The 72089-nt window shown below is 45.5% G+C and overlaps 1 protein-coding gene across 1 annotated transcript; it reads left to right on the forward strand.

The window, feature by feature from the left end:
• The first annotated feature begins 13065 nt into the window (after positions 1-13065).
• On the forward strand, positions 13066-47402 carry LOC147737941 (uncharacterized). The gene is made up of 2 exons (XM_086935623.1): positions 13066-13135; positions 43389-47402. The coding sequence occupies exon 2, from the start codon at positions 44792-44794 to the stop codon at positions 47261-47263; it is 2472 nt and encodes an 823-aa protein (XP_086791749.1). The 5' UTR covers positions 13066-13135; positions 43389-44791; the 3' UTR covers positions 47264-47402.
• Positions 47403-72089: the final 24687 nt, after the last annotated feature.

Genomic DNA, 72089 nt, shown 5'->3' on the forward strand with positions numbered 1-72089 from the left:
GGGCAGAAGAGCGATAGTGTAGAGGTAGAGGGGCAGAAGAGAGGTAGATGCATAGAAGAGAGGTAGAGGGGTAGAAGAGAGGTAGAGTAGAGGTAGAGGGGTAGAAGAGAGGTAGTGTGGTAGAAGAGAGGTAGTGGGGTAGAAGAGAAGTAGAGGGGTAAAAGAGAAGTAGAGGGGTAAAAGAGGAGGAGGGGTAGAGGAGTGGTAGAGGGGTAGAAGAGGGATGGTAGAGAGGTAGAAGGGTAGTAGAGATGTTGAGGGATAGAAGAGAGCTAGAGGGATAGAAGAAAGGTAGAGGGGTAGAAGAGAGGTACAGGGATAGAAGAGAGGTAGAGTGGTAGAAGAGAGGTAGAATAGAGGTAGAGTAGTAGAAGAGGTAGAGGGGTAGAAGAGAGGTAGAGGGGCACTAGAGGGATAGTAGGTTACAGGGGTAGTAGGTTTGAGGGGTAGTAGAGGGGTAGAGGTATAGAGGTGTAGGGGGTAGAAGAGGGGTAGAGAGGTAGAAGAGAGGTAAGAGGGGTAGAAGAGAGGTAAGAGGGGTAGAAGAGAGGTAGTGTGGTAGAAGAGAGGTCGTGGGGTAGAAGAGGGGTAGAAGAGAAGTAGAGGGGTAGAAGAGAAGTAGAGGGGTAAAAGAGAAGTAGAGGGGTAAAAGAGGGGTAGTAGAGGGATAGAAGAGGGGTACAGGGGTAGAAGGTGGTACAGGGGTAGAAAAGGGGTAGAGCGGTAGAAGAGAGGTAGTAGAGCGGTAGGCGAGCAGTGGTAGTGGGGTAATAGAGGGGTTGAGGTATAGTAGAGGGGTATAAAAGGGGTAGAGGGATAGAAGAGGGGTAGTAGAGGGTAGAGGGGTTGTAGAGAGGTAGAAGGGTATCAGAGGGGTAGTAGAGGGTTGTAGAGCAGTAGTAGAGGGGTTGCAGAGTAGTAGAGGGGTAGAGGGGTAGAAGAAAGGTAGAGTAGAGGTTGAGGGGTAGAAGAGAGGTAGGGTAGAGGTAGAAGAGAGGTAGTAGAGGGGTAGAGGAGGGGTAGAAGAGTAGAAAAGGGGTAGAGGGTTATTTGAGGGATAGAGGGGTAGAAGAGGGGTAGAGCTGTAGAAGGGGGTCGAAGGGGGTAGAAGAGGGGTAGAAGGGTAGTAGAGGGGTAGAAAAGGGTAGCGGTGTAGAGGGGTATAAGAGGGATAGAGGTATAGAGGGGTAGAAGGGTAGAAGAGAGGTCGAGGGATAGAAGAGAGGTAGAGTAGAGGTTGAGGGGTAGAAGAGAGGTAGTGAGGTTCCGTGACGGTTCCGTGACGACTTGAACCCGTGTTTTTAAGTTTGTCGGAAATACATAATATTGGTATCAGTGAACCGCAAATGATCCATTTAGTATATCCTAGTGTTTTCGCTACGCTACGAGCAAGAGCACTCCTTCCATTGACACATTTCTGATATACACACGGCATCCATCTTAGATCGTGGCCGCCATTTTTGTGGTTCCTTGCCCTCACATATGCAATAGCCTCTGATCATTTCATTCACTTCACTTTGATTAAGGACACGTAGCCGTAGCCGGAGATTCACCTCTTACATGACACGTGCACCTTAAACCAGATCACGCTGAAGCTGCATGACTCGACAAAGGCTGTCTCCTCTGCCCGAGGCCAGCCCACCTGAACTGGTTTTCCTGTCCATTGTACCTGATCATGATTAGGCGGCCGAAGCCGGTAGCCTTGCCCATTTACAACCCACAAACATCTCTTATCCCGCTTTTCTATCTCCTGCACCTGGCTCTACTCCTTTCCTTCTGGGCCTTTATTAGGGGGAGGTAACGAACTTTACGATGAGGCGGTCCGGCTCTTGAATACAATATTGACAAGGGATTGTGATGGACTGGTGGGAACCCCTCTTCGTGATGTTTGGTATCAGATATTATCGACAGTTCCTGTGTAACGCCAAATATTTATTGTTTAGAGACACAAAAGGTTTGGGAATGTACCGACATGTGAAATATTTGCCTAGAGCACAATTTTTAGTATATAAGGAGCAACCCACTTTGTACAAATCGAACAGTCTCCTAGATTCTGCCCGTGTGTAGATTCTGTGACTTCTGTGTCCCTGCAGTAATAAACCTTTGGTCTTTGACGCCACCATCGAGAAGCCCGTGTTTCTGTTCATTTGTGCACCAAGGCAGGTGGGACTCCGGGGTCTTTGGGTGTTGTACCCTGACACCTCTGGACGGAACCAAAAAGTCCAGAACTCCAATTGGCGCCCAACGTGGGGCGACGTCATTCGGTACCGGTCCAAAAGCCTGAAGAGTTCGAGAAGCTTCGTGTGAAGATTCCTGAGGGAGGCGCCCCACTTCATCGATCCCGGCATATCGCAAAAGTGGCCCTGAAGTTCTCTTCCACGAGGGTTCCCGTTCAGGACGGCTGCAGTGGGCCGTTGCCTTGACCGTCGCCCTGTCTTGGACCCGAAGTGGTGCAGTCCTTAGTACGGCGAAACGTGACGGGTTTCTCCTTGGTGACGTCTTCAGTGACTCAGTTAAGTATTTAGTGATAACTAGTTGGTTATTTTTGTGAGGATTGTTAAAAATCCTTGATCGGTTCTTGGTTTGGTTTGGTTTTTGTAAGATTATCTTTGGTTGTTCTAGTTACGATAATCTATTTGGTTTAGTTTTGGGTATCGATACATCAGTTCGTTTTTGGTAGGCCTAAGTTCTTGGTTCGAGTGCACATATTTGTTCCGTGTTTTGTTTGTTTTGTGTTCCGGACTGAAAATGGTAAGTCGGAAAATGTTGTCTTGTTTTAGTTGCAACAGTGACTCACAATTAGAGGATTCCTGTCTGGTTCCTCCGATTGGGACTCCCCTATATGACCTATATTGTAAGTATGGTGTGGGTCCTATAACTTATAATGAGATATGGGTCCGCTATTGTAAGAAGGATGGTGTCCTTAGTTGGCCACTGCATGGTAGTTTTGAACAAGAGATTCTCGACAATTTAGAAGCGAAATTGTTTAGGAAGAAAGCCCGGCCGGCAATGTTTGACTCTTTTCGTTATTGGCGGAAAGAATCCAAACAGAGAGAAATGAAAAGGTTGAAAAAAGAGCAAAAAGAACTAGAAGAGTTAACTCTAGAGCAAGCGACTAAGCAGTTGCAGGCTGACGAGTGTGAGAAAGCCATAGATGTAGCCATTAGAGAGCGTAACTTAGCGATTGACAAGTGCTATCCTGCCTTGCCATCGAAAATGGCTAAGACACTGGAGGATTCCGAAAACGATCCTCTGCTATCTTATCTGTTACGGTCGCCTCCACCGTACGCACAAGGTGCTGCGGCCCAACCTATACCGAATGTTCAATTGCCGGTTGCTGGACAACCTGGTGTTCTTGTTCCTCAGAATCAAGTTCCTATACCTCCTGTGGTGAATGTAAATGTTCCTACAGCTCCTCCTCTTCCTGCACTGCCCGCTCCTATACCTACCACTGTACCTATTGGTCCTCAAACTATTTTCCTCGATACTCCTACTGTTTCGTCATCTATTCCTACCTCTACTGCGTTCTCTATGTCTGCGAGTGTACTAACTCCACTTTCTGTTCGTCGAAGAATTACTGATTCTGTTACTAATATGCTGTCGCCTATATATAAAACCTTGATTAAGACTCCTACTCCTGACTCTGTTCAGAGACGGAGTCAGCTTCCAAGTACTGAGGAACGGGGAGTTTTAGACTCCACAGCTCTCAGATGGATTACAAAAGTTAGAAGATATAGTACGAAAGATGTGTTAGAGACATTTATGCAGTGGGGAGAACCAACGCAGCGATACGTCTTTGATGAGATGTGCTCGTTGTTACGTGAGGAAATAGAAGAAGACGATGTCGAATCAGATTTGGAAGATTTAATTAAAGTGCAGAAAGAGTTTGCTGCTGGAATGATAGTGAGCGATAATATAAAGGAAGCGATGGAACTTATTTTAAGTTTTAGGAATGATCCATCTCTTCGTTCACCGAGAGATTTAGAGAAAGGTAGAATGAAGCCAAGTCGCCAATATCCTATGAGGGAAGTTCCTCCAATTTGGCGCGAGGCAGTACAACGTGATGATAATGCGGGTGTTGTAGCTGCTCCAGCACAGTTCCAAAGAGTATGGATACATATTCCATGGAAGCGAGCAGAAGTGTTAGCAGTGAAACAGGCCTTGCCAGATCCGCGTAAGAATCCAGCCGGATATTACAAGGAATTAACACAGACAGTTGAGGCTTGTATAATGAACTTAGCCGACATTGATATGTTGTTTGGTAATGTAGTTCCACAACCAGTGTGGGCTAAAATTCGTAGAGAGGATCATCAGGCTGCTTTAGGTGGTGATTGGGCAGCTATCACTGCAGCAGATGCTCAACAAACAGGTGGTGCGAAACCCGAACCCCTAATTGCTAATCTTCCTGGTAGAATAATTGATTTAATGAAGACTCTGATGCCAGCATTGCGTGTTAATTGGGATAAATTATCCGCATGCAAGCAGAAGAAAGACGAAAGTGTCTCCGACTTCTTCACGAGGTTCGAAGAGACTTTTGTGGATCATAGTGGTCAGGATATGAGCACTGAAGGAGGACAGAGATTGTTTGTCGATAAATTTGTGCATAATTTGTTACCCGAATTATGCAATAAATTGAAAGACTCAGAAAGTGCGTGGGCTGTATCTACGACAGCGCAAATACTTGCGACTGCACAGTACTATGAAAATAGGGATAAAGAGGAAAAGGAGAAATCAGAGAAGAAAACGAAAGATTTAAAGACTAAAGTTCTTTTACAGCAGGCGTATCCGCCTCGCACGAATCAGACTAATATGCAACAGAATTCGTATCAAAAGACAGATTATAATTCGACCAGGCCTCAATATCAGTGGAATCAGTGTGCGTACTGTAAGAAAGAGGGTCACTATAAAAATGATTGTCCGATTTTAGCGCAAAATAATGCGGCAGCAGCTCAGAGAGGTCGTGGTGGTTTTGCGCAGAATTCTAGAGGACGAGGACGAGGTGCTATGCCTCCACAAACGAATGATCGTCCCTCCAATCACTTTGATCAGAGAAATGGACAATCTGTTCAGCAAAATAGGTCTCAGCAATATCTTGTTGAGGATTATTGTGAAGTAGAAGAGGGATTTCAACAAAATGGGTACTAGGACAGCCATGGGCAGAGAGAGGGAGTAGTATCAGTTCCAGTGGATCAGAGTGGGCCTTATGTCGCAGTAGCAACATCAGGTGTAGTCGAACAGTTTCTGTTGGATACTGGTGCCGCAAAAAGTTCTATCATGCATGCGAAACTCCCTGGCGCACCTTTGTCTGGCTCAACAAATGTTTCCGTAGGTTTTTCAGGCGCCCCTGTGTACAACCCGATATCTGGTCTTTTGTCTATTTCTGTTGGACCGTGTCAATTGAAAGCACCCTTAATTTTGACGACAGGTTGTAATGAAAATTTGCTTGGTTTAGATTTGTTAAAACGACTATATGCGACATTGTACTGTTCTCCGGAAGGAGTACAGCTTACTTTGGGTAAAAGACTCACCTCTCCGATGTACTTGTCAATGGACAAACTCCCGCCGGAGCTACGTTCACTCCCTGATTCTCTTTGGGCGACTGGTCCCAATGATGTAGGTCTCCTAGAGATTCCACCGTATGTAGTAACTTTGAAAGCGAATGTGAAATTTCCAAGAATTCCTCAATATAAAATATCGAATGAAGGTGAGCGTGCACTCTTATTGATTGTGCAAGATTTAATTAAGAAGGGTGTAGTTGAGGAAACTAGAGGAAATGTCTGTAACAGTCCTGTATTACCGATTCTGAAGCGAACTGACCCTACAAAACCTCCAGTTTATAGGTTTGTCATAGACCTTAGAGAAGTTAATAAGATTGTAATTCCGCAGTTTCCTGTAGTGCCAGACATTACTGCCTTGCTAACATTGATTCCCGCTACAGCCAATTGGTTCTCAGTCATCGACTTGAAGAATGCCTTTTTCAGCATTCCGATAGCCGAGGAAAGCAGAGATATTTTTGGCTTCTGTTTAGGAGGTCGCAGTTTCAGATTTAAACGCGCTCCACAAGGCTACTGTGAAAGTCCATCTATTTACAGTCAAGCTTTAAAAAGTCAGCTAGATTCTTTTGTCCTTCCTCCAGGCTCTGCCCTAGTACAGTACGTAGACGATCTTTTGGTGGCTGCCGATGACAAGGAAACTTGCAAGGCAGCTACAATTTCACTATTGCATCATTTGTCTAATTTGAATCATAAGGTGTCACCTTCCAAAATGCAATATTGCTGCCAAGAAGTAACCTACTTAGGTCATCTCTTGTCAAAGGAGGGAAGGAAGTTGACCCCAGAAAGAATAAAAGCAATTATGCAGATGAGTGTTCCACGCACACAGAGGGAGGTACGTGCCTTTCTAGGTATTACCTCTTACTGTAGGCAATGGATCCCAAATTTTTCACTTTTAGCAAAGCCATTGGTAGCTTTGACTGGGAAAAATGTTCCGAGTCCGGTGCCATGGTCTGATGAATGTCAAAAGAGTTTTGCTGAATTACGAAAAGCTTTGTGTTCAGCTCCTGTATTGGGTACACCTGATTATAGCAAGCCATTCACGCTCTACGTTCACGAAAGAGAAGGTTGCGCGTTGAGTGTCTTGACACAGAAGTTTGGTGATAAACAACGCCCTTGTGCGTATTTTTCATCAACATTAGATCCGGTAGCCAGAGCGTTACCTAGTTGTTTGAGGGCTACAGCGGCAGCTGCAGCTTCCATTCGACAATCTGCTGGTTTGGTGATGAACAATATGCTAGTGGTCATGGTTCCTCATGCAGTGGACACACTCATGAACCGAACGAAGACACAACACCTTACTAGTGCGAGATTATCTGGTTACGAGCTGACGTTATTAGCGAGTCATATTCAGATCAAAAGATGCAATGTATTGAACCCAGCAACATTGTTGCCGACTGATCAAGAGTCGAGTGATTCTGAGCCACATGACTGTTATTTCAAAACGGAGGAAGAGACAAAAGGTCGTATCGACTTGAGAGATACTCCTCTGTCCGACCCAGATGGTACGCTGTATGTGGACGGGTCATGTTTTAAATTGGAGAATGGTGATGTGACTGCTGCCTACGCGGTAACGACTTTGAAGACGATTGTGGAGACTGCAAGAGTGAGTCAGAATTCTGCCCAAGCTGCAGAGTTAATAGCTCTTACGAGAGCGTGTGTTTTAGCTGAGGGAAAGAGAGTGAATGTGTTTACAGATAGTCAGTACGCATTTGGCGTGGCCCATAGTTTTGGCCGGTTGTGGAGAGAAAGAGGTTTCATTACGTCCCATGGGACTAAGATCCAACATGGTCAGCTAGTTAACGACTTGTTGGAATCTCTAACCTTGCCGACTGAAGTTGCGATTGTGAAGTGCAGTGCTCATAAAGCAATCACGGATGATGTTGGTCGGGGAAATGCCTTTGCTGATGAAACCGCTAAACAGACAGCTAGAGACATGATGAGTAGAATGTATGTTGCTACGTCTGCAAGATGGATTGCTGAGTCTGGAATGTGTGAGGACACAATGGAAAGTGTGAAAGAGATTCAGAAAGAAGCGACTGAGAAAGAGAAACGCGTATGGAGAGAAAGTACGGGCAAATTGGACTCGAATGGATGTTGGATCGATTTAACAGAACAGCAGCGTTGGATGTTGCCTGATGCGTATGTGCTTGCAGTAGTGACGATGGCGCATGGAGTAGCGCATATAAGTTCTAAAGGGATATGTAAGATGTTAGCTCCGGTTTGGAAGAATGAGGGAATCAGTAAGTGTGCAGAGAGAGTGGTGAAAAATTGTATGGTGTGCTTGATGCATAATCCTGGCAAGGGAACTCCAACTCCAGCTGGTCATTTTGCTCCTCCTTCCTGTCCCTTTGAAGTAATACAGTTAGACTTCATTCACATGGAACGCTGCAACAATTTAAAATACGTCCTGGTGGTAGTTTGTGCTTTTTCCAGGTGGATAGAAGCATACCCACTAAAGGACAACACTGCTTTATCAACTGCCAAAATTCTTCTCAAAGAATTTTTCCCTAGGTACGGAATGCCACGGATTGTATGGTCAGATAACGGAAGTGAGTTTATAGGGAAAGTTATGCAGAGTGTGTGTGCTGGTCTAGGATTGAAACAAAAATTTCATAGTGCGAACCATCCCCAGTCAGCTGGTTTAGTCGAGGGTTACAATGGCACCCTCAAGCTTAAAATAGCCAAAATACAAGCATCCACAGGTTTAGCCTGGCCAGACGCACTTCCTTTGGCCTTGTTATCAACGAGAGCAACAGTGCATTCTAGAATAGGGCTTTCTCCATATGAGATTGTATTTGGCCGCCCGGCAAATGTCTGGGGTGTGCCAAGGCCTAAACAATTTTGCTCCATTGAATATCCTATGTTGATAGACTACCTTTACGACTTGACTGCTAAATTAAGTCTTATTCATCAACAGGTTTTTGATGCACTACCAAAGCCTCCGGAGAGTCCAGGGCATCAACTGAAACCGGGTGACTTCATTGTGGTCCGGAACTTCGCGAGGACAAAGAATCTTCAGCCTCGCTACATCGGCCCCTTCCAAATCCTACTGGCAACGAGGACAGCTGTACGTGTTGCTGGCCGGAAGAACTGGATCCACGCTTCTCACGTAAAGCGTGTTCCACTGCCGCTGCCCTACGACGACTGGGTGAAGAAGGGAATTGGTGCCTCCGAATCTGAAATAACTCCAAAATTTGTCCCTTTCAGCGACACTGATTTGATTTCTGACACTTTGAAACGTGACTCTCCTCTTGAAAAGACTGCTTTGAACATTGAACATTTGTCTCCAGCATCAAAAGAAACTTTGCCATCTGCGAACGTAAACTCTGCAACAGCTGCTAGTGATACACTATTTTCCGATCAAACAGTACCAGCAAGGAAAAGATACAACCTTAGAAGCCATAAAACGAACTAATAAAGCAGGCAACTGCATATTGTGATTTTGATATTTATATACATTGGACTTTTTTGCTTTTCAGCCAGGAAGTTTGCTATTATTTATTGTTTTTAATAAATTGCCTTGCCGTCTGGGTAGCCGTAGGGTCGTGGCTGTGTGCCTAGTTTGAATTTGCAGGGGTCTGACACAAGGTCGATCTTTCTGTTAGTACTGGGAACTCCCAGGGCTGACAGAGGCATTTTCATCTACGTACACATCATCAGTGGTCGCGAGCGGATTGTAGAAGATGGAACTTCCTGCGCTGCAACGAGAAAATGTGATTTACGTTCGCAGAAACAGACTAAATAGAATTCTTCATAGCAAATGTTTCTTAATGCAATGTGCCATTACATTTTTGATTGTTTTAGCAACATTGGTGGGTGGAATTGTCTTTAGCATAAATTTGATTTTTGTGCCAGTATCTACAGTACCTCCCCTTGATCCAGCTATTTCTACTGTTTCTTCTATACACTCTTTTCACTCGTTTCCGGAACATGAGCAAGCTCGACGCTCAGAATTCATTAATAATACTTTTGTACAGCTCTTGCACCAACACCAACTGGTAGTTAACACGACAGACTGTTGGGTGTGTGGCTTGATACCCCACACTATGGATAAAGGTATTCCCTATCTGATTTTGCCTTTCAGCTACAATGGATCATTTCAGGCCCTTCAAACCATCTTTGCTTATGCTCTTGAGACCTATCCTCCACGCCCACCACGCTCCACTAAATATAACTCTGCCAACAAAGCTTTAGTCCAGGGAATTATTGACATGATCAAAGACGTCAATAATACTCCATCTTACCCTAGAGACGAATTGCGAGTATATTTAAGTTGGAATACTTCAGAGTATCGCCTTAGTTTAGGAGAAAGCAAGCGTAAAAGCTCAACTCCAATCTGGGTCGTACCTCACCGAGGTCAGGTCTGTTTGCAAGGTAATGGGAGAAATCCGAGAGCTCAGCTAGGGAGGAGTGAGTGCGTAGAGACTTATGTGTTTCCGGCTAACTCTTCCCCTGCCTTCCTTACTGCCAGGGGTACCTACTTCATCTGTCGAGACAGAGCTTATACATGGTTGCCTGCTGACTTTTCAGGTTCATGTTATATTGCTCGATTGTTGCCTCCGACATACACTGCTTCACCGGATTACCACAGAATAAGAGTAGCTAGAGGTGTTTTCAGTAAGGAAGATACCGCTGGTCAGGAAGCTGGAGACTTCTTCAAAGGCTTCCTTCCGTTCTGGGGGCCTATGGCCAATAGTAGAAACATACGTCAGCTAACACGGGTAGTTGAATCTACTATTACCGAAACTGCTGGTGCCCTTAGCAATCTGACAGCTGAGCTTCAGGCGGATAGGCTCATGACATTGCAGAACCGTATGGTTCTAGATGTTATACTTGCAGATCGAGGTGGGGTATGCAGAATGATCCAATCGAGCTGCTGTGTCTTTATTCCTAATAATGCTCCAACAGTTTACGAGGCGATCTCTAAGTTGCACAAGATTTCGGACTCCATACATGTAGACAAGGGAAACTGGTCCTTCATGGAGTGGGTTTGGACTCTGATTTCAGCGTGGGGATGGAAGGTTCTAATGGTCATTGGTGTCATCCTAATATTACTATTCTCATGTTGTCTGATTATCCAGTGTGGTCCTGCTCTGTGTAGTCTTTGTGCTACAACCTGTTTTAGGAAACCACCTGCGTTTGGAGAAAAGACACGAGAAAGGATGATGATACAACAGCATGTCACTGACCTGATGAGCATAGAACTAGATTCAGACATAGATTGAGTAATTGCCTATGTAAGGGCAAAAGGAGGGTCTGAGGTTCCGTGACGGTTCCGTGACGACTTGAACCCGTGTTTTTAAGTTTGTCGGAAATACATAATATTGGTATCAGTGAACCGCAAATGATCCATTTAGTATATCCTAGTGTTTTCGCTACGCTACGAGCAAGAGCACTCCTTCCATTGACACATTTCTGATATACACACGGCATCCATCTTAGATCGTGGCCGCCATTTTTGTGGTTCCTTGCCCTCACATATGCAATAGCCTCTGATCATTTCATTCACTTCACTTTGATTAAGGACACGTAGCCGTAGCCGGAGATTCACCTCTTACATGACACGTGCACCTTAAACCAGATCACGCTGAAGCTGCATGACTCGACAAAGGCTGTCTCCTCTGCCCGAGGCCAGCCCACCTGAACTGGTTTTCCTGTCCATTGTACCTGATCATGATTAGGCGGCCGAAGCCGGTAGCCTTGCCCATTTACAACCCACAAACATCTCTTATCCCGCTTTTCTATCTCCTGCACCTGGCTCTACTCCTTTCCTTCTGGGCCTTTATTAGGGGGAGGTAACGAACTTTACGATGAGGCGGTCCGGCTCTTGAATACAATATTGACAAGGGATTGTGATGGACTGGTGGGAACCCCTCTTCGTGATGTTTGGTATCAGATATTATCGACAGTTCCTGTGTAACGCCAAATATTTATTGTTTAGAGACACAAAAGGTTTGGGAATGTACCGACATGTGAAATATTTGCCTAGAGCACAATTTTTAGTATATAAGGAGCAACCCACTTTGTACAAATCGAACAGTCTCCTAGATTCTGCCCGTGTGTAGATTCTGTGACTTCTGTGTCCCTGCAGTAATAAACCTTTGGTCTTTGACGCCACCATCGAGAAGCCCGTGTTTCTGTTCATTTGTGCACCAAGGCAGGTGGGACTCCGGGGTCTTTGGGTGTTGTACCCTGACACCTCTGGACGGAACCAAAAAGTCCAGAACTCCAGTAGAGGGGTAATAGAGGGGTAGTAGGTTAGAGGGGTAGTAGGGTAGAGGGGTAGTAGAGAGGTACAAGTGGTGTAGAGGGGTAGAAGAGGGATATTAGAGGGGTAGAGGGGTAGTAGAGGTGTAGAGGGGTAGCAGAGGGTTAGAGGGGTAGAAGAGAGGTAGAGGTAGAAGGGTAGAAGAGAGGTTGAGGAGTAGAGGAGAGGTAGAGGGCTAAAAGAGAGGTAGAGCGATAGAAGAGTAGAAGAGAGGTAGAGGGGTAGAGGAGAGGTAGAGGGGTAGAAGAGAGGTAGAGTAGAGGTAGAGGGGTAGAAGAGAGGTAGGGGGATAGAGGAGAGGTAGCGGGATAGAAGAGAGGTAGAGGGGTAGAAGAGAGGTAGAGCGGTAGAAGAGAAGTAGAGGGGTAGAAGAGAGGTAGAGGGGTAGAAGAGAGGTAGAGTAGAGGTAGAGAGGTAGGGATACATAGGCAAATGAAGAGGAAGCTATCAACTTCAGAAATGTGAAAGAAAGCTCTCGTATTTTGAAAGCTGATGACCCATGAGTAGAGAGGAAAGCCAGATAGCTCCTCTGCTCGTGAGCGCGCGCCCGAGTGCGTAACCGCAAGCTCTAGGCCACAGTGGTAGAATTTTCTGAAGCCCACTTACTTAAAGTCTCGCCAGTGCAGGGCATGCGCTGGCTCAGGTGAGACCTAAAAAGGTCGCTTTCTGACCGAAGCACTACCTTTTTGCCGTAATTCTTGTATAGAATTTATGTGCTGCAATGATAATAGAGCAAAAGACACACAATTGATGGACGGAATGCAGAATAAATCAAAACATTCGCCCACAGTCAAGAGATCTGGGTTAAATCCATCATTATTTTGCTCACCATGCCACCCCAGTTTAGACGTGGCCATATGCAAATCAGTCTTGACCCTGTGCCTCATGGGAACAGTCCAGTCCGAACTGCAATGATAATAGAAGCAGATAAAAGTAGTTAGCAAAATAGGCACATTGAACAGAATAAATAGTTCCACCATCTTTCTAAAACAATGTACATATGCAAGCATATAAAAACTGTATATAGCATTTTCCTACTATGCTTTCCCCTGTGTGTGTGTCTGTTGGTCTCTGTGTTTCTGTCTCCCATTCCCTGAAGGAAAAGTATGTAGCTCCCCGTTGTAGAAGAGTCAGTCAAGAAGGAGCTCACTGCATTGAATAATTTCTTCGTATGCACTTTTTATTAGTATTACAGGAAATCACAATGATTGATTGTCTCTGTTATATTCTACTTTCCCACAGGCTCTTCCTCTTCAGTCCCTTAGGTGTGCCTCAGCCGCCGTCGTCCCTCGGACAGAAGGAAAAGACTCAGGTAAGTGTTTTTGCTTTATGGTTTTGTCAAGGGAGGATGTGAGGGATAAATAATAGCTATGAATAAATGTGAAGGGAGGGTGTAGAGGTTGGAGCAACCAAAAGAAAAAGAGTAGCCAATGATTTCTGCTCTTCTCTTTGTTTCCGTCTCACTTATTTCCTTTTCCCTGGGTCCCTTTCACCCCTCAGCCTCCCCTCCCGTCCCTCTCTTACTCAGCCCCTTTCCAAAAACCCCGTAGACGCCCACGCACCTGGAAGAGCCACGTCCCTCCGGGGCCATGGCGTGGTGACTCCGCGTCCTTCAGTGAGGTCTGGTCATCTGCTTCGGCTTTCCCTCCTCCGCCAGGTTCAGGTGTTCTGCCCGCCGACAAGCTGTGACCTCCCCTGGGCTCCGGTTCTCTCTCTCGTAAGGCTGTTAGTCCTTTTCTGTCTTTCCGGTCTTCCCCCCCTGGTTTCTCCGCGTCGCGTTCCCGTTCCGCGTGTAGCTGTACCAACTACTGACCAGCCTGACATGCTCGCCGCCCCCGCCTTCTTCAAGTGTGTATCCTCTGATGTCCATCCTTAACTCCGGCTTAAAGGGGCCGCCTGCCGATTTCCCTCTCTCCACTTCTTGATGACAGTAAAGCGGACAACTGGTAAAAGGGGACTGTGAATATAGGAGGGGAGAAATATATAAAGGGATGGCATGGCACTCCTTATCCTCTATCCCATCGTCTACCACAGGGGCTACCTGACACACCCCACCCCCAGACGCACCCAAAAATAGCTTATCCTAAAAACCCACCTACCAAAAACAAGACACCAAACAAAAGGAAAATCTTACGAGCTTCAGGTGATGTCCCTAGTGTCTGATTACTGGTGTTTGTTTAGGTTTACAGGAGTCCAGATGTTACATAGCAAACCTTGTCTATGCATGCTGTGTATTTTTCATTCATTATTGTAGTATTTATGAAATCCACTCATCGCGTGCCAGAAGGGAGATGTATTTGGCTACAGTTGTTTATATAGCCCAGACTAGATCTGGTCTGTGTCTCCTGCTCCACAGCTTGTTATCGTAAAAGTTCATCAATGTCTCCTTCCCTTGGAAGCAAATCCACCTGTATTCCAGTTTAAGCATATTTATTCTCATAGAATCGGTTTCAAAATCCACTGTTCCGCAAGTAAATTTAAATTCAGTCTGCCCAATTCATTTTGGGTGTTCTCCCTTCATCAGGGGGCGCTCGTGAGGAATCTATGTTGTATGTTGTGTGCGGAAAATAGTGACATAAGAATTAACTTGCAATGCAATCTAATCCTACAGATATATAAATTAATAGTTTACTACATGTCCTGGTAGAGCCTAACCGCAAGTCTGCGTTTGTGTTATACCAGGGTCTCCACCTTTTCAATAGTGAGAGCTACTTCTGATCGAGGAGAATCCTCCTGATCTACTGCCTATATCACGTTGCTTTGCTAAGGGTAGAAAAATGCCAAGCAACTTAATTGCTGCCCTAGAGCACCCAGTCCTGCTGCACTGAGCACATAGCATTTGTAGCACTGGGTTAGGAAAGGTTTACCTGTAGGGCCCCTTTGTAGCACTGTTAGGTTTACCTGCGGGACCCCAGGCGTTTATAGTACTGGTAGGAACGGTGTATCTGCGGGGTCCCCAGGGACCCGTTATTTTCATTTTATTCTTATTAACGAATCACATCTGAGAGGTGAGTGTTTCACTGAGGGTTGTGGCCTCTTTGTCATGCAATACATGGGATGGCATTGTTCTCTCTGAGTGAGTGTGAAGCCTTCTATTATCTGGTGAGTTGCCCTCCTGTTCATTGGCTCCTGTCCAGATCCTGGCCCTGCTTTAACAATTCAAGATTAATGTTCAGTAGTGGCAGTCACAGTATAAGGACTGTGAGCAAGACCTGCTGTAGAGTTTCCGCTGTCCTAGGAAAAATGTCTCAATGTAGGAAAGGGCCTGTTTTGGACATGTTTAGCCTTCACTTTTTACCTGGAAAATGATATAGTATTTACTGGAAGGGCACAGGGTCCCTGCCAACCAGGTCCCCTGAGCCCGATCTCCTTCCCTTAAGTGTACCAGTCGTTTCCACGGTTGGCACTGCATTAGCTCACATATAAGTCCCTAGTAAAAGATACCTCTGGTACCAAGGGCCTTGTTTAAGAGGGTCTCTAAAGGCTGCAGCACAAATTATGCCACCCTAAGGGACCCCTCACCAGGCAGATACATACATACATACATACATACATACATACATACATACATACATACATACATACTGCCACTGCAGCTGTGTGTCTTGGTGCAGACAAAACTGAAGAGACGACATGGCACACATCCCTGTATGAGATGCCCATAGGGACTGTCTGAGATATAGGTAAGACACCCCTCTAGCAGGCCTTATAGTGCACGCTGCTTTAGGGATATCTCCTGTGAGGGCATATCTGCTTGAGCAGCTATGCCCCAGCAATATCATTGTCGATTCTGGGATATTGCAAGTGACCAGGGAAGCTCTATAGTAAGTACATTGGCTGCACACTTGTCATTACGAGTTCCACAGCTCCATGAAGGTTTCACTGAAATATGGGATATTTGGTACCAAACATCTCAGCATAATAAACCTGTGCCGATTGCAGTGTCCGATTTATTAATAATTGCACACAGAGTGCCCCTTAGAGGGGTCCCCCAAGATCTACCAATCCTAGTGTGATCATCGACTGACCTGAGCCAGCCTTCTACCACCAGAGTGTGTTGTGTCCTCATGGGGAGAATGCCTGTGCACTCTGAGGTCGATAACAATGCCTTCCTGGCTGGAGGTGTTCACTCCTCCCCTGGTCAGGAAGAGTCATCTGTGGCAGGGATTTTCAAAGGCCTGCCGCCTTTGTAATGCGACCCCAGACTCTCCTGTTAGACGGAGCAAGCAATCTTCCTGTCCTCACCGCCTTTTTGGCCGAGGACAGGTGGAAAACCTTAGATACAACAGGAGGTGTGCCCACCGTCCCCTCTGCCAACTCCACCCCGCAGGTGCTGGAGGCGAGGTGAAGTACACTTTGTAGTGCCCACCATCTTGAAGATGGTGGGACTTATCCAATCAGGGCTAGGACTATGTCCCCTTCCCACAGGAGGTGGGCATGATAAAAGGGTGTAGATACCCCGGGAAAGTGGCCCATTGGCCACTACCTTTTACTCCCTTGTAACACCCTTAAATCAAGATTTTAGGTGCCATCCTCAGACCCTGAATTTCAGTTCCTGGCGACCTAAGAAGAGCCGGGCACAGCAGCCTTCTCTGCTGGTGAGGCTCTGTAGAGAACTATAATAATAATAATAGGTCCACTTATAAAGCGCAATGGTTACACTTATGCCAGTGTGTCCCCGGGCTGCGGTAGCGTTAGCCAGTAATCAGATGCCCACTACCCTCACCCTACTAAACTTGGGGAAAGAGAAACTTTTTTAGTTTTTTCCTGAAGCATCTCTCCTGGGCCTCCACCCAGAGCTCCATCGGGAGAGCATTCCATTGCTTGGCCGCCAATAGGCGGAAGGACCGACCTGCCATCCTGGCTTTCTTAATGTTGGGTACGCACACCAATCCTACCCCACCTGACCTCAGCTGACGTGTGGGGATATAGGGGGTCAGGAGATCCGACAGATACGGAGGGGCCCTTCGCTGCAGGATCCGATGACAGACACAAAGTGCCTTGAAAGTGACTCTTTCTTTAATCGGGAGCCAGTGTAACGCGTCCAGGGTTTCCCTAGTCGATGCCCTTCTTGGACGCCTCAAAATAAGGCAGGCTGCCGCATTCTGAACTCCCTGCAGATGGAGCATACACTTAGTTGTCGCGCCTAGATAAAGGATGTTACCATAGTCCAGGCGCGACGTCACCAGGGCATGAACCAGGGTCTTCCTAGCTGCCACAGGGAGTAGGTCCAAGGTTTTACGCAGGACCTTCAGGATCCCAAAACAGGTGCCTGCCACCCGTCTGATTTGATAGTCGAAGGAAAGACTGGGAGCCAGTGTAACGCGGCCAGGGTTTCCCTAGCCGATGCCCTTCTTGGACGCCTCAAAATAAGGCAGGCTGCCGCATTCTGCACTCCCTGCAGATGGAGCATACACTTAGTTGTCGCGCCTAGATAAAGGATGTTACCATAGTCCAGGCGCGACGTCACCAGGGCATGAACCAGGGTCTTCCTAGCCGCCACAGGGAGTAGGTCCAAGGTTTTACGCAGGACCTTCAGGATCCCAAAACAGGTGCCTGCCACCCGTCTGATTTGATAGTCGAAGGAAAGACTGGGATCTAACCAAACTCCCAAGTTCTTTGCCTGCACACAGGGCGTAGGTGTCCCCCCCCCCAAAGTCCTGTGGCCACCATGCCTATGACCACACAGTCTGGGCCTTATCCACCACAGGCACCTCTGTCTTGTTGCCATTCAACTTCAGGCAGTTCTTAGTCATCCATGCAGCCAATTCTTGCATGCATGCCATGAAGTTGGAGGCAGCCGATTCCGGTGCCTGGGTCAGGGAGACCACCAGCTGCGTTTCATAGGCATAGGATACGACCCTGATCCCGAACCCCTCAGCAATATCCGCAACGGGAGCTACATAGAGATTAAACGGTCGGGCTCAGGGTCAGGCTGCAGCACTCCCTGATTCAGCTTGATGACCCTAGAGTAGTGTTCACCCTGTCTCACCTGGAAGCAGCGACCCGACAGGAAAGAATTTAGCCATTCAGGGCATTGCCAGACACCCCACCCTTCCTCAGACATTGTACCAACGTGTGATGGGCTACAGTGTAAAGGCAGCACTTAGATCCAACAGGATCAAGGCCGCCGTTTGACCTGCATCCACAAATTGCCTGATGGATTCTGTGGCAAGAAGCAGCGCTGATTCTGTCGAGTACCCAGCTCGAAAGCCGGACATGGTCCCATCCCTACTGGCCTGTCTGCATCCCTGGATGATCCTGAACCAAAAGTCAACTCGTCTTGCAGCCCAGCGACCTAAAGAACCTTGAGAGGACTGCCTGACTTTGATAAAGACCAAGGTCTCCAGAGAAAAGAAGACCTATTCACAAAGCAACCCTCTTCAAAGTAAAGACTCTGTGACCTGAAGAACTGCGCAGCCTGCCCCCGGTTTTACCTCTGCACCTGATGCCACCAGCCCGAGTCCAAGTGGCCCACCGGTTCAGCAAGGTTGCCCTGCTCTCAAGAACCCAACTCCACCATGAGCTGACCTCTCCTGGACTCCTAGAAGTTGCCTGCAGCTTCTGCAAGAAGACCTCTCAACCGCAACGTGCACTGGTTAGCCATTTCTGACACCAAAAGGCACCCCTTCACCCATCCATCCTGGGCCTTGGTGAAGAGGACAAAAGGTGTCCCTACGACCCTGAGCATCATAACTTACCTCAATGGCTGTTGGTTTCTTTCGATCGGCCTCCTGCTGGAGCCTGCAGCCCTTTTCAGATTTGGCCTGCCTCCATTGCTATTCCTTGGGCACCCGATGCTGTGTTGGCACCGTGCATCCAGCCGCCCTTGTGCCGCTAGTGTTGTAGTGTTGGTGCTGCCTTGGCCCCTGCTCAATGTTAGCCTCAGCCATGGAGACTGTTCCTCCAAGCAGCTGCTTCTTAGCTGTAAGCAGCCTCTGTCCGATTGCCCCAGTCCCCTTTAATTTGTATTCAGTGACTGACCTTGAACTTGCACCATGTACCCGCCCACCCCTTTGTCGCTTGTGGTGCACTCTTGGTGCTGAACTGAACCTTGCCCTGTACTGACCTTAACTTCCGAAGACTGGTCTTGTAAGTCAATGTTGCATATAAGTATGTTTAATGTTTTTTCCTCCCATTGCTTAACATTGCAAAGTCTGAAAATTGCAGTGTGTCCACTTTTTATATTGAAAATGTATTTCTATTGCGAAAAATATTTATCTAAGACAACGTTCTGTGGTTCTGCAAAATAAATCCAACCAAGTGTCATTTTTATGAATTGGTCTCAGATTTAATCATTGCGTGTGTGTCTCATTTATTGCTACTGTGTGTACAACAAATGCTTACGACTACCCTTGGATAAGCCTAACTGCTCTTTCACACTACTATAAAAGAGAGCATTAGTATTATCTACTTTAGCCTCTGTAAAGCCTTTGGGGATCCACTGGACTCTCTGCACACTCTACCTCTTTTTGGTATAGTAGATAGAGAGCCAGCTTCCTACACTGGGGGCGCAGCGGGAGGGTACACGGCACACTCTACCTCTTTTTGGTATAGTATATAGAGAGCCAGCTTCCTACACTGGTGGCGCAGCGGGAGGGTACACGACACACTCTGCCTCTTTTTGGTATAGTATATAGAGAGCCAGCTTCCTACACTGGTGGCGCAGCAGTAGGGTACACGACACACTCTACCTCTTTTTGGTATAGTATATAGAGAGCCAGCTTCCTACACTGCTGGCGCAGCTGGAGGGTACACGGCACACTCTGCCTCTTTTTGGTATAGTATATAGAGAGCCAGCTTCCTACACTGGTGGCGCAGCGGGAGGGTACACAACACACTCTACCTCTTTTTGGTACAGTATATAGAGAGCCAGCTTCCTACACTGGTGGCGCAGCAGTAGGGTACACGACACACTCTACCTCTTTTTGGTATAGTATATAGAGAGCCAGCTTCCTACACTGGTGGCGCAGCGGGAGGGTACACGACACACTCTACCTCTTTTTGGTATAGTATATAGAGAGCCAGCTTCCTACACTGGTGGCGCAGCGGTAGGGTACACAACACACTCTACCTCTTTTTGGTATAGTATATAGAGAGCCAGCTTCCTACACTGGTGGCGCAGCGGGAGGGTACACAACACACTCTACCTCTTTTTGGTATGGTATATAGAGAGCCAGCTTCCTACACTGGTGGCGCAGCGGTAGGGTACATGACACACTCTACCTCTTTTTGGTATAGTATATAGAGAGCCAGCTTCCTACACTGGTGGCGCAGCGGTGGGGTACACGACACACTCTACCTCTTTTTGGTATAGTAGATAGAGAGCCAGCTTCCTACACTGGGGGCGCAGCGGGAGGGTACACGGCACACTCTACCTCTTTTTGGTATAGTATATAGAGAGCCAGCTTCCTACACTGGTGGCGCAGCGGTAGGGTACACGACACACTCTACCTCTTTTTGGTATAGTATATAGAGAGCCAGCTTCCTACACTGGTGGCGCAGCGGGAGGGTACACGGCACACTCTGCCTCTTTTTGGTATAGTATATAGAGAGCCAGCTTCCTACACTGGTGGCGCAGCGGGAGGGTACACAACACACTCTACCTCTTTTTGGTACAGTATATAGAGAGCCCGCTTCCTACACTGGTGGCGCAGCAGTAGGGTACACGACGCACTCTACCTCTTTTTGGTATAGTATATAGAGAGCCAGCTTCCTACACTGGTGGCGCAGCGGAGGGTACACAACACACTGTACCTCTTTTTGGTATAGTATATAGAGAGCCAGCTTCCTACACAGGTGGCGCAGCGGGAGGGTACACGACACACTCTGCCTCTTTTTGGTATAGTATATAGAGAGCCAGCTTCCTACACTGGTGGCGCAGCAGTAGGGTACACGACACACTCTACCTCTTTTTGGTATAGTATATAGAGAGCCAGCTTCCTACATTGGTGGCGCAGCGGGAGGGTACACGACACACTCTGCCTCTTTTTGGTATAGTATATAGAGAGCCAGCTTCCTACACTGGTGGCGCAGCAGTAGGGTACACGACACACTCTACCTCTTTTTGGTATAGTATATAGAGAGCCAGCTTCCTACACTGGTGGCGCAGCGGGAGGGTACACGGCACACTCTGCCTCTTTTTGGTATAGTTTATAGAGAGCCAGCTTCCTACACTGGTGGCGCAGCGGTAGGATACACAACACACTCTACCTCTTTTTAGTATAGTATATAGAGAGCCAGCTTCCTACATTGGTGGCGCAGCGGTAGGGTACACGACACACTCTACCTCTTTTTGGTATAGTATATAGAGAGCCAGCTTCCTACACTGGTGGCGCAGCGGTAGGGTACACGACACACTCTACCTCTTTTTGGTATGGTATATAGAGAGCCAGCTTCCTACACTGATGGTGCAGCGGTAGGGTACACGACACACTCTACCTCTTTTTGGTACAGTATATAGAGAGCCAGCTTCCTACACTTGTGGCGCAGTGGGAGGGTACACGGCACACTCTACCTCTTTTTGATATAGTATATAGAGAGCCAGCTTCCTACACTGGTGGCGCAGCGGTGGGGTACAAGACACACTCTACCTCTTTTTGGTATAGTTTATAGAGAGCCAGCTTCCTACACTGGTGGCGCAGCGGGAGGGTACACGACACACTCTACCTCTTTTTGGTATAGTATATAGAGAGCCAGCTTCCTACACTGGGGGCGCAGCGGGAGGGTACACGACACACTCTACCTCTTTTTGGTATAGTATATAGAGAGTTAGCTTCCTACACTGGAGGCGCAGCGGGAGGGTACACGACACACTCTACCTCTTTTTGGTACAGTATATAGAGAGCCAGCTTCCTACACTTGTGGCGCAGTGGGAGGGTACACGGCACACTCTACCTCTTTTTGATATAGTATATAGAGAGCCAGCTTCCTACACTGGTGGCGCAGCGGTGGGGTACAAGACACACTCTACCTCTTTTTGGTATAGTTTATAGAGAGCCAGCTTCCTACACTGGTGGCGCAGCGGGAGGGTACACGACACACTCTACCTCTTTTTGGTATAGTATATAGAGAGCCAGCTTCCTACACTGGGGGCGCAGCGGGAGGGTACACGACACACTCTACCTCTTTTTGGTATAGTATATAGAGAGTTAGCTTCCTACACTGGAGGCGCAGTGGGAGGGTACACGACTTTGCGTTTGCTGGACCACTCTGACAATAAGTGACAACAAGATTCAATCCAGAAATTGCCTTTCGTTAAATTGTAGTTTTGCAAATTGACTATTTTTCCAAATTTTGAAATATGTCAGTGCCCTGGTTCGGTCCCCTTGAGTACAGCTGTTTCAAAAGTCGAACTCTTGCTGTAGTTAGGAAACCAATATTAGGGATTTTTCCTCTCCCAAAAGGTTCCCATCTTTGTAAAGACAATGAGTGCCAGAAGTAGTCTCCCGGAAGAGCTGATACAGGTGAAGGAAATCGACCTCACACCTTATGTCTTTAAATATAAAATAGCTCAGAGGCTTGGGTAAAACCTATAGGCTCAGGACTGGGTCAAACCCTTCCAAAGTAAAGCTCCAGGATCTTTTGGCGGAATATGACAAAGAGCATCAGAGGATGACTCTGATCTTACAAGTCCAAATACTGACAATAGGAGTGACCGTGTGACACCCCAAGACAAAGAAGCCTCTTCAGACGAAGAGCTTGCTCTGCTAAGACTAGCCAGGAGGGCAGCTCTAGAAGCCCGACTCCTAGCTACAGAAGAGAGAGAAAGGAGTTTGGCCTAGGACCCATCTTTGGTGGCATCACAATCATAAATAAGGAGAAAGTAGATTCCTTTGACCCTAAAAACCCCAAAGGGATTGGCCCAACATTATTTGAGGGAGATGATATCACCAAGTGGTTCATTGCTTTTGAGCGGGCCTTTTGTAGCAGGCAGGTCCACAGGAAGCCGTGGAGTGCTATCCTGTGGGAAATGTTCTCAGAATAGTGCAGGGATAGACTCCTGACTCTCGGTGAGAAAGAGGCTGAATCCTATGACCTCATGAAGGGTACCCTAAGTGAGGGCTTTGGATTCAGTACGGAGTATAGCACCAGTTTCAGGGAATGTCGAAAAACCCAAAGCCAGGCCTGAGTAGATTTTGTAGACTATTCACTGAAATCACTAGGAGGTTGGTTAGTAGGTAAGAATGTGCATGACTTTGAAGGACTTATACATTTGATAATGAAGGAGCATCTTTTAAGTAATTGTTACCAAGGGAAGCTACATCAATTCCTGGTAGACCTTGATCCACTTTCTCCTCAAGAGTTGGGGATGAAGGCAGACCACTAGGTCAAAACAAGGGTGACCAAGACTCCTGCTGGTGTTCGAGACCAAAAGAAAGAGACCAGAAAACGACCCTAGGGAAATGGGGTAACCCGAAAAAGAAAGATTCTACTTCAGGCCCCCAAAAACCTGTTCAAGAGAGTGGGCCCAGAGACTCTTGACAGCCAAAGGGTGGGTACCAGGGTAAGAACTTGGATCCTAAGATGGGCTTGGTGCCATGGCTGTAGGTCACTTGGGCACTGAGCTTGAGACTCTGGCGGTAAAAACAAGAAATATACCTCTGGTCCACCTGCAGTACCTGCAGCTGCCAATCTCCAGATGGGATCTGAGAGAGCAATTGCCAGGCCAATGAGCTCACTGAGGCGACTCGAGTAGGGGAAGTGGCCTTAGCCACCTTAGCTGCCTGGCCCACTAACATGCACATGGGGTTAGGGTGGAGGCCTTGAGAGACACTGGTGCCAGCACCACCCTGGTGACTGAGCAGATAGTTTCCTTAGAACAGTATCTGCCTGGAAGGACCTTTCCAGTCATCAATGCTGAAAATGTGACAAAAATCCATCCCGCATGCGAGGGTGTCTTTTGATTTGGAAGGAGTTGCTGGCAACAAAGAGGTAGCAGCAGGGCTTAATTTGTAAAAAAAAAATAAGTGCCGGGGCTCCCGATGGGAGGCCACTGCAGCTTGCACCACACATTGCATTCAAGCATTCAAATCGCTCCTTATGCAAAATCGCGCTTTATCGTATCAACTGAGGCCCACGGCAGCAGTTCTTCCACCACTGCTGCTGGCTTTTAACTTAATAAAAAGATTTCTCTGCAAAAGTTACAAGCCAGCAGCAGTACAAGAAGAGCTGCAGCCATGGGCCCCACACTATTATTTAACATGATCGTACATTTCAAAGCTTCAATTGTACACAAATATAACGCTGGTCAAAGGCATTAATTACTTACCTGGAATCCGGGAGAGCCGTCTTAGTTTAAATTAATCAGCGACGGAGGAGGCCTGCTTCTTGACACGCTCATTGCTTCTGTCCTGTGGTGATGATTAACTGCTGCAGCTGCGCAGGGTGCTAGGCGGGCCGCGGGTAAAAACAAATACTGATTCGTCTTATTTGGGGAACAAACTACTAATGTTATATTTTGCAATCTTTTATTGGTAGTGCATTAAGCTTGCACGTTACCAATGAATGACTGCAAAAAGGAAATGAGTTTAAGTAACTCTCAGAAGCTCTTGTTAAGCCATCTTCCCTTCAGTGGGGCAAACTTGTTTGTATCTTTCCTAGAGGACCCGGTTATGGCTTCCCCCTAGCTGGACACCTTGACCAGACCAGAACTAAAGGCCAGGGATGCACCAGAAGGTGAAGGAGATTTGTAACTCCTGTCCCATCTGTCAAGCCAATGGCACGACAGGTGGGCACCCAAAGGCCCCCTTAATCCCGCTTCCAGTTGTTGGCGTTCCCTTTGAAAGGGCAATGATTGACATTGTTGGTCCCCTTGAACCCCCTACAGCATCAGGGAACAGTTCTGCTGGTAGTAGATCATGCCTCCAGGTATTCCGAGGCTATTCCCCTCTGGACTACCACTGCCCCTGCAGTGGCGAGGGCCGTCATTAGCATCTTTACCAGGGTGGGCTTCCCTAAGGAGGTGGTGTCATACTGAGGTACCAACTTCATGTCTGGCTACTTGAAACACATGTCGAAGGAGTGTGGAGTGAATTACCGGTTCACTACCCTCTACCACCCACAATGTAATGGCTTTGTTTTTTTTTGTTTTTTAGAACTTTATTTTAATTTTGTCAACATACAACCTGGCAGTCAGAGTATACATAGACATATCATACCAATATGCTCTACGTAAGTAGGTTAATCAAGAAGCAATCAATAATTACACATGCACTAATCTGCTTTCCCATTCTCCAGGTAATCAATAAGTGTCCCATTCCCCTAATTGGGAATGTACCTTATACTTCTCATATTCGTCCCCAGTGTCGTAGTGTTCTGCCTCATAGGTTTCAGAGCCAGAGTCTGTGTCTGTTGTCACTCGGGAAGCAGGAGCTAGGAGTTATCTGTATGAGCACGGCAAGTGTTTAGTGTATCCTCAAATATGTCATTCTTTCTGCTAAGGCGCATATGTGTCTCCTCAGCTAGGGCCCAGTCGAGCGCATCTCTATGCCAGAGCGCAATCGTTGGGGCATGCTGGGACAGCCATGGGATTACAATTCTACGTCATGCCAGTACCATAGGCGACTGACCAAATTTATAGGTTATCTTGCACCCTTCTTGCATCTAAAGAGGCCTAATAAACAGCATTTGGTTGTCCGCTCAATACTTAGTTGTGTGGCATGCTCCATTTCATCGACAGCTAGTTGCCAGAAGGAGTGCATTGCATCGCAGGGCCATGGTTAATGTAAGAAATCAGCCCCCACAGTATTGCAGCGCAGGCATATATCTGGGCAAGACACGACCATTCGATAAAGGTCTTGTGGCGTTAAGTAGGTTCCTCGCAGAAAATTATAATGTATCAGTCGAAAATGGGCATTACTAGAAACCATGCATGTTAGTTCACAGGACCGCTGCCAGTCTTGATCTTCCATTGGAATGTCAAAGTCTAAATTCCAGGCCTCTCGGGTCCGTGTGTAGTGTCTACTGTACAGTTTAAAATGCAGCCCTTTGGGGGTGCGAGGGGTCGTGGCTCCTCCCCCTTCCTTTCGGGGAGGTTGCAACCAATAGCAGCAGTACCATCCCTATCAGGGCCAACCGCGTTACTCCCCCTCCCTGCAACAGCAGTCGTTACGACAGCCGCAGGCTGCCTCTTACAAGCAGTACAGAGGAAAATCCTCCTACTGAAGTAGAGATTCCTCAAAAAAGCAGTGACAACTGCCATCTGTCTACCGCTCTTCCCATCACTCTGACCAAAGATGGAGGGCGGATCTCCCATTTCTTTGCCAATTGGTCCGCAATAACTACAGATCGATGGGTTTTGGACATGGTGTCCAGAGGCCACACTCTGGAATTTGTGAAATTCCCTCCAAATTCTCCCCCCAGAGGTCCTCCTCCTGCCCATCTGAAGGAACTTTTATGCCAAATCAATCTCATGTTAAGGAAAGGAGCGATCAACGTGTACCGAATCTTCAAAGGGATGCAGGCTTCTATTCAAGATTCCATTCTGGACCTTCGTTCCCTCAAAAAGTTCCTCAAGAAGCAAACTTTCCGGATGTTGTCTCTCCTAAAAGGGCTTCAATTATTGTCTCAAGGGGATTACAAGCCAACACTGGACCTTCAAGATGCCTATTTTCATGTCCCTATCTTACCCAGACAGAGAAAATTCCTGCGCTTCAGAGTGACTGGCAGAGATTTCCAATTCCAAGTCCTTCCATCTGGCCTTCGCTCTGCACCCGAATGTTCACCAAAGTCTTGGTGCCGGCTGCAGCACATCTTGGTCAACTTGTGTCCAAATATTTTGCTACCTCGACAACTGCCTTATAAAGGCCTAGTCGTTCGCAGTCGCAAACAGACACACTCAATCATGCCTGTCTCTGTGTCTTTCCATCACTCTGGAGAAGTCTCAGTTCACCCCCTCTCAAGTGAGGACCTTCTTGGGGGCTATCATAGACACACAGCAAACAAGGGCTTTTGTCTCCAATGAAAGACAACAGCAGATTTCCAAACTGGCAACTCTCCTGTGCACATAAAAGTATGTTTCTGTTCGACAGTTCAAATCGCTTCTGGGGATGCTGTCTTCCGATATTCCCCTAATTCCCAACTGTCGCCTCAAAATAGGACCCTGACTGGAGAACTCGACAACCAATTGCAACAAGTTTCAGGGTCCTTCGACAATGTCATCAACATCACTTCTCAGATATGAAGAGCATTGCTATGGTGGACTCGCATACCAAACATCTTTGCAGTTCGTTTGTAGTGGACACTCCAAGTTCCATCCTCACGACAGATGCCTCCCTCGAATGGTGGGAAAGTCATCTTCAAGCCCTCACAGTCAAGGGGAAATGGGACAACCACCTATGAACTTGGCACATAAACCTTTTGGAGTTACTGGCAATATTCCCGGCTCTGAATCCTTTTGCACCCTCATTCAAGGAGCTTCAGTGTTGATCTGAATGGACAACACAACAACCTGACCCCAGGCCACCCCCCACGCCGCTCGGCTCCTCCGCTGTGACTGCATCTCTGCCCCCGGTGTCGCAGGTTCGCCCCTGACCTCGGTGTCCCCCTGCTGCTGCCTTCTCCTTCTTTCTGCTGCTGCCCTCACTTGTGACTTGTGAATTGTGCTTTTTTTTCTGGACTCCTGCATTTTTCGTAGTTGCTGTTGTATCCCAGCCCTCAGTCTGTGCCCCCCGCTCCCCCCTTCCCGCCGCAGCTCCCCCGCGGCCCGCCCCTTTTCTTTTGTATCCCCTGCCCATTGGCCGCCCCGCTCCCGCCTCCCAGCTGCTCCTCCCTCTCACTTGGCCTCATATGGAGGCCGCATGGCGCAGGTGAGTGTGACCTGACCCCAGGCCACCCCCCACGCCGCACGGCTCCTCCGCTGTGACCGCGTCTCTGCCCCCGGCGCCGCAGGTTCGCCCCTGACCTCGGTGTCCCCCTGCTGCTACCTTCTCCCTGCTGCTGCCCATCCTTGTGACTTGTGAATTGTGCTTTTTTTTCTGGACTTCTGCATTTTTCAGTATTTTTCGTAGTTGCTGTTGTATCCATGTCTGTGTGCCCCCCGCTCCCTGCTTCCCGCCGCTGCTCCCTCGCACCGCCTCCCCTTTTTCTTTTGTACCCCCTGCCCATTGGCCACCCCGCTTCCGCCTCCCAACTCCTCCTCCCTCCCACTTCATCTCATATGGAGGCCACACGGCGGCAGAGCGCAGCGGGCGCCCCGAAGGCGCTCCAAAGGCAAGCCCGTCTGCATCTGGACCGCGACCAGCGCCAGGACCCCTGGCCCTCAACGATGCCTGCCCACCCGACGGACTTACGCCGCCACCATCCACGCACTCAACGCCGGCCGGAACCCCGCCTGCTACCGAGCCATCCCGAAACGCACCCACGGACCCTTCACCTGCCAAGCCTGCAAATTCACCTGCCTCCAAACCTGCACCACACCCGCCAAGTCAGCTACCAGCAACAATCACCTCAAGTGCATCCTGCTCAACACCCGCTCCGTCCACAGGCACGCAATCGAACTCTGGAACCTCCTGGATACATCACCAGACGTCACCTTCCTCACAGAAACCTGGATGAACGCCTTCTCAGCCCCCAACATCGCCATCCCGGATGGCTACAAGATCACCCGGAGGGACCGCGTCAACCAAACCGGAGGAGGCATCGCCATCGTCCACAGAAACACCATCCAAATCACGACCAACTCCGACGACACCCTCACCGCCACCGAGCACCTTCACTTCCAGATACACACCGACCCCAAGACCACCCTCAGGGGCACTCTCATCTACGGACCCACGGGACCACGCACACAATTCAGCGAAGCCATCGCAGACTTCGTCAGCCCGCACGTCCTAACCTCCTCAGACTACATTCTCCTAGGGGACCTCAACTGCCACCTGGAGAACAACAATGACAGCAACACCGCCGCCCTGCTGGACAACCTCGCCAACCTCGGACTCCAGCAAGCACATCTCCTTCAGCCACTCCACCGGACTACACTGGACAGATCACAGCTGCGTGCATTTCAACTTCAGGAGAACCACGACCCACCACCACCCGCAACAGGTTCCTCGCAGAAGCTGTCGCAAGATCACCACCGACCAGCTCACCACCTCCCTCAGCCAGAACCCTCCCACCAACACGACGGACCCCAACGAAGCAGCCCGCAACCTCACACAGTGGCTTACCAACTGCGCCAATGAACTCTCACCACTGAAGAACCCTCCCAGCAGACCCGGCAGCAAGAAAGCCTCATGGTTTGCCAACGACCTCAAAAACTCCAAGAACACCTGCCGCACCCTCGAGAAAGCTGGCGCCACAACCAGAGAACAGAAAACAGCCCTCAAAAACGCCAACCGCAAACACCACCAGCTGATCCGCACCACCAAAAGGACAACATTCAAAGAACAACTGGACAACAACACCTATTACAGCAAGGAACTCTTCAGCATCGTTAAAGAGCTCTCCAACCCCAGCACCTGTAACCCCAGCACCTGCAACAACGACATCAAACCATCGCAAGACCTCTGCGACTCACTCGCCTCGTTCTTCACCGCAAGATCGCCGACACAACAGCTTCGGCGCACAGACCATGCACCCTACCACCGAACTATCGCCCCCCGCCACCACCACCCTACGCACCTGGACCTCGGAAAGCACCGAAGACACCACCCGAACGATTAACACCATCCACTCCGGCTCCCCAAACGACCCCTGGCCACACCACATCTTCAACAATGCCGACTCCATCATCGCACCCCAACTCCGGGACATCATCAACAGCTCCTTCGCATCCACCACCTTCCCGGAGAGCTGAAAACATGCCGAGCTCAGCGCCCTCCTGAAGAAACCCACCATGGACCCCACGGACCTCAAGAACTTCCGCCCCATCTCGCTCCTCCCGTTTCCGGCCAAAGTCATTGAGAAGACCATCAACAAACAACTCTCTGCCTTCCTCGAGACAAACGGATCCCTCGACCCCTCACAGTCCGGTTTCCGAGCAAACCACAGCACCGAGACCGCCCTCATCGCAGCTACTGACGACATCAGGTCTTTGCTCTACAACGGTGAAACAGTTGCCTTCATCCTCCTGGACCTCTCAGCAGCCTTCGACACCGTGTGCCACTGCACCCTAATACAGCGCCCCAGCAACATCGGAATCCAAGGAAAGGCCTTGGATTGGATCATCTCGTTCCTCATCGGAAGAACCCAGAGAGTCCGCCTCCCCCCGCTCCGATCCGCGGCCACAGAAGTCATCTGCGGCGTACCGCAAGGATCCTCACTCAGCCCAACCCTCTTCAACGTCTACATGAGCCCCCTCGCAGCCATCGCACACCAACACAACCTAATCATCATCTCCTACGCTGACAACACCCAGCTGATCCTCTCCCTCACCAACGACCCCACCACCGCAAGAGCCAGCCTCCAGCAAGGAATGAAAGACGTCGCGGAATGGATGAAGCTCAGCCGTCTGAAACTGAACTCAGACAAGACGGAAGTCCTCATCCTGGGACCATCCCCCTCTGCCTGGGACGATTCCTGGTGGCCCCCTGCCCTAGGCACCGCCCCCCAGCCAACGGACCATGCACGCAACCTGGGCTTCTTCTTGGACTCCACCCTCAAGATGACCAAGCAAGTCAACGCCGTCTTGTCATCCTGTTTCAACACCCTGCGCATGCTTCGAAAAATCTTCCGGTGGCTCCCCACCAAAACCAGGAAGGCGGTCACCCAGGCCCTCGTCACCAGCCGACTAGACTATGGGAACACCCTCTACGCTGGAACCACAGCCAAACTCCAGAAAAGACTCCAGCGCATACAGAACGCACCTGCAGGACTCATCTTGGACATCCCCCGTCACAGCCACATCTCTCCTCATCTGAAAGACCTGCACTGGCTCCCCGTCAACAATAGGATCATGTTCAGACTCCTCACCCATGCACACAAGGCTCTCCACGACATGGGCCCCAAATACCTCAACAGATGCCTCACATTCTACACACCCACCCGCCAGCTCCGATCCGCCAGCCTCGCCCTTGCCACCGTCCCATGCATTCGCAAACCCACCGCCGGAGGAAGATCCTTCTCCTACCTGGCGGCCAAGACATGGAACTGCCTCCCCACCCACCTACGGCTGACCCAGGACCATCTCACCTTCAGGAAACAACTCAAGACCTGGCTCTCAAGCATGCATTATGTGACCAAACAAGGGGGCACGAGATACACTTTGCTATCCCTAAAAGCTGAGCAAATTTGGGATTGGGCGATTCAACATCAGATCACAGCAGTCCATGTTCCGGGGGTATCCAACCTTCTAGCGGACTCCCTGAGCAGGTCGGTCTCGTCAAACCACTAGTGGGAAGAACTTCATCAGCCGACGCTGGATTGCAGCTTTCAGCTTTGCGGACACCCCAATCTGGATTTATTCGTGACCAACCTGAACCGCAAATGCCCATTCTATGCAAGTTGGCTTCCCCACTCAGAATCGTGAAGAAATGCGTTTTTGATGAACTGGTCAAAAATATATGCTCATGCTTTTCCACTGATTCCTCTAGTCGCAAGGGAACTTTGGAAAATGCAGAAAGAACCCTGCGGCATTCTTCTCATAGCCCCCAGATGGCCTCGCCAGTTCTTTTTTTTTGGGGGGGGGGGAACCTTTATTGTTATTTCAAACAAATACAAGTATGGGCCTACAACCACTAGGGCCAGTCGCTAATCAGTTTTCATCACAGTAAGACAGTTATGACACGACTCGGCAGCGCGTGAATCGGAGGTCCAATAGATTCGGATAAAACTTGTTATCGAGCGTACCAACTAAATAACAGGATTCAAAAAGGCTCCATTTTATAATATAAAGATAAAAGGATCAGGTGCCATACAATAATACAGAGTCACACAAAGGGCGGGCCAAATAGCAAGATATCACAGGTAGAACGATTACAGTTGGGACAATGGCGCCAAAGCATATGAATCAGGATAAACAAGCATACAGTCACAGTTCGCACCAGTTAAGAGCCCGCCCATTGATACTGAAAATACTATAGGAAGTATAGGCACAGATTACGAAAGATCGATAATAGGCACGAGAAGTGACCCACTATGCTGATCCAAAAAAATTAAGAAACAAAAAAAAGCGAAAGAAAGGAAACGAAAGAGAAAAAAGGCCATAGAAAAAAAGAAAGGCAAAACAAAAAATCCTTTCCCCCAAACCCCCACCCTGCACCCCTGCAGATGACTACGGCCTACCCCCCCTACCAGCGTGCCTGTCGCCCCAGAGAACTGAAACCCGAAATATAGAGAAAGCGAAGAAATATAAAGGAGTAACTAAACCCCGACACTAAAAGTAGAAATGCAGGAGGGCATTGTCATACATATTCCCGGTCTCCCCCCCCCCCCCGCCTTAACAAAGAATCCCCCACAAAGCAGTCGTATTCGATCGAAACACAATATAGGAGTTCACTGGAGGAAACTACAAACACCGCCCGGTCTCCGTTAACCTAGTATAGCAAGTCCCGTTACCGATTAAACCACATTAGTAAACCCAGAACAACAGTCTCAGCCTTGACCCCGTCGATCAAACATGTTGACTCCCTCCGGTAAGTACAACTCCATCCTCAAATTGTCAACATATACATAGAAGTTGCCGAAATATAGTCTGCTAGGTGGAGAAAAGATGGCAAACCCCAAAGTACATGGCCGGTTCCGACGACGCCCCTCCCCGACTCCAAGGCCCGACACTGTTTCCTCCGCCATCTTGATGAACCAGCAGGGAAGGGGGTGCGACACAATCCATCGCGGTTCACAGTCCCGACCAAAAGTTACCAGAATGGGAACAGCAGTTAAATGTTCCATTGATAGTGAAACCGAGGATTCCGACAATACATCCAATACACAGATCGTACCATGTTCAAACAGTTCCACTTCAGTAGGGGCAGGCACATCTCCATGCACAGGGTCTGATTGCACCGCTGGGGTGTCTATCGAGAGTAGAGCCGGCCGTCGAGTCCCGTTCAATGAATCAGGGTCCGGTCCCGATCGTCTAATTCCGTCTGCTGCCGCCATCAGTTTACAGACCCGGGCATCCATATTCACATGATGTGCCTCAAGAGCTGCCAGCACAGACCGCAGTGACGGGCCATACTCAGCCCGCTCCGCCAGGTCTCGCACGACATCAGGCATGGTGACCCCCTCGGAGAGCCCGCTCTCCCCGAGGGAAAGTTAAGCGGAGTAGGGATGAGCCGTGAGAGACGGGTCGTTAACATGCGCTCTTGTGCGCCAAGTCTCCAACCCAAAGGCCCCGACGGGGCCCAAACCGGGCCTCCGGGTCAGGGACCTCCGCCACACCGCCTCGGGCGTCACACGTCTCCTCACCTTCGATACGAGACCAGGCAGCAGATCGGCAGCAAAGCAGTCCAAAAGATGTTGAAAGTTCCATGGACCGGACCCTGCCGCTCTCACCAGTCCGCTGTTGTTCAACTGGGACCCGGCAGGATCAGCACTCGAGACCCCGGCTTCCAGACTGGGTTAGGCCGCAAATCAAACCACGACATTACTCAACTCCACAATGTCGGAAAAGTCTCGGGATTGCTCCATCGGACTGCAGATCAGTTCATAGATACGGATATGTGGCGGAAAATCAGGATATACGACAGGATCTGCGAGCGAAAGACGGAGGTCGGCGGAGCCGGGAGACTAAGCGGCCATCTTGTTTGCTGTCGTAGCTCCTCCCTGGCCCCGCCAGTTCTGGTTTACGGAGCTCCTCCTTCTGTCGGAGTGCAATCCAATTTGGCTGCGCCCAATTTCGATTCTTCTTACTATGAACCATGGCCTGATCTGCCATCCGAATCCTACTGGTGCCTGAGCACTGTGAGTTTGCTAATTTGATTATTCCTCCGGACTGCAGGGAGGTCCTCACTAACGCTAGAGCACCCTGCAATATCAAAACTTACAAACTCAAGTGGAAACGGTTCTATCTTTGGTGTGAAGCTTCAAATTCTTCAGTTTAACTCTGAGAAGACAGAGATTCTACACTGCGCAGTAGATAGAATCCCTTCTAAACTTCCGCTTGAGTTTTGTCCAACATCCCCTGCTACTCCATTGGCTCCCAGTAGCGTGGTACATAATCTGGGATTCATGATTGACAACAAATTTACATTAGAAAACTGTCAACAAAACAGCTGGAAGTGGTTTTACTCTGATCAGAGCATTTCGGAAAATCCTTGCGATGTTCTCTTAACAGAACAGAGCGATGATAGTCCGTAGCACCATCCTCAGTAAGCTGGACTATTGTGATGCCCTGTTGCTAGAATCCCCGCAATATCTGATTGAGAGATTGCAGAGAGTACAGACCATGGTGGCCAAAATGGTACTAGTGCAACCACGCCACACCTCCGCCTCCCGGGCACTCTCAGATTTACACTGGCTGCCAGTCTCGCAGAGGATATGATTTAAGTCACTATGTATAATATTTAAGGCTCCACATGGTCAAGGGCCCAAATCTTTGCAGGAGAAACTGACATGGTATGTCCCTCCACGAGCACTGTGCTCCTCATCGGCTAATCTGGTGAGGGTGCCTAGAGTTAGGAAAGTCAAATCAGGAGGTAGGGCCTTCAGTGCGGCAGCGTCCCGCCTTTGGAATACTCTTCCATTTGATACGAGACAAATGGACAACATCCTGCAGTTTAGAAAAAGGTTTAAAACCTGGCTCTACCCTCGGGTATGGTCCTTGGCATCCTGCTAACTCCTTCCTGGCAGGGGACACAGTCTCTCGGCCCTAAGCTAGTCGCCTGTATCACAGCGCCAGGTTACCCGTAGGGTGTCAGTTGCTAACTTAAATAAATAAATAAATGTTCACCCTGTTCACTCTACGCCAAAGCAGCGTCTGCCTTTTTTCTTACAATTAGCAAAATCCAGACTCTCTCACTCTACTCTGAACGTTTTTCTGGATGCCGTTTCCAGATTCCAGCACGATGGCTCCAATTCTCTTTATTCTTCAAGAATTATTCAACAATTTTTCAAAGGCTTATTCCAGATGTTCCCTCCAATTTGACGCCCGCCTCCTCCTTGGCATCTGAACATTGTGTTGGCACAACTCATGAAGTCCTCATTTGAGCCCATTCGTAGGGCTGATCTTAAATTTATCTCCTGGAAGACATCGCAGCTTTTAGCTCTTACTTCAAGTCAGCGAGATACAAGCTTTTACTATCAAACCACCTTTTCTTCAATTCACCAAAGACGCTGTGGTGCTCCGCACTAATCCAGCCCTAATTCCTAAAGTTCCATCTGATTTCCACCTGAATGAGCCTGTCATCTTGAAGACTTTTTTCCCTAATCCACAGTCGCCAGCAGCAAAGACTTTACATTCTCTATATGTTAAGAGATGTTTGACATTTTATTTGCAAAGAACAACCAGTATTCGTAAAACTGATCAGCTCTTCATAGCCTACGGCAGGATGCGTAAAGAACTTCCAGTTGCTAAACAGACTATTGCACGTTGGATATCTAGAGAAGTTTCCTTTTGCAATCAGCAAGCAGGCAAGACACTTGAAGCAACGATTAAAGCGCAATCTACTAGAGCAGTCTCCTCTTCTACTTCTCTCTTTACTGGTGTGCCTCTTCATCAGATTTGCAGAGCTGCGACCAAGCACTACAGTCTGGAAGCTGCCAACAATGCTGACACAGCTGTTGAGCAAGCGGTGCTACGTAATCTTTAGGTCTCGCGACCTATCGATGTGCGCAAGCGCATCGAGCGGAGCGAGAATTCAAGTGGCGAAAACATCGCCAAACCAAAGGGCTTTCAGCCCCGCGGTTTTCATGCAGTTCACGTGAACCACGTGATTAAACATGCACGCGCATTCAGGGCCAGCCCAGCACATCAAAGGGCTTCTCCTCCCCTAATTATTCATGGCCGGCCGGCCGTACTTTCAGTTTCCCGAAACGGCTTCTTCTCACCTAATTAGGGGAGGAGAAGCCCTTTGATGTGCTTCACACCAATGGGCCTCACAGTCATTCCTAAGTCAGTACTCTGCCTCTGCCCAAGACCTGCCTTCTAACACTTTGAGCCTCGCAGGCAGGCCGTGGCCAATTGCTGCTTGTTTGTATTTGCTTCGGCTGCCATTCTTTATCTTCTTGGCTTAGCGCGGTGTCCACGTCCCTGTGTCTGCTTCATGGTGTATGCGTTTTATTTATTTATTTCATTTGTTGCCACAACTCTTAGCGGGATAACATAAGTCCTCAGACTCCACGATCTGCTCATGTAACATGGTTGCTCCACAAGACGCTTTACACATTACACTCATCTGCCTGAAGTGGGAGAGCATATGTCATAAGTACATATGTTCTCTTCTTTTGCCTCTGAGTTTTAAACAAGCAAAGCTGGTCCTTCTGTACTTGCAGTTTCACTTCTAATGTGTGTTGTTATTTATCATGATTTTTAGCTGAGGTGTATCACGCTCGTTCATGAGTTTGATCTTTTCATACTGTGAAATGTTTTCTAAGTTGTTTTTGATTGCCCTACCGCTGGAGGTCTCCCTGTGCTACATTTAGCCTCTGACACATGCAACACCACTCAACCACGCAATGCCACGCAACAACGCAACGCCACTCAACCATGCAACGCCACTCAACCATGCAACGCCACTCAACCATGCAACGCCACTCAACCATGCAATGCCACTCAACCATGCAATGCCACTCAACCATGCAACGCCACTCACACATGCAACGCCACTCACACATGCAACGCCACTCACACACGCAACGCCACTCACACACGCAACGCCACTCACACACGCAACGCCACTCACACACGCAACGCCACTCACACATGCAACGCCACTCACACACGCAACGCCACTCACACATGCAACGCCACTCACACATGCAACGCCACTCACACATGCAACACCACTCACACATGCAACGCCACTCACACATGCAACGCCACTCAACCATGCAACGCCACTCAACCATGCAACGCCACTCAACCAAGCAACGCCACTCAACGATGCAACGCCACTCAACCACCCAACGCCACTCAACCACCCAATGCCACTCAACCACCCAACGCCACTCAACCACGCAACGCCACTCAACCACGCAACGCCACTCAACCACGCAACGCAACTCACACATGCAACTCCACTCAACCACGCAACGCCACTCACACATGCAACGCCACTCACACATGCAACGCAAATCACACACGCAATGCCACTCACACACGCAACGCCACTCACACATGCAACGCCACTCACACACGCAACGCCACTCACACACGCAATGCCACTAACACACGCAACGCCACTCACACACGCAACGCCACTCAACCACACAACGCCACTCAACCACGCAACGCTACTCACACACGCAACGCCACTCACACACGCAACGCCACTCACACATGCAACGCCACTCACACATGCAACGCCACTCACACACGCAACGCCACTCAACCACACACCACCACTCAACCACGCAACGCCACTCAACCACGCAACGCCACTCAACCACGCAACGCCACTCAACCACGCAACGCCACTCAACCACGCAACGCCACTCACACATGCAATGCCACTCACACATGCAACGCCACTCAACCACGCAACGCCACTCAACCACGCAACGCCACTCACACATGCAACGCCACTCACACATGCAACGCCACTCACACATGCAACGCCACTCACACATGCAACGCCACTCACACACGCAACGCCACTCACACACGCAACTCCACTCACACACGCAACGCCACTCACACATGCAACGCCACTCACACATGCAACGCCACGCACCCACGCTACACGACTAACACATGCAACGCAACTTACTCACGCAACGCCACTCACACACGCAACGCCACTCACACATGCAACCCCACTCATCCACGCAACCCCACTCATCCACGCAACCCCACTCGCACACGCAACGCAACTCACACACGCAACACAACTCACACACGCAACGCCACTCACACATGAAACGCAACTCACACATGAAACGCAACTCACACATGCAACGCCAATAACACATGCAACGCCAATAACACATGCAACGCCACTCACACATGCAACACCACTCACACATGCAACGCCACTCACACATGCAACGCCACTCACACATGCAACACCACTCACACATGCAATGCCACTCACACACGCAACACCACTCACACACGCAACGCCTATCACACACGCAACGCCACTCACACACGCAACACCACTCACGATGCCAATAGGTCTCGCAGTAGGAAAGTTGGAGCTATTACAAGTGCAAATAACAATGCCATTTATTTTTGTTTTCATTTAAAAAACATAAACGGCTTTGTCATTTACAAAACCAATAGCTCCAAATTTCCTACTGCGAAACCTATTGGCAACGCCAGTGCTTGTTTTAAGTAAGGTGAGCCTCTGTTTCTTACCTCCTCCTGCACACATTGTATATATGTATATATTTCTGCTTTGGCAGATGTGCCCATGTTTACTGCTATACTGTAATATACATATATTATTCTCTCGTACTCTGTTTACAATGTACTTATGGCTTACTATGCACAGTTCTCAAATTACTGCTATCTACTCTGATTCAAGCATGTGAATCTATGAAAGATACCGCAATACTGGAGAAGAACTTATGTTACTTACCTGAAAACTGTGCTTCTCCAGTATTGATATCTTTCATAGATTCACATGTGACTCACCCACCTCCCCTCAGAGGCTCCCCTCTTCTCCTTGGCTCTTATGCCACACTTGTGCTAAAGAATTGGAGAGCCTGAGCCTCTGAGGAGAAGGTTCCAGAGGGTTCTGTCACCTGATTGGCTGGAGTTTGGACCATATCTAATGACTTGGACATGACTGTCGCCCTCACTCTATGTGTCGCCCTCACTCTGTCTGTCGCCCTCACTCTGTCTGTCGCCCTCACTCTGTCTGTCGCCCTCACTCTGTCTGTCGCCGTCTGTCGCCCTCACTCTATCTGTCGCCGTCTGTCTGTCTGTCGCCCTCACTCTGTCTGTCTGTCTGTCGCCCTCACTCTGTCTGTCTGTTGCCCTCACTCTGTCTGTCGCCCTCACTCTGTCTGTCACCCTCACTCTGTCTGTCGCCGTCTGTCTGTCGCCCTCACTCTGTCTGTCGCCGTCTGTCTGTCTGTCGCCCTCACTCTGTCTGTCTGTCTGTCGCCCTCACTCTGTCTGTCTGTCGCCCTCACTCTGTCTGTCTGTCTGTCGCCCTCACTCTGTCTGTCACCCTCACTCTGTCTGTCGCCGTCTGTCTGTCGCCCTCACTCTGTCTGTCGCCATCTGTCTGTCTGTCGCCCTCACTCTGTCTGTCGCCGTCTGTCGCCCTCACTCTGTTTGTCTGTCTGTCGCCCTCACTCTGTCTGTCTGTCTGTCACCCTCACTCTGTCTGTCTGTCGCCCTCACTCTGTCTGTCTTTCTGTCGCCCTCACTCTGTCTGTCTGTCGCCCTCACTCTGTCTGTCTGTCTGTCGCCCTCACTCTGTCTGTCTTTCTGTCGCCCTCACTCTGTCTGTCTGTCGCCCTCACTCTGTCTGTCTGTCTGTTGCCCTCACTCTGTCTGTCGCCCTCACTCTGTCTGTCTGTCTGTCGCCCTCACTCTGCCTATCTGTCGCCCTCACTCTGCCTATCTGTCGCCCTCACTCTGCCTTTCTGTCGCCCTCACTCTGTCTATCTGTCGCCCTCACTCTGTCTGTCTGTCTGTCTGTCTGTCACCCTCACTCTGTCTGTCTGACTGTCGCCCTCACTCTGTCTGTCTGACTGTCGCCCTCACTCTGTCTGTCTGTCGCCCTACCACAGCATCACTCAAGGGCACCACAAGATCACTATGCGCTACCACAGCATCACTGAACGCCACAGCATCACTCAGCGCCACCAAAACATCACTCAGCGCCACCACAGCAGCAATCTGTGTAACAATTCAACAACAACTAGTTCAAATATGTTCTCTCAATGTTTCAAGCTTTATTACAAATGTCACAAAAAGATGTTAATATTTCACTTCTGTTCTTGGATTTTCGTCACAATAAAATACACTGAACATAACCTTCACAAAAGTTATTTACAAGAGTTTAAGCAATTGCCATTATAAATTACAATAACTTTTACTTCAGTATTAATTATTAAAAAAAATTAAAGCCATTGTTATTTGTAATATCAATGATCTAAGTCACGTAAATACAACACATATTGCATTACAAATGCTATAAGTGTCACACTTGCGAAAGTTAAAACTATTGGCATTGTAAATGACAAAGCTATTAATTTAGCTATTTTCAAAACCAACACATAAATAAAAAAATGTGTCATTTACAATACCAATAGCTCAAACTTTCCTAATGCAAGACCTATTGCATTGCAAATGCTTGTTATAATTACAAGGGTGTGATAACACCACATAACACTGCATAAGCAACAAGTGCAGATTAAACCACAGGGTTCAAATAAACCCCCACACACACCGTAACATTAAACCTGTACTAAACACACACGCCGCAATAACAGGTCATAGAAACATCATAGAAAGACTGATGCACATAATGAAGCAGACCTAGAGATACATGCATAGCACCGACAAGATAAAGGTCTTGATTTAGAGTTTGGTGAGCAAGGTACTCCTTCACAAGCGTGGTGGAGTACTCTGTCCAACAAGGACCACCAGGGAATATCTGGCAGCCGTGATGAGAATTTGTTTTTAAATGAATCCCACTTCCTGGGAGTAGATTAATCAGGGAGAAAGTTCCAAGGGTGTGAGGGTGATTAGTTATTGGTTTTTAAAAACAAACTCCAGCTTTGGAAGCTTGTTTTTGAAAAACACAAAAGTTGGTGAATGGCCGCCTGAAACATCCCCAAGGGATCCAGAGAATTGTAGATCAACTTCCTATAGATGGTTGAGATTGCTTTTTCGGTCAGGGGATTAGTTAGCAGCTGGTCCTCCAGTAGGGATGCATCAGGCAACTTCCCCCCCTTCCCAGATGTTACCTTGCAGAGCGTGACCCACCTGCAAATGTCAGAACGATTTCTAGTCGCCTAATTCATACCAACCAGACCATCGAGTTGCACCTCCACCAGCGAATGGTCTGAGATTCCCCCTGCTATGTGCGTAGCGGCCCTAAAATCATCTTTACGGACAGTCCGGGTGAAAAGATAGTGCAGGCATGCCAGACTACCAGGTGCTGCAGACAGGTGCGTCCAGTTATGATACCCTCTTCCCCTCTAGGGGCATTTAGGAGTATCATGAATATAGTATAGGGTCAGTTCTGTCACTCCAGTCACCCCAATGCATGTATGCTCTGTCGTAAGTGTCTTACCCTTTCACAGGATGAGTCAGTCTTGTCTGGGTCTCTTTCCTGTTTCCCGACATTTGAATGTCATGCCCGAAGACTCGAGAGAGCAGTGACCCACCAGGAGGCTTTTGTGGAGCGCTTTTGTCTTGGATATAGTGCTGCATTCAGTAGGGCACCCACTCTGTCTTTTCTTTACAGTTGCCTGAAGATCAGCAGTCCCAAGGTAGCAGTCACACCTGGCCTGTCTGTAAGTGCAGCACCCTCTGGAGGCCTGACCATCAGCAATTGAGCCCACATTATGGCCGGCTGGACCACAGGCGTAAGCTCAGACAGGGTGTTCGACACTGGAGTAGTTGTACTCCCTCATGGTCCTCTGACACAGAATAGTCGGAAATTCAGCAGCTAAAAGCCCAACACAGGCTCTCCAGGAAGTCAGTAGATTCAGACTCTGTTGTGTTAGGAATTTGGCAAATGCAACCTTGAACGGGCTGGTTGGCAGCACACAGTCGTCCAACTGGGCCTCAACAATCATGTTGTCGTAGAGTTCTATTTTCTGCCTTGAACTGTTGGGAGAGTCTTGGCGGGGGAGGAGGGGGTCCCTCAGACTAGCTGGTCCTGCTGGATGGCTTTCCGGCCCGCCCTACAGATACCGGGGATGTGTCGGACCTTGCTTTTTCCAGGACAGCCTTGTCCTCCTGCTGGATAGTCAAACTCCCTCCCTTTCTTACCAGACAGGCAGGCTTCTAGGCAGACTTCTAGGCTCTTCATGACAGGCACACAGCTTCTCCATTAAGTAATTCAGCCTGCAGGTGATGTCCCTTCAACTTAGATAAACTGTCAGGCTGACACCATCCCTGGTGGCACAGCAGGCACCTGTGTACTTTGTAGAGCACTTTATTCCTTGGTAACAGAGGACTTTGAACTCTGGTATAAATGAGGGATAGATGGTCCCACTTGTATACACAACTGGCAGGCAGGAGATGCAGTTTACTCTGTCGCACTCTCACATTGCATTTATGCTACGCGCACCAACACCCTAAACATGCACTTGATGTTATCGCAAAGTCTGGGCACAGGTATAGAAATGGAGCATTACATGGGTGTGTCAGTAGAAAGCCACTCCACTAACCATGATGCAAAGATCTAATCAGGCTATTGATCCTTACAACAGGGTGCATTGCCATCACCTCTCTAGCTGTTAAACCCATGACAGTCCTCTGCCTTAAATGAGGGCACACTTGGTGTAACCCTCCAGGTCACAGGACCGGTCCAAGATCTCTCATAGTTCCTTGTTAGAAGTTGCACTGTACTGCGGTGGCAGAAAAATCTCATGTAATTGTTTTGTGGTAGATTTATCCCAGTAACGTGCAGTTACAGTTTTGACGCCATGTAGTGGGGAGTTGCCACGAGGAACAGATTCTTCTGCCTGTCAAACCACATGCCATTCACTATTTCATAGTGTTTTTCTGCTTTTATTTACCACTTGTTTTAAGCAGGTGGTAGATATAAGCATGTGGTTGGTTGGGGGGGATGGGCGAAGCAGGGGAGGGAAGGGGAAAGATATTTCTAACAGAGGGAAGAATTGTGTGTTTCCACCAGTTAGTAAAAAAAAACAGCATAAGTCTTGGCTGCTTCTGCTGCACCGAGTCTTGTGGGTCTTTTCAGTCAAATTTTTCTGTCTGAAAACAAATTGTGTCCTGTTTTTCTGCCCCTGGTAAATCCAGGTGCAGAAAAGCCTAACGACTGATAATCAGGTGGAATAAAATGAACACATGAAAGTACTCCTTAATTTCATTGCCCTTGATTCATACTCTGGACCATAGTTGAGGGATAGGTCTAGGCATAGTCCTCGCAACACACAATAGATTTGCATGCGGCAGAGGCCAGAGCTCAAAAGTCAGGTTACCAGTTACAAGTAGGTGGTAACTCAGGGCAGCGGGAAACGCCTGTTGTCTGAGGAGGGGAAATTCCCATCCTAGAAATCTACATTAAAATTAATTAATAGTATTCTATTTTAAATATCTTTTTGGTGCCAGTCCATATGACTTTAATGTCTGCTTTTGGGAATCTATGTTACAAGTCCATAGGGTACATGTATCCTTTCTGAGCATAATAAAATGTTGGAAATTCCACAAAACCTCACTCCTAGATCCAAGTACTCTCAGGCTACCATTCGACACTCTGCTCTGTCTGAAGAACAGCTCAACACTTTCAAAATTCTGCATTGATATGGCTTGTAAATTATTTTTGGGGATATTTACATGTATTAACTATTTAATTTTAATACTATAGGTGAGTGAAATTACGGACGAAGAAAGCAAGATTTAGCACCATCCAACTGAATGTTAGTGCCATAAGAAGGATTATTTTGAAAAACTGAAGGACATCCAGCATTCTAAGTTTAAACAATTTCCAAAATCTAGGTGTGGCAAGGAAGTGGGAGCTGAGTAAAGAACTATACATGTAAGTGAAGTCTCTAATTTTGCATTTCATTAACCCAGAGCAAAGTCATATCTGTCCACACAGCATCAGAAATAATGCCTGAAAGACCAATCACAACATCCTCATCTGAAATATTATCAAAAAGACAAATTGCCTCAGCATGACAGAATAACATTCATCTAAAGCACGCATGATCTAAAGCATCATGTAATTCCAGAGTGGAAGCACACACTGCATAAAAGAAAGATATAACTAAAGGTTTCTTCTGCAAACCATCAAAGAAAGGACACTGAAAGAAGACTCCGAAGCTGACATGCTAACAACCAAAAGATTGGAAAATCACCTTTGTTCAACAACCGTTTTTAACCAGTTATGCAAGTTTGAGACTATCTGCCTCGGGATACAACATCTCGACCCACTCTGCTCACTCTGGCGAAACCCTTAAAAATTCACTTTATTGTGTTCATGACCATCTCAGATTGTTACCTTTTTATTGTGTACTGTTCTGTAATTCTATGTAATTCGCCTCAACATTATCTGTTGTGCAGGATTGATATGTAAAACTGTTAAATATAAAAATGGATTAAATGAGCACCATTGCGCTATAGCTAATGTAAATAAATCCTCGTCTTCAGAACTATAATCCTTAACCTTCCACCAAACATAGAAAGGGTAAAAGGAACTGATGTTCTGCAACTGGTGAGACACAATATTACTGTGCATGTTCTAATGTGCTCAGTTACTGCCATAACGCCAGTGCAAAAAGGTACTTCTCAGTTTAATCATTAAATATCAGACTAACACCTTATCACTGCATTGCTAAGAACCTATACAAATAGATTTGAGAAAAACTTCGGTCACAAAATAAGTTGTTTCCGGAGAGGCTATAACCAAAAGACTGTTATCTGCTAGAAACATTTCAACAGGTTTTAAAGGGCTGCATTCAGACATATTCTGCTCTATTCAAGTGTTAAGAAGATTACAGACAATTTCTTTTAGAGATAAATGCTGAACATTATCTAAACAAGCCCGACTCTCAAATCGGGTTCACTCTTACCGTGGCATATAAGCAAGAGAAAACTAAATGTAGAGATATTAACTCTAGGAATACACCTTATAAAAGCACGGGCTTTGAGAACAAATTCAGTGTTAAAACCTGCCTCAATCAAAGCAAAATAACTCAAGTTGGGTAAAAAAGTTACCAATGCCAAAAAAGATTCAGCTATAAATCTAATCTCACTGAATTTGAGAGAATGCACACTGGGAAAAACCTCTCTCAGTGCTCAGTGTGCCTAAAAAGTTTCAGCACTAAATATTATCTCATTGCGCATATGAGAATCCACACTGGGGAAAAACCTTATCAGTGCTCTGAATGCCAGAAAAGGTTTAGTTTCAAACCGCATCTTTATCGACATGCTTTAACCCACTCTGTGGAAAAACCTTACCAGTGCTCTGAATGCCAAAAAAGTTTCAGCAGTAAATCTTATCTCACTGAACATATAAGAATCCACACTGGGGACAAACCTTATCAGTGCCCTGAATGCCAGGAAAGGTTTTGTAACAAACAAAGTCTTTCTCGACATGTAATAACCCACTCTGGTAAAAAACCTTACCAGTGCTCTAAATGCCAGAAAAGGTTTAGTTTCAAAGAGAGTCTAAATCGACATGTATTAACCCACTCTGTGGAAAAACCTTACCAGTGCTCTGAATGCCAGAAATATTTCATTAAAAAAAGAGACCTTAGTGTACATACAAGGACCCACACTGGGGAAAAACCTTATCAGTGCTCTGAATGCCAGAAAAGGTTTTGTAAAAAACAAAGTCTTTCTCAACATGTATTAACCCACACTGGGGAAAAACCTTATCAGTGCTTTGAATGCCAGAAAAGGTTTTATAAAAAACAAAGTCTTTCTCAACATGTATTAACCCACACTGGGGAAAAACCTTATCAGTGCACGGATTGCCAGAAATGTTTCAATGCCAAAACCTGTCTCACTCGGCATAGAAGAACTCACACTGGAGAGAAACCTTATCAGTGCTCGGAATGCCAGAAATGTTTCATTGACAAAAACAGTCTCACTCATCATATAAGAACCCACACTGGGGAGAAACCTTTTCAGTGCTCTGAATGCCAGAAATGTTTCAGTGTAAAAATCAGACTCACTGAACATACAAGAATCCACACTGGGGAAAAACCTTATCAGTGCTCTGAATGCCAGAAAAGGTTTCGTAACAAACAAAGTCTTTCTCAACATGCAATGACCCATTCTGTGGAACAACCTTATCAGTGCTCTGAATGCCAGAAATGTTTCAATGAAAAACGCCATCTCACGGTGCATATAAGAACCCACACTGGGGAAAAACCTTATCAGTGCTCTGAATGCCAGAAATGTTTCAGTGTGAAAAGTAGTCTCACACAGCACATAAGAATCCACACTGGGGAAAACACTTATCAGTGCTCTGAATGCCAGAAAAGGTTTTGTACAAAACAAAGTCTTTCTCAACATGCAATGACTCATTCTGGGGAAAAACCTTATCAGTGCTCTCAATGCCAGGAAAGGTTTTGTAACCAACAAAGTCTTTCTCAACATTCAATAACCCATTCTGTGGAACATCCTTATCAGTGCTCTGAATGCCAGAAATGTTTCAGTATAAAAAGTAGTCTCACACGGCACATAAGAATCCACACTGGGGAAAAACCTTTTCAGTGCTCTGAATGCCAGAAACGTTTCAGTGTAAAAATCAGACTCACTGAACATACAAGAATCCACACTGGGGAAAAACCTTATCAGTGCTCTGAATGCCAGAAAAGGTTTTGTAACAAACAAAGTCTTTCTCAACATGCAATGACCCATTCTGTGGAACAACCTTATCAGTGCTCTGAATGCCAGAAATGTTTCAATGAAAAACGCCATCTCACGGTGCATATAAGAACCCACACTGGGGAAAAACCTTATCAGTGCTCTGAATGCCAGAAATGTTTCAGTGTAAAAAGTAGTCTCACACAGCACATAAGAATCCACACTGGGGAAAACACTTATCAGTGCTCTGAATGCCAGAAAAGGTTTTGTAACAAACAAAGTCTTTCTCAACATGCAATGACTCATTCTGGGGAAAAACCTTATCAGTGCTCTGAATGCCAGGAAAGGTTTTGTAACCAACAAAGTCTTTCTCAACATTCAATAACCCATTCTGTGGAACATCCTTATCAGTGCTCTGAATGCCAGAAATGTTTCAGTATAAAAAGTAGTCTCACACGGCACATAAGAATCCACACTGGGGAAAAACCTTATCAGTGCTCTGAATGCCAGAAATGTTTCAGTGAAAAAAGAATGCTCACTACACATACAAGAACCCACACTGGGGAAAAACCTTTTCAGTGCATTGAATGTCAGAAATGTTTCAGTGAAAAAAGAATACTCACTCGGCATACAAGAACCCACACTGGGGAAAAACCTTATCAGTGCATTGAATGCCACAAATGTTTCAGTGAAAAAATCAATCTCACTCTCCATATAAAAACCCACACTGGGGAAAAACCTTATCAGTGCTCCGAATGCCAAAAATGTTTCACCATTAAATGTCATCTCACTAGACATGTGAGAATCCACACTGGGGAAAAACCTTATCAGTGCTCCGAATGCCAAAAATGTTTCAGCCATAAATCTCATCTCACTGAACATGTGAGAATCCACACTGGGGAAAAAACATTATCAGTGCTCTAAATGTCAGAAAAGATTCAGAGGTAGAGATGGTTACAAGCGCCATAAGAAAACACACCATCAAAAATACTTCAGTGCTCCAAGTGCCAGAAAAGCATCAATTTTAAATGCAATCTCACTCTACATGAGCAGACGCACAGAGGGAAAAAACATTACCTATGCTGTGAATGGCAGAAATTCCTATTTTTTGATAGGCACAGCCTCACTAACCATAATCAACTCCATACTGATGAAAAACGTATGAGTGCTCTGAATGCTAGAAAAGCTGCAGAGAAAAACGCTATCTCACCATGAGAAACTCCACACTGGAGAAAATCCTTATGCCATAAAAGCTTGAATCTGAAAGACAGAGTTATGCTTCATGAGAGATCCCACTCTGGGGAAAAACCTTATGAGTGCTCGAAATGCAAGCAAAGTTTTGGTCGCAAATTACTTCTCACTTATCATGAGCAAACTCACACGGGGAAAAAAGCCTTATGTGTGTTCTGAATGTCAGATAAGGTTTAATCACGAATACAATGTCATTTCACATGAGGGAATTCACACTGGACTAAAGCCTTATACAGGAGGGGAAAGCCAGATACATACTCAGAAAGGAGATCTCACTAATCATGAGAAATGCATCCACATGAGGTGAAAAGTAAGGCGTATCTTGAGTTGCAGAAAAGCTTTTAACAACCTGACTTTACATGAGAGATCACATATTGTAGTTGCAATAGGATTAATCAAGAAATTCTTGCAGGATAACTTAGGCTGCCGGCATGTAATGAAATTTCAGGTTTTGAAAATGTTATAATTGCAATAAAATCCACAATTTGAGTATCTGAAAGTTACAAAATTCTCAAGGTCTTTACTTGACACAGAGAAGTGTTCGTACTTGCAAACATCAACTAATTAACAAAAAATTCAATATATTAATGTCTTAAATTTTCTCCTCCCAAAAGATTTCTACTCACACTTGTTTCTTAACATATCACTGAAATCTAGATTTTCATGATAAGATTAGGCCTAGGCGGTGTTCCTCAATGAAGAACTCCGCAAAGTGTTAAAAAACTCAACCGCTCAACGAGGAGTTCTGCGAGCAGCCGAGTGCGTTAGGGTCAATTTGAAGTGCTTTTTCGGCGAGTAGCACGCTACTCCAGGATCCAAAAATGATTAGTGGTGAATTAGTGTAGGGAAATATAAAATATATTTGAGAGCTGGACATGTTGGTCTATTAGTACGGTTCAAAAAGAGAGTGGAGGGATAGAAGAGGGAAGGGTTTTCATTTATATAGTGCTTGCTACCCCTGATGAAGTGTTGAAGCGCTTTTCAGCGAGTAGCATGCTACTCCAGAACCCAAAAAGATGAATAGATAGATCAATTATTGTGGGTAGGTTGTTTTATTATATAAATACAACTGTACGAAAATTCATAAAATTCTGTTGTAAAGTTGTATCCAAGAGGCAAGTATAGTCTCTGATAATAATGTATACAAAGTTGGCTTGCCATCAAGACTGATGCCCCGTAATATTGATGCAAAGTCAGTTGTGCTGAAGTATTTTAGACTCTTGTTGAATTGTACCATCCACCTTGTAGGTACTGTTATTTGTATCAGGTCCACATTGTAGGCAGACACAAACGCCGACATTTTGCACTATTTATATTAAGCATAATGTAGGTGAACAGATGACAGTAACCACTGTACAAGCTGTAGTAGGTGCTTGGAAGTAGAGTGACATAGAGGGCAATAAACACTCCACTAACTCTGTCACTAGCTTAGTACAGACGAACGCCAAAGGCTTCGTACATGATGAAGCATCAGAGTGCACCCTCTTTCTGCGTCCCATGGGCATTTTGGCTTTTGTTCTACAGAAGAGGCTGCAGACACTTCCATAGCCCTTTATGTAGTGTGGATCACATAGGAGAGATTCTCAGCGGGCATGCTTTCCTTTGTATTGGGCATGGCCACATTCAAATATGGGAAAACCATTTGTCTTGCGACTGCACTGTATTATTGACACGGGCGAAAAGGCAAACAAGCAGTCAGGAGGCGCACTGATTGTATACCCCCACCTGACAGGATGGTGACAGACCCCAACCACCTGCAGGGGAAACAGGCCACCTCGTTTAATAGCTGCCAGACGCTTTACTTTGTAAGCAGACTGGTGGTTTACAACTGTACCTACGTTGGGGCACCACATGCTTTTTCCAGCATAATCTGGTGTACTCCCCCTGTGTGGCATGACGGCACCCACTGAAGACTGCACCGTTGTGTAGTCTGGGACAGTGCACCTTCCCTGTAATTCTGAACTGGGCCTTTAAATACGGTACTATTTTGTGTGCCTAGTTAATTCAGGTATACAAAGAATGTGGTACTACTTGTACACTAAGGTACATAATGAGATTACGTAGATTACACCTCTGCGTGCCTAATGCTGCCATTTGTATTTCAAGACCAGTGATTAATGTGGCTTTATGAAGTTCAACGCTATTGGGTGTTCCGGACCTGTCTGATACTTGCATATGGAAAAGATGGGCCATTTTGAACCTAAAGATAGATAAACATATTCATAGGTCACGATTTAAGTCTGCATTAAAAAAAAACAGTAAATTAGGAGAAGTGATATGAGAGATGTTAAAAGGCTGCCTCTTATCGAGCTGCATTTGTACATAGGCCTCCCTATATTATGAGATCTATTCCTGCTTCACTCCTTAGTTGCAGTGAATACTTTAATCCCCAGGCATGAAGTCATTGTCGAGCTGTTTAAATATCCTCCTGTCTCCCCACCTCTTCCCCAATGCATCCTTAACCAGTGGCCTAGCCAGTGTGCCCTGGGCCCTAAGGCAAGAAAGGAAATGTGACACCTGCCCTTTGTTTGGACTGTGGAAAACAGCAATAATCATTGTTCTGTGGGCCCTCAGGCCTTTGTTTGAACTGTGACAAACAGCAGTTATCAGGGTTCAGTGGGCCTTTAAGGTGTCTGGGACCTGGTGCCACTGCACCTGCTGCACCAATAGGAAGCTAAGCCCCTGCCCTTAACAGCTTCTATTCTAGCCCCACTGTTGACCAAGTACTGATCTGGCCATATCTGCAGGCATGCAGCCGCCTCTTCGACTGAAGGGATTTAAGTCGCATGAGAGCAGCATGCGGGAAACAACTATTTTCTGAGGCAGTCAACCAATACCTGGTCTGTTCCAACCTGAATCCATTTAAAACCAGGGACGAAAAAATGGTTCATCGTCATATCTTGCTTATCCCAAAAGGGTCAAACAGATTCATCTAACATTACAGTGTACCACATAAAAAAATTGTGATTCTGTGTACAAATTAAAACTAGAATGCATAAAAAAAGGGAAGCCTTTGGCCAAAATAGCCATTTTCCCTACCCATACTTCTAACACATCTTTTCAAAAAAATGCTAACTACATTGTCATCCGGAAATAGTCATTAGTGCCTACTCATAAGCAAATGACATTTAGAATTCTCTTTCACTTCAAGCTTTCAAAAGTAAATTGATATAAAAGCAGTATTGAATTTTTTGACATTGTGTACTCTTACCAAAATTTAGAGCATCAATTTTATATGACACGCCATAGAAAAAAGAAGTTCTTTATATATACTACACCTCCAGAAACATTTGATTAACCAGTTATAAAGTCACGTTAGTTTATAGTCTTCTTTTTTAAGAGAAATTATTTCACATTGTTACTGGATCTGCATGGCTAAACACTTATACGGTCTCAAAGGCGAGACCTATTGGCTATGCCAATGCTTGGTATTATTTGAGTGCAATGAGCAGCAGCACTTTTGATTAGGTCCCTAAGAAAGCCGCAAACACCTTTTGGGAGGGTTAATAGGCTGCAACATGTTGACCTCTTATTAACTTTCACTCTGCTGCCCCCACTACCCTGAGCTCATTTTTTGTGGTATTTTGTATACCATTCTCTATAACAAAACATGCCTGAACTCCTCCCTCTCAGTGAGGGGGCTGTACCCTGTACTGTAACTAGGTATAACGGTGGGAGAAGATTCCGAATGAGGAAACATGCCAACTATGGTGGGTGAGGGAAATCTTCCCTTTAAAGGGATATTTAATCTTAGCTAGGTCCTTCATTTGCAACAGTAATCCTCAGAGACCCATGGGTTTCTTGATTGTGGTAGAAATACATTTTTACCCCTTCATTGTACGTGAGTGAGTGAGTAGGGATTTATAAAGCGCAACTTTGCCCATAGGCATCAAGGCGCAGGGTTAAGCACAGGCCATTGCTTGAAATGTTGTGATCAATGTAGGAAAAATACCCTGTGCACTGAGAAAATGTCTTAAAATAACAAAATTGATAATTGCATTCAATACCTTCTCATACCTGGATTTATCTAGAAGAGAAGGTTGTTAATTCTAGCAGATTTTTGATACTACAAGGTATAAGAAATTAGGGGATCTTTATCTGATATCTTTATCAGTAAATTATCTGAAATTATTGGACATTAACTTTTGCAAGTATTATTTCTAAAGATAAAGGAAGTTCTATATTTGTCTTTTCTAAGCTAACCCCAGTACGTATGACTACAATACCCACCTCTCTCAAATCAATATTGTGCTTGGTTTAGTGAGAAAGCTAAATGATCTAGGAGAAACCAGGACTGCGCGTCAGTATTTTCTTAGGAAGCTTTAAGTTAGAGAATGAAAACACTTTTTAGAATGCCCCAAAAATTGTGATAAAGATATTTCAATATGTTTGACAAAAAGAATAGGTACATTTCATAACAATATTGAAATTGGAAATAAAATAATAGAAACAAATATTTACACCACATGACAAAATTATTAGAGACTACATTTCAGCAATATATAGGAAATACTGAGGTTCATGTATTAATAATCCATTTGGTAAAAGTGGTTGCTTGTGGAGTCAGCACACTACTGTGTCTGTGATGGCTTTTAAATAAAGGCATTTTTAATGCACCCCATTTTACTTTTAGATTCACAAATGTCCCCTTGGGTTACTAACTCCTGTTACTGTTTTTCAGCCTACGTGTGGTTTGAAAGCTTCATACATACCTTAAGGATGTATTACATATTTAGAAGGGACACTATTAACATTCCTCTTCCAAATTCTTAATTGTTAAATGGGCTTAGTACATTTCAAAAGGGGTTTAGCATTTGCAAACTCTGTGAATTACCGAACCAGTGGATTTTTGAACAATAAAAACCCTTGGTACATGAGTCAATTTTTCTCAATTCCCTCCAAATTAGGTTTGCTAATAATGTTAGTTGAATGATAACCGGTGGACGTACCTATTTAGTGTTAGTGTTGCTTCAGATCAAATAAAAACCATCACACATAACTCTTACACAATGCTTAAAGACAGAATTTCTGACATCCAGCTTTAATGTTTTGTTAAATATATTTGCAAATGATGTCACTTAAACAGGAAAGCATCTAAACCGGTCTCTGGACATAAAATAGGTTGTAATCATAATCTTTGGATGCATTTTCTGAGTTTCAGGAACAATGTGTGTCATCTGTGTTTACTCTAAACCACTATAATAAACATATTCAATGCTTTTAGATTTGATCTGTTTGTACTGGTTTCTATTGCAGACAATAATCTAGATTTAGACCAAGGATCAATTCCACCCATGGCTTTTAAAACCTATTTATCACTGATCTCTTTTAGTGTTATCGCAAATAAAACTGTAATAGAACTGATCTGAGAGATGGACCTTCAAGTATTATGCTCAGTCAATTTATTGAACAAACTATGGAGTTAAAATCTAAATAGATTAGATCCACAAGCATTGCCTGACCACTGTATTTTACATCAATAGATTAATAATCAGCATATGTTGTCTAAGTATAATTCACTCATCTTCAATTTTTCACGAAGCTCATGCTGGGTCTGTTAGAACTCTTTTAAAATATGACATTTAAATGTCCAAAAGTTCAGGAATCCTAGTTTCAAGCCTGGTCAAACCTTAATGAATGCTATACCTAAAGATGCCCTTCTGTTCCTACATTTTATTGTGCACCATGATTCAGAAATGGCATGTTTTTGCTTTCGGAGGTAAAATTCTAAACATATTTATTGTTGTTGCCATCTGAAACATTATCACTAATTGGGAAGATAACAACAAGTGGTCCTGTGATGCTTGCTGGAATGGGAAGTGTTTAATCAAAAGGTGGATTGAATTCAAGTTTAGGTGACAATTTTACAAAAGTGTATGGAATTTGTATATATTTAAAATTGTTGATCTCCAAAAAGGCATAAATCAATAAATCAAATTGAAATTCAAGTTTATCATTTTAATCCTATTGTTGGAAAAGATGTGATTTTGAACCCCATGAGGAGGTTCCTTTCCAGAAAGCATTCAGGTTGTAATCATTAGTCAAATAATGCTGAAAAGGTTAAAATATTCAAATTGAATTCTAATTACACATGAAATGTTCATTGTTCATAATATTTCTCTTAGTATTTTAATGTGAGGACTTTCTTGCTTAAGGAAAATAATAAGTATTTGTTTTTCTATATGTAGGAAGCATTACATTAATGAAACCACTGTATCCCACCTTCTTTCTTTCCTTTCTTGTTCTTTATGAATGTTTTTATTGTTGAACTTTAAAGACTGCCCTAAATTAAGAATTGTGCTCTACATAACTTTTCTGTGTTACAGTTTGTTGATTTGTATGTACAACTTTTGTCTCTTATCTGTATGGCAACTGATGTTCTATTTTGCTTTAATAATCAGCTTATGTTTATTATGTTTTATTATTCAATAAAATGTTTCAAACACAACAAATGGTAGTTGATATGTATTTACAACTGCAGCATTTTTATTGTATGGGCACTTTCAAAGGGGCCGAAAATATGGTCTGCGGGTTGACGGAGGACCACATTGGCATCAGGAGGGAGAGGTTTGGGCAGGTGATTGGGGATACATGTAAAGTTGGAAGTAGGGGGAACAACGCATGTACATTGTGTGGACTGTGACTCCTGGAGTTATTGTGAGGGACACCATGCTACCCTGTAAATGAATCCCCTAGTGCTTATTATCAACAAACTTTATTCGGTTTTATAAAAGAAAACCATAAAAGTCATACATAAAATGATAAAACATTTTCCAAGTTACAGATTGACAAATATAATATGTACAAGTTAATCGAAACACAAGATAGAAATTCATGAATTACAGTACAAAAGTTAATCTCGGCTTGAACTTGGGTCTAACAGCGAACCGTAAATAGTAAAGCGTATGCAAAACAGTGTCTTTAGAGAGGAGTTGTAAAAAGATAAGAGCTGGTCTCACCCTTTTAAAACCTGTTTTTTTGAGAATGGGAATAATAAATAACTTTCTAGGGACAGCATAAAAACTACAAAACTTTATAAAGTGCATCATGTCCTGACGAGACTCACTATTGCAGCTACAGGGCATGAGGCACTGGCCTCTGTGGAAGTCGTGAGGGTGTGCCATGAGGTAATGGAAGAGGTTGAGCTGAAACCGGGTCATTGAAAATGATTATGGATGCTTTTAAGCCCTAGAAGATAAGGTTCACTGGTTGGTACAGTTTTTAACACGATGTACATACGCACACTAGGCTTACACAGCTCATTTCCCTCTCTATCACAGTGGCTCATTCCTAAAAAACACTCTTTGACCAGAGAAAAGTCACTCTTACATCTGCGCTCAGGGTTAGCGAATAGTTCCTACCTACCCTGAAGAGGCCAACTCTTATATACTGGAGCCATCGGATGCGTGAGACGCGGTCAAGTGAAAGGCATTCCCGTAGGATGTCTTTGCTAAGTGTATTTTCTTGCTTAGCCCAAATATTAAGCCACAAAGCCAGGGGACGGAAAGCCAGTACATTTGAGAGGAAAGGCATTCCCAACTCTTTGTGCACGACATAAAACAAAGTACTTTGTGGGACAGAAAGGGCCCTTCGGAGGAAAGATTTTTCAGTACTTTGCACTGCTCGTACCCCAATGTGGCCCAAAATCTCACTCCCATAAATAACCTTTGAGATATATTTGTCTTCATATGTCTTCAAAAAAGCCCCTATTGGCTTCCCTCCCACTATGCCGGCAAAGTTAAAAACAGCTGCAAAAGCTTTCACTAGATCCCCTTTCTTCCAAGTAAGCAAAGGAAACCCACTCAAAGAATCGTCAAACACAACTCCCAAATAGGAGAAAATATTGGTCTTCGGTATTGATGAAAGTCAGAGTTTAAAAGTGAACTGCTTAGCTTTACGAGGTCCCACCTGCATAATGAACGACTTGGCATGATGGAACAACCGGTCCAAGTCCTCCATTAAAAGGGCAAAAGAATTCAGAAGAAGTTGTAGGACCCTAGCTGTCCTCGCCAAGAGGACTGCGTTGTCAGCGTATAGGAGGACTGGCAGGCAATGCTTGCCTACCTGGGGACAATCCGCATTTGTGGCCAAAAGGGCCTTCTCTAAGGAATTAATATATGAGTTAAAAAGAAAGGGTGCTAAAATGCACCCCTGATACACCCCTCTCTTGATGTCAAGCTGACAGGACACGTTCAGGTCCTTTAAATAGCGGACAACCGCAGTTTAATCACGGTAAATAAAATGATGTTCCTGTCAATGCCAATGGAGGCTGCCACAGCTTGGACCTATTAACACAGTTGAATGCTGAGGACAGGTCCATGAAGGCTAGTTATATGGGGCTGGAACGAGCCACAGTGTATTTGTTCAGAACCATGTACAGGTTTAAACACTGTTCCACAGTGGAACGACCTGGGCGAATGCAGTTTTGGATATCGGATAAAAAGTTGTTTTCCTCAACCCATGATACAAGTGTGTCACCACCTTCACCACAGAGTCCAGAAGAGAATGGGCCTATAACAATAGGTACTGTCCCGTTATCCCTTTTTAAATACCGGGACTATAATCGATAAAGCCCAAGAATTTGTGCGACCAACCTGGACTGCAGCATTGATGACAGTTGTGAGGACAGGCACCCAGGTTTTTAAGTGGGGGATGTAGAGATCTGGTGGGATCCCATCTGGCGCGGGGCCTTGTTTTTAGATAGACCCAGAATACCGGCACTCACCTCTTGTGTGGTGAAAATAAGTTCCGACTTGCCTTCCACTCTTTCCTGCCCCTCAATTGGAGGGGTATCCGACTGGAAGATACACTCGAAATTATGTACCCAATCGCCCTCTGTGATTTGGGCATCCAGTAAATTAGCATTATTTCCAGATAGAAATGGGCTGTTAATAATGCCCCAGAACTTTGAGCTATTACGCAGTGTACTCGCCTCCACTAAATCGATACAGCCCTCCTCCTTCAGGACAGACTCACAAGTTGCTAGAGCAGCCTTATATGCTCTTCGCTGCCCGTTGACCGCCACCCGGTCTCGGGGCTTAACACCCAAGGCCTGTCTCAGGTTCCTGGGAGCACGCCGAGTCAAACCATCGTGGACCTGGTTGCTAACAGGCCCCGTAGAAAGTTCCTTATGACAGTAGACATGGATCCAAATGCACCCATGATGTCCGGAGCACTTGCCTCATCGTCGAGACAGGTGGAAAACTCGCTGTGACAGCGAGTTAAAAGGGGCTCGTGGAGTAGCTCTGGGACAATACACCCCCACTTTACGCTCCTTCCCGCTTCCACCTCTTTAAGGGGGACACCAGCCCCCCACCCACCTTGGTGTGTCCAAGTGTTCGGGTCCAGCCAGTTGAGACACAAATGGGGTTGTGGTCACTGCATTCTCTCGCCTGCACAGAAAAATCGGTAACCAGAGAGTAAAAGGGGGTATATACAAAGGTGAAATTAATAACGGCCTCACACCCTCTCCCAATAAAGGTGGGAGTAATATCTGTTTTCCCTGGAGGCAGCTTATTTATTACAGAAGTTAGATCAAATTCAAGCAAGATGGAGTTAAGCTCAATACCCTGGGGAGTATGTTCCATGTGTAAGCCTGCTTGTCGAACACAGCCCATAGCTTCCACTCCTCCTTGCCTGAAGTCCCCACACATGAGTGTTAGAATCCCCTGTTAAAAAATGTAGGGTTAACTCTGACCTTTCAAGATGCTATCCTGAAGTACAGACCCCAGCAGAGTTATACAGCCCTCATCCGGGTGTGTAACTCCAGCGTTGTAAAAGTTTACCAGAAGTAGCTTGCTCTTTCCACTGGACACATGTAAATTGGGAGAGACATATAGTGAGGTATTGTAAGAAACTGGCTCTATATATTCTGCACCAAAGTTAGGTACAGTGTGTATAGAGTCCAAGGGTCTCCAGAGGTAGGCAGAGGTTACAGTTAGATAGAACCTTACTCTCTAAAGTGGTAGCTTGGTCGAGCAGTAAGGCAGTTTCAGAGGACAGTGTTAAGCATTGGATGTACACCCTCAGTCAGCAAATGAATTCACGCACTCAAGAACTGAACTGTAGGCCAATTGTTTTTGTATAAAGAAAATACTGTTGTTTTATTTCTAGAACCAAGCAAGCCTGGCACAGGTAAGCATAAAAATACTTTGCAGTAATAATTTACTTGTATGAACACAGTTCAAGTAGGCAGTAGAAATTGTACTTTGTTTGATTTACAGGGTAGCAGTAGTATCTAACACTTAGCAAATACAGTACATTGAAATGAATAGGCTTTTTCGGTAAATTGCAGATAAGTTACTTTTTACGTTACTTTTCTAACTCCTTGCTGGGTACCTAGATTCAGAACTGGGACATTTCCTAGAAACAGGTAAGTAATTATGTTTTGGTTATTCACATGATTTTTAAAGAATATTTTCAGTTTTCAAAACACCACACTTGGAAACTTTTTGGAGCAGCACATTGAAATGAATGGTCTTCTACAATAAATTGCAGGTAAGTTACTTGTCGCATTACTTTTCTAACTCAATGCTGGATACCTAGATTCAGCACTGGGACAATCCCTAGAAACAGGTAAGTAAGCACGTTTTGGTTATTAGTGCAATTTTTAAAGACTATTTTGAGGTTTCAAAACTCCGCACTTAAAAACATTTTGGAGAAAAAGTGTCCATGTTATCCTATGGAGAGAAAACAGGTTAACGGTTTTCAGGTAAGTAATCGACTGTGGGAGTTAAGGTTCTAGGGTTAGACTCAGGGGTCGCCCAGGGTCAATGATGCACTGTTGTTGCAACCTCAGCGGCACTAGGACAGCCGGGTGCAGAGTGTTGAGGCCCAATGTTATCCTATGGAGGTTAGGGTGCTCCGGTTTGTGGCGGTTGGCTAGCAGGCCACGGGATTGTGGGAGCAAAGCTTTTAGGGTTTAGCTCAGGGCAAGTTGGGGACCAAAGGTGCACCCTCAGCGGCACTAGGGTGGCCGGGAGCAGGGGGCTGTTTTGAGGTCGGGTGCCCTGTTGATTTCAATGCAGATTCTCCGGGACAAACAAAACACTGCAGGCTCTGGGACGAGGATCTTCGAGGAGTGACCACCACTTCGAGGGGTAAGTTGGGATGTTGAGGATTGGTTAGGCACCGCTGGGTTGGGCACACAAGGCCGTGGGGCGTAGAGTGCAGGGGGGCCTGTTGCGTGCTTATCTAGGATCCTGATCGATACTGTGACCTTATGCCCCTATTCGGCTATAAATCCATTTATTCCCTATATTGGCATAACCGTTCAAGTGCGATATTCAGAAAGTCATCTCTGGCCTCACACGAACAGAGCCACATTCCAGAATAGTTCTCTGCCACTTCCTTTGCAACCAATTAGTGCAATGACAGAGCAGAAGTCACTATCTGAAGATTCCTAGATTAACACTCCGAGTTCTTCAACAAGATAAAAACTCAGCAAACCTGGAAATCCCCGCTTGCTGTGTTTTGATTAGTAATGGAACTTTAATGAGCAACTGATAGCTATCACTTCCTAGTGACATCTTTAATTGACGTCTTATGTCCAGCAAACTTACGTCAAACCAGGCACCTGTCAGGTATAAATATTACCAACGTTGCCTTAAGCAATTGCCTGTTGCTAGCTGTCTGCTGCTGCCGTTGTTAGCTGAAGCTAGCACCCTGTTGCTGCAGCCTGCTGCCCGTCGCCTGAAGCTGCTGATACCATTATCGCTGCTAAAGCGCGAACAATGGTGTGGTGTAACTAGGAGCTGAACAGCCGTCCCTCTGCGAAGAAGCCCAGCAGATCCCAGCTGCCCGCGGACGCTGTCCCCCCTCCTTCTCCTCGACGCGCTGAAGAGAGACGCTGTCTTTCTCCTGCAGAGAAATCCAGCTCCAGCGTTTCTGGTCTGCCCTCGCGGGTGACTGGGATACCGAGCTCCCCCTGAAGGAGATACCAGACCTCCATCATTCTATTCAGAGGTATGGTGTTGACTAAACCCTTAGTGAGAATTCTTGAAGCAAACCTTGGCAAAATTAACTTAACTTGAAGCTACTTACTTACTCCCCTCCCAAGTATTAGGCTTAGGTCAGGTACACTGGGGTAGGCGTAGTTAGAAGCACCAGTTGAGTATTTTAGCCTAATGTATATATGTTTTATTACTTTTAAACCATTGTATGGCTAAGAAACCATATCAATGCTTTTACAGTATTATTTCGCAATACTTATCTTACTGTACGTACTTTTTATCATAACAAGTCTTGCAATTGTGGCAATACATTTCTCTTGTACGAGAAGAAAGACTGTTCAATAAATGTCAACCCTTTATTGACAAACGCCCGTCTCTCTATTCTCTACATATTATGAAAGTAAACTGCACTAACCTGACTGAGTAAAATAACTGTCTATTGTTTCACACGACCCTAGAGATTGACTCTTAATCTGAGGAGCAAAGTTGTCATGTTGCACGGTTGTTGGAAAGCTGAATCCCTTCTTGTCTGTGCCGGGGAAACTGATGACTTCCTATGCAGAGAAGAAAGTTTCCAGTGACCTCTGAGCTAGTTGGTAACAAACCCAATTAAGTTTAGCATAGTCAGTAGAGGCCTGGAAGATCCGCACTTCTACGTCGATACTACTGTTTATGTTATTCCAATGCGCAACTACACTACATGGTGCCCAAACGTTTGGTAAGGCGATAAACTAACGCAAGACGTTAGAGTAACTCAGTCGTGCATTTTTCACACAGACCCCTTTCTCCCGTAAATACTCCAATAGACGTCTGGAGTGGGTGAAAGGTTAAAATCCGCCCGAACTCAGTAGGAAGAGATTCCTATGTAAAGCTCTGGTTTATTCAAAGTTGAAGGATACAGTGTTCCAAAATATTGTGCACCTAATCTTTGTCTCCTTGGAGACCAACTCTGCAAAACCTGCATTTATACAATGCCAGGAGAAAACGGAACCACTGGGGCCGCAGCAGATGCGACTCAGCAGGGTCCCGAACACACAGACCCGGATGCTATTATCATCCCGGTCCACTTAAGAAAATCTATAACGTTAAAACTTATAGAAAATGGACTGACACCACAAGGTGGTACAGTAATTTTCGTGATAGAGGCTCACGAATATCGGCAGACAGAGGTATTCTATTCATGGATAAACTTTCCAGCGGCAAACGCTACAACAAAAGAGTTTCACTATTACAAAATAGAGGAACCTCCGGAAGAGTACGCTCCTTTCGAGGAGACTGAAATCCCACTAAAATTCCAAGAGCACCTGCTCTGGTTTAATGGCGCCCTAAAACATAATAATCATATTACCAGGCTCGGTCCACTAGGAAGACCAGGAGCAACGTGGCCGGTTCTAGCCGGTTACACACCACATCCTGACATTGCAAGAATGTCTAGAGAAGAGCTGTTAGTCAGCTAAAAACATTAATTAAAATACATAGGCAATTAGTCCAATATGTAATGCGGACTGCAACAGTCCAGCCAGCTGTTAATGTACCACAGCTGACCCCTCATCAGGGGAACACTAATAAAATTACACCACAGAACATACAGTCATGTCTTGGTAAAACACCCGTAAAACGGGAACAAATTCCTTTCTGGTTAGCACAGAAAATCACTCAAATAGAGGCAGTGTTTCCTGATACTACCCCTATAGAGAAACACAGAATCTTGACCATCTGCCTTCCTATGGGAATCGCACCACACGTGGAGGACTGCGACACTTGGGGTACAGTCTTTGCTTCCATTTACACAAAAACACATGGTGTTCCGTCTATGGCGGTAATACCAGAAGTGCTAAAACAGATTCAAAATGAATACGGTCCAGAGCCCGCTTTAAATCTAGGTATGAAATTACTGAAAGACTTCAAGCAGGTCTCGGCTATATTATTAGCCAACATAAAGAGAGAAGCAGCATCTGTGGCGATCCGCCAGAAGTTGAAGGAAACAGATATAAAAGATCCAATTGAGCTTGCCAGAATCATAGAAAAATGCTATGAAGAATTAGGTAGAGACAGCTTGGGTGGAAAACCGGTAAAGCCCCAACTGCTCGAAAATCCTGAAAAATTATTTATTAAAAATAATTCAAACACTCCTAAAAAGAGCTGGGATGGAAATAAACAATCCACTCCCAAGGAAAAAGTTTTCCAGTCCAGAGGAAGGTCTCCTCGACGGAGGGAAAGAACTCCGACTCGAGAACACCAGTCTCCCCAGAGGGAGCCCTCTGAGAAAAGATATAACCTTAGAAATAGGGATAATCTGAAAAAACCTGATAGATATCAAAGTATTAATACACGTACCTCTCGATCTTTTCCACAGAAATCGGAAAGAAGAGGACGGTCAGACCCAGGAGAGCACACCAAGTCCAAAGACAAGGAACGTGCTCAGAGTAAAAAATCTCAATTTCAAAAAAAGAAGGTAGCCAGTATTAGAGTAATCAACCATGCCGAGAATACTGAGGACACAGTTGAAAAACGAGGAGTGGGCATTGACAATGTTGGACAGTGCAGCAGAAATCAGTATAGCGCGCAAGATCTTGATGAGTCATCTGGAGACAGTGGACACGAATGAATACATTCAGGTTGAAACTGCTGACACCAGACTTAGCGAGCCCCAAAAATTATACGAAATAACATTGCGTATAGAGGGTGATAAGACTAGGAAAATAAGAGGTCTATTTTGGGATAAACTCTCAAAAGGCTATGATATTCTGTTAGCTGAAAAAGATTGGCCCCCAGAGTTTGTCAGGGAGTGCCCTCGTGGCGAAAAAGTGATTATGCCTGCCTTCTCGAATCACATTCCGATTCACAAAAAATATACATATGCAAGGAAATGGGCAGTAGCCCAGGCTCCGGCATTATATAAAAATCATGTAGGATGGGATGAGGACTCTCCTCCCCACAAAATACAGTTAAAAAGTGAACCAACTGCCCAACGGCAGTATCCCATTAAGCAAGAAGCTAAAAAACAAGTCAGGGAGATCTTAGATCAACTTGAATACCAGGGGGTGATTGAAACATGCACCTCTCAAATGAACAATCCTTTGTTTCCTGTCTCCAAGCCAGACAATTCATATCGTCTAGTTTTGGACTACAGACATCTTAATACATGTTGTAAAACATTTGCAGTACAAAACTCGCATAGTGCAGCCCTAATGAATAACATAGTTAGGAAAAAATATAAAACGACATTAGACATATCTAATGGTTTCTTTTGTCAAAACATTGCACCAGAAAGCAGATATTTGACCGCTTTCTCTGCATTTGGGTCGCAGAAAAAATTCTGCCGACTCCCACAGGCGTTCAAGAACAGCCCAGGACTATTCTCAGCTAGAGTAACAGAGTTACTACAAATATATGATGATGAGGCATTATCTTACGTAGATGATATCTATCTCACAGACGACGACTTGGATACTCACTTGAAAAGAGTGAACACCATTATACTTGGGTTCGCAGCAGAGGGTTACAAATTCAACTTTAAAAAGTCTCGAATTGCCCATCTGACAGTACTATTCTTAGGGTACGAATTATCAAGTGAAGGGAAAAGCCTAGCGGACAACTTCTTAGAGAAGTGCGCTGTACTCCAAGCTCCAAAAACGCTGAAGAATTTACAATCCATTCTAGGTTTTCTGAATTTCGGAAGAACTTACATTCTGAATTACGCGGAGAGGGTTAAACCTCTCTACAAACTAATTAAACCTGATTTTAAACAAATCAATTGGACTCAAAAACACAAAGAAATTTTGAGATCACTGCAAACAGACATGTTAGCAAAAACAAAATTAGATACACGTGACATCACACGCGATCTTGTAATCCGAGCCATCCCAGGAAGATGCGGATTCACGTACCTAACCTCTAATGAGGGAGAAAAGGTACCAATTTCAGTTAAATCTCACTTGTACACACAAGCAGAAAAAACATTCAGTAACACAGAAAGAACTGTGAAAGCAGTGCAAATCGCATTTGCAAATGAAAGAGAACTAGCACACGGCAAACGGATTAATATCCTCACAGCGGAATCCGCCTTCGAGGCGCTATTCAGCCCAATAAATCTGCCTACAGTGTCACTGGATCCGAAATGGATACAGTGTGTAGATTCTCTAGGAGCGGAAGATGTGAAATACTATTTCGCTCCGCAATTCGAAGAACTGAATGATTTAGAATATGAAGAAGAATATCCTCTGCCAATCGAAATTCTGCCTCTCCCACAATACGCCTGTATAATCTATACAGATAGATTTGTACAGCATTTCAACGTAGAGAGCAAATCCTACGATGCAGCATGTGCGATTATTAAAGGTCGTTGGCTGTGCGGTAAATTCAGACCGAAAGTAACAAAATCTGAATCATTAAGAAACTGTTCGGTTCAGAGAGCTGAAATCAGATGTTTAAAGATGGTGCTCGAAAATGCAGAACGTGAATTCCCGACACTTATCGTGTGCGATTCTCATTTTTGCGTCAACTCTTACAACAATAAACTGCAGAGGTGGATTGAAAACGATTACAAAGATGACACAGGTGCCACAATAAAGCATAAAATGCTCTGGAAACAGGTAGCTCTTTTACACTAAGAACTACAAAAGACTCACATGGTACACGCACAGAGTCTTCAACGTGATGGCGTTCACGTTGCAGGGAATTCATTGGCTAATACAGCCACAGCGGAAGCAACTAACCCGGCTTCCGTAGCCACAAAAAAGCGTACAGAAAAATACATAGACGGGGAAACCATGCTGGCAGTAAAAACGACCGTAAAAGGCGACTGTGCAGCACTACCCGTAAACTATCCACTCAATTATGCATACATAATAGATGCAAACTCCGTTCCTTTTGCTCGAATCCCTGGAGTAGGGGACAGAGTAATTCCAAACAGGAGCAGGAGGGGCTTCCTCTTACTGGAAGCGCACATGGGGTTGGGTCTGAGACATCAAACAATTAAAGATTCTCTGAAAGAATTACAATCAGAGTACTGATGGCCAGGAATGAGCATAGATATTCAATGTTTTGCTCAAAATTGTGAAGACTGCAACAGAGATCGCAGTAATGAACAGACCAGTGTAGTTTCAGGATCCCTGCTAGACAGCATAAGGCGGTCTATCCGCGCAATCAAAGAAGAGAAGCGCGTCCCATTGTACACAGTTAAGGCTAAACACACTTAAAAATGTGGCCTCCAGCGCTCGGCTGACGCCTAGAACTGTTATAAAAGATTTGCGAGTCTATATCGGCACATACGCAATTACCACGTTCCATTCTGACCAGGGTCCTGCTTTTAGCTCTCGAGCTTATAAGGAGGCCAAGGCCAGCATGGGAATTGGATTGCGGTATTCTTGTCCGTCGCACCCCGAAGGGAATAGTGTGGTTGAAAGAAAAAACCGGGACATAAAGCGATCTATAACAGCGAAGGTATTAGGTTCAGGCGCTGGGTGGGTCAAACATCTAATAAGTGTCCAGACTAGTCTTAATAACTTGCCAAGAAATTCTCTAAAAGGTTTCAGCCCATACGAACTATTGTTCGGAATTAGAATGAACATTCAGGACCTCGATAGTCAGATGTCAGTGGTACAAGAAAAAACAACAGACTTTGACATCAAAGATCGTTTGGCTGTTTTACAGGAACTGAATGAAACAAGAAAATCCTTAAGCAACATAAAGTTAAAGCAACAGCCATCTACCACTGACGAGGCACCACAAGCAACAGCCCTAGCAAGGCCTGTCTGGATTCCAAAGATTGGGGATCTAGTCAGAGAAAAAATCGCGGTGAAGAAGGAATTTGGGCCTTCTTACAGAAAAGCAGTACCTGTCTTGGCAGTCACCGGAACAAGATCAGTTGTACTACCGCCCCTTGCTGGTAAAAAGGAGAACAGAGTTGTGTCTATCGACCTGGTAAAACCACAAGCATGTGGCCTATAATCAACAGTAAGCCCAGTGGACTCCCAAGAAACAACAGAATACCCAAACTTGCAACAATCCAAGAGGTTCAAACTGAAAGACTAATCACATTCGATCAGCCTGCAGTGCACAGAGAAGGACTATGCAATAATGCCATGGAACTCGTGCCTCTTGAGACACAGATTGAAACGGTTCGTCAAGAAACACCAGTCTACAATAATGTGGCATCAGAAAGTGCTACCGAGCGACAGATTGAAAGAACAATCCCATCAATTGACAGAACTGCCTCTGGTTATATCATCAACTTCGACAACTTCTCTGAAGATCAAAACGACCCCGAAGTAATGCCAGAAACAAAAAAGACTTTTAAAGAAAAAGCAACGGAACTCTTTCATCAACTGAAGGAAATCTACCTTATTTCACCTTGGTTAGAGTTCTGGTTCGGTCTAGGTGTATTTTTCCTCCTGCTTTGGCTCATCATGGTACTTTGTTTGGGAAAATTAATTGAGGGAAAATATAGTACAATGGACACAGCAAGTCAGAACATCAACCTAGTCCTGAAACCACACAGATCATCCCACGTGAAGAAAAGAGAACTGTCAACAGTAAATGTCACAGCCATTCCAATACCTGGTGGGGTAGTATGGGAGAAAACTGACTATGAGATCTATGGTCCGGTCGAAATGCTGAAGTATCCTCATCAACTGAAGGTTTCCTTAAGTGACTTTGTAAAACCTAGTACATTCTCTGATGATTGGGACTTTAACAGTATTAATGGCATGATGTCTGATTTAGTAATGTCAGCTAGATTCACAGAACATGATTATTTACAAGGTTCATCTAGCTATGAGCAATTATTCTGCTACACACATTATGGTGATCATTACTTGCATAAATCTGCACAGCCTAGAAATGTTTTTATGTATAATCAATGGGAACATTGTGCTACACCACCTAAAAGCAGTTCTAAAGCATTTTTTGAGAAATTCAAATACTTCTCAGGGTTTAACACCAGTAATGCAGAAACGTTTTATTACAAACTGTTAGATAAAACAGGAATGAAAACAATGCTGACAAATTCTAAATTGATATATTCAGAAGCATTTTATGAAAAAATGATGACATTTGGTTTTGATTATTGGAAAAATAACATTGAAACGAAAACCATTTGGGGTACAAAAGATTGGCAGGTACAAGGCCTTGAAGCACTATTCAGAACCTGCATGATACCAGAACAAATGATGTTTTTAAATGACACAATACACCAAACATCCTGTCTTGGCCTAGCTAAGATCAAAGACCTTAATAAACCGTCTATTCCAAAGCCAATACCTGAAAATACAACTACAGATATTGAGTTAGACGTCTCACAAATTTTACATTTTAACAGAACACATCCTGATTGGAAAAAGTGGTTAATCTGGCCTACTGACACAAACAGCTGTCAAGATAGATTCCTGAATAAAACACAGGGGTTAAAAATGACCAGACTAGACCCGAGATACTCCCAGAGACAACATCCAGGGATAATAACAACATACAGTGTAGGGAAACTCTGCCTTGAATGGCTAACATCATCCACACTGGCTGAAATTAAGCAACACTTGTCTTTACTAAAAGATGGTGCTGATTTGCGCGATTTCATTCTTGGACCACGTAAACAGCGTCAAAAGCGTTTCATAGCGACCAGTATCTATGCTGCTTACAACGAGGCTTGGAAAGTCAAACAAATTGAAACAGCTGAAAAAATACGAGAAATTGATCGTATTAATTTGGAGAAATCACTTTCTGTAGTGGACAATGGGTTAATGACTCTGTCCTCCAGAATATATTCGTTGGACAATATTGTATCCTCTGCCTTTGATGTGATAGATAGAGACTTGCTAATGTTACAGCATGGCCAGTCACAATTACGTTCTATTATACAATTAGGCTGGACGCTGCAAAATCTTCGTTCAGGCTATGTGCCTTGGCGTTTAATCAACACAACGTCATTATTTTCCATTTTTAACCTTACTGATATACAAATCAGTTTGGCACAGAAAGGAGCAGACTATACAATCCTGAGCATCGAAAAACTTGAGAGATTACCATTGACAATGTCAGAAAGTCCTGTCATTGAATGGATAATACACGGAATTATCACTATTCCGATAACAACTTTCCGATTTAAAAAGTGCTTTGAATACATACCTAATGGCCAGTATGAACGATTGGGTAAAGGATATGTAAAATCAGAATGGAAATTACCATACACACATTCTTCCTATAGTGCAAAACAAACAACAGCAAAGGTGCACCACAAAAAATGAATCAGTTGGTATAAACGATATTAAAGTAACCATCAGAAGAAAATTCCTCAGAGATATTTAGAGTTCTTCTTTCAATCTTTATTTTTCAATCAGTATAAAAGCACAAACAGCCGACGCGTTTCGTCCCAACATGGGACTTCTTCAGGGCTGTCGGTAAAAAAGACATACACATACAATCAATCTTAATGTACAAAAGAGTATTTTTGACTTACAGTTAAAATAACATTTAACATTTACAAGACCAATTTTAAAAGAAACATAAGACATTTCTGACAAGAACATGAAGCTCATACATGATTTGGTACTGGGGCTTTTGGTCCTTTATCAATCGTTTTTATGGCAAAATGCCGGATGGCCTAAGTTTATCTGCATTATTAACAATCCTAGTGTAGATCGGAGATTCAGGATAACCTGTAAATCCCTACAATAATCCCAATTGGAGTATGATAAAATGCATTACAAGTTTATATCATCGGAAAATCTTTATACATCTTGCAGATTGCAACATGGGGAGAAAAGGTTAGCCACTCATTCCATCAAATGCTTGACAATCCTAAACGTGCTCCCCCGCCAAAATACAATCTCTCCCGTTTGGAATCGGAAGCCTTAAAAAGACTCAAATCCGATGAAAAAATTGTTATCCGTGAGGCAGATAAGGGGGGGAACGTAGTCGTAATGAATAAGGTCGACTACATGAATGAAATTTCCCGCCAACTCTCGGATACTACCTGCTACACTAAACTTGGCCACAACCCCACCGAAACTCTCAAAACCCATATAAATATGAAGCTTACAGAATGGCGTGAAATAGGTTTACTAAGTGCTGAGGAATGTCAATACTTAACAGTGACAACCCCCTCCTACCCCTGTATATATATACTCCCCAAGATCCACAAGGGAGGCCTGTTTCCTCCTGGCCGCCCCATTATTTCAGGAGTTAACTCACCCACGGAAAGACTCTCTGAATATGTGGACACTTTCATCCAGCCTATGGTGCAGAACCTCCCTGCCTACATACGAGACACCAAGGATATATTGGGCAAATTGGAGGGTTTCTCCTGGACAGACACCCTTCACCTAGTCACCTTAGATGTAGTAGGGCTCTACACCTGCATCAAAAAGGAGTTTGGGATAAGAGCCCTAGAAACTTTTCTGGTCAAACGTACAGCAGACCACTTGTCGCACAATGGTGTCCTCCTTGAGATGACAGAAATAATACTGTCTAAAAACTACTTTTTACATGATTCCATGTGGTTTCATCAAATACAGGGGACAGCGATGGGCTCCAGGTTTGCTCCCGCTTATGCCGGCCTATTCATGGGCTGGTTCGAGCGGGAGCATGCATGGGGTCGCCACGCGGCCGCTTGGATGAACAACATCATTTTCTGGGGTAGGTACATCGATGATGTGATCATGATCTGGGATGGACCTACCCCGGACCTCTTGGATTACTTTGGTTATCTTAATGATAACCCATTTAATGTCCGCTTCACCATGACACATGACCAAAAAACAATAGACTTTCTAGATGTCAATCTGTTTGTAGAAAACAACAAAATTCAGAGCAGTACCCATCGCAAAGCGACAGCCTGTAACAGCATCCTACATTATAAGAGCGCCCATCCCCGACACGTTGTCGAGAACATCCCATATGGGGAAATGATCCGCATGCGCAGGAACTGCAGCACGGATGCCTCTTTTCAACATAACATACGAGAAACTGAGAAACGCTTTCTTGAAAGGGGCTATCCAAGAAAAACTCTTGAAAAAGCCAACAAAAGGGTACAAAATGTGTCCAGAACAAGTACTTTGATTCCTAAAGTTAGGCCCCCAGATACCAGCAGACCATTATCATTTATCACACAATACTCCGACCAAAGCAACAGCATTTTTAACATCATAAGAAAGCATTGGCATCTGATTGCTGAGGTACCTAGCCTTCAAGATTCGGTTACCAGGACACCCAAAGTATGTTATAGAAGAGGAAGAAATCTTCGAAACATCCTATGTCCTAGCTATGTGGAGTCCAACAAACGGGCCAATTGGCTAACCACTCCAACTAAAGGCTTCTTCACATGTAGCGATTGCAACGTGTGCGCACTAGGCAGAAACAGAACCAAAGAATTCCGATACAATACCAACAAAACCTACACAATAGATCACTTGATCAACTGCAACACTAAGTATGTAGTGTACATTTTGGGTTGCGATTGCAACAAGATCTATGTGGGAAGTACCAAGAGAGCCTTGAAAACCCGTATTCAGGAACATGTCCGTGCAAGACGGAATGGTGATATGAGACATCCTTTGACGTTTCATATGCAGGAATATCACAAAGAGACAGACAACTTATGGTTCTTGGGTATTGATCACCAACCTACACACCCAAGGGGAGGAAATAGAGAACTGGCGCTTAGACAACGGGAGGCAGGCTGGATATGCAGGCTACGCTGCATTGAACTCGGCCACAACACCGAAGATGAGTTACACTATTTCCTGGAATAATCTGCTGTAAGGGTCCCCTTTAAGTATAATGCTGCTCTGTTTCCATCACACTTAGAATTAAAGGCAGGTTTGAGATTAGTCCCTTGCTCAGCCTGTTTTATCGTGCTGTATTTTTCACACAAAAAAATGACATTTTATGTGTATAAACTGTAATGTTACACCCATGTACGTCCTCCTTTGAAATAATTGGATTGCTTATGATAACTATGCAATGCAGTGTATTTTCATCGGATAAATTCAACTACAAATTGCAGATGCCCTTTCAGACTTAGATACAATGGCACCCCTCTGACCCCTATCCCGACCCTACCTGTCATTTTAACCATACTCAATGACGCCTGTGTATACACCTGCTTTCCTGCCAGATAAGATTTGGCTCAAATTGCAAATCAAGCTTCAGCACACAAGCTTGTCATCCCGATCTTAATAATGTTGGGATTACGGGATAAGACCATTTATGTCTATAGTTACTTAGAGAAACCCCCAAACGTAAGTCACCCATGCCCAGAGGGATTATACTCCCTGGTTCTATATTTTTTCACACTTTAACCCCCCTTCTGTAATAAATCTCCTCGATTGAAATGACCGCCGACTCCACTTTTAATGTTCCATGTTTCTTGGGGCAAATTCGAGTCTTATACCATGTATTATGCACTATTGTACCCATTAAAATATGGCCGCCATTTACCTGTATATATACCCACAGCATTTGGAGTGGAAGCCCGAGGCTCGAGACTTGATGTCTGATGCATTTAATTTGCCCTATAATATATACAAAGACAGACAAACGTCCTTGCACTTTATTTAGGACCAGAGCGCACACTCGGCGGCCGTGAATAATTCTCCAGCACACGATTGAGCTCGGTTTAATATAAGCAGCCTTAACACCATGGAAGTATGTAAAACATACACATAGTACATTGTCATTGATTAGGGAGGGGACACGCTAGCTCTACAGACGTCAGGCCTTTTGGAACACGGGTACCAACATGTCCCTTAGACGTTCCAAGATGGCCGCCCGTTTTACTTATTACATTATCACGTTTATCCTCTGTCCTTAGGCTCGATACTTGAGTTCTGATTTATTTACTTTGCTTTATAATATAAACTAAGACAGATAAACGTCCCTGTGCTCTATTTAGGACCATAGCGCATGTTCGGCGGTCGTTAATGTTTCTCCAGCATACGTTTAAGTTCGTTTTTATACAAGCGGTCATATGTCTACGTAAATGTGTAAGACATACAATTAACATATTCTCATTGTCTAGGGAGGGGACACGCTAACTCTACTGGTGACAGACCATTTAGAACAGGGGTATCAATACGTCCCTTAGACGTTCTAAGATGGCCGCCCAATTCACTAAAGATATTATCGCGTTATACCTCTGTCCCCTGTTACAGCGCTTGTGTGCGCTGGCGGGAAACTCACCAGGTGTAGACCCTTTGCTCCAACTATATAAGGAGCAGCTATGGCTCACATCATTTGCAACACGACGTCGCCACGGGTGTTCTTCCGGGTCGAGGGCTGTGGATGGGTGCCGGCCGATATATTAAGAACGGTGAGTACTTTAGCCTGCCAACTGCTAGTGGACTATTGCCATCATACTAGACTCCCTTTGTCCCATAGATCAGACTGGGGATAGAGCTTCTTTGCCTTGTTAGAGTGACAATATTTCAAAATATCCTTTGGTCATGTCCACTTGGGATGCCCTTTTCAGTATAAAACATTCTCTAATAGTGGACTCAACATGCCAAATCCAGCTGGGGGCACATGTATCCTGGACTACATACCTAAGACAA

Source organism: Lissotriton vulgaris, chromosome 1_1, assembly GCF_964263255.1.
Source record: "Lissotriton vulgaris chromosome 1_1, aLisVul1.2, whole genome shotgun sequence".
NCBI classification, from domain to species: domain Eukaryota; kingdom Metazoa; phylum Chordata; class Amphibia; order Caudata; family Salamandridae; genus Lissotriton; species Lissotriton vulgaris.

Excerpts from the sequence above, each read along its gene's own strand:
- LOC147737941 (XM_086935623.1), top strand. The coding sequence starts at position 44,792 with ATGCACACTGGGAAAAACCTCTCTCAGTGCTCAGTGTGCCTAAAAAGT.